General features: G+C 36.8%; 1 protein-coding gene across 1 annotated transcript; it reads right to left on the reverse strand.

The window, feature by feature from the left end:
* Positions 1-10,114: 10,114 nt before the first annotated feature.
* On the reverse strand, positions 10,115-30,842 carry LOC129249137 (hemicentin-1). Its single transcript, XM_054888790.1, has 6 exons — positions 30,655-30,842; positions 30,232-30,342; positions 29,890-30,027; positions 23,420-23,578; positions 10,930-11,427; positions 10,115-10,639 (listed from the first exon to the last, which is right to left on the reverse strand). The coding sequence occupies exons 1-6, from the start codon at positions 30,821-30,823 to the stop codon at positions 10,359-10,361; spliced, it is 1,356 nt and encodes a 451-aa protein (XP_054744765.1). The 5' UTR covers positions 30,824-30,842; the 3' UTR covers positions 10,115-10,358.
* Between the last annotated feature and the right edge of the window lie 41,247 nt (positions 30,843-72,089).

Consider the following 72,089-nt stretch of genomic DNA (forward strand, 5'->3'; position numbering starts at 1 on the left):
ATAACTTTTCGAGTTATATTCAAATATGGTAAATTCAGCGAACCCGTGAGAATACATACAATCCTCCAGCGAAGCGCGTATGGTGTCACGTAGATTTGCAAACTGGCCGAAGCGTTGCTAAGTAAATATAATAATTATGGTTTCGTTTCTTCACAACACTTTTGCTCTTCCACGCTGTACAAATGCTTGAATGTTGCACCCACCGCAATAAAAAGGTATGTTTTTTTTCCTGCCCAGAGAGGAGCAAAAACCACAGCGAATATGTAAGTTCTTTATCTGTTACACGCACTTTTTATTATTAACTTTTTAAGTAATAAGCTGATATTCAGAGCAAGCAACATCGAGCACATTCTCGCCGGATTACACTTCTTATTAAATAATAAGGCTGTAAGGCTTTTTGGCGGCTGCCGTAGCCGAATGGGTTGCGACCGTGACTACCATTTAGAATTCAGAGACATAATGGTAGGACTTGTTGCTGAAAAACAATGAAAATCTCTTCTATTCTGTACAAGAAAATTTAAGGGCACTCAACAGCCACCACGTAAGGACTACAGATAATTTTTGGAGCTCACAATGATATTTTTTGAAGAAATAAAATATCAAAGCTTTTATGCAATCTAAAGTTTTTTGCTGCACTCTGAAACTTCAATCAACCAAAGTCGGAAAAAATGGGATTCTACAGTTTTAAATTACATAAAACCATGTAGTTTTCTCTGCTATTTGCTATTTAATAGACGAAGTACGCTAGTCATCAAACAAGCAGTCGGCGCAGTTTTAATTTTAAAGTAGTAGGAGGCTTTTCTTCTACAGCAACCAGTATTAACACCTATAATAATGTTAGTCATGAAATCCAATGGAGCTGAAAACAAGTGCTAATTTGGACTAAGTTGGCAATTGAGTAGTAAAGTCCTCTCCCGACGCACAAAACTTATACTTTATCGGTTTCTCATAATACCCGTCCTATTGTACATGTAGCGTAAACTCTTGGCCGAAGATAATAACTGGTGATGAGGTCTTCGGAAAGTTTGAGTGAAGATTTTCGAGTATTTGCGCTTACGACTGAATAACGAGCTTTATGAGTTTAATGAGTTTTACGGCGACATGGACATAGTGCAGCGAATAAAGATCCAGCGGGTGCACTGGCTAGGCCATAAAATCCGAATGGATACAAACGCTCCAGCTCTTAGAGTATTCGATGCGGAAAAGATCAGTTGAAAAAATAATTGGCTTCACTTGGTGTGTTTAGCTGGCGCCATTAGCGCGAGAGAGCACCGACTGGCGCGCTTCGTTGAAGTCGACCAAACTCGCTTAAGCGGTTATCGCGCCAATCACGAAGAAGATTTAACAAATGAACCAGGCTCTTTTCTTCTTCTTAATTAGCGCGATAACCGCTTACGCGATTTTGAGGGAATTTAACAAAGCGCGCCAGTCGTTTCTTTCTCGCGCTAACCGGCGCCAATTGGACACACCAAGTGAAGCCAAGTCCTTCTCCACCTGATCTTTCCAACGCAGAAGAAGCCTTCCTCTTCCTCCACTACCACCAGCTGGTACCGCATCGAATACTTTCAAAGCCGGAGCGTTTGTATCCATTCGGACGACATGACCCAACCAACGTAGCCGCTGGATCTTTATTCGCTGCGCTATGTCTATGTCGTCGTAAAGCTCATAAAGCGATATTCGCCGTTGCCAACGTGCAAAGGTCCAAAAATCTTACGCAGAATCTTTCTCTCGAACACTCCAAGCGTCGCTTCATCGGATGTTGTCATCGTCCAAGCTTCTGCGACATACGTTAGGACGGGCATGATCAGAGTCTTGTAGAGTGTTAGTTTTGTTCGTCGAGAGAGGACTTTACTGCTCAGTTGCCTACTTAGTCCAAAGTAGCACTTGTTGGCAAGAGCGATTCTACGTTGGATTTCAAGGCTGACATTGTTATCGGTGTTAATGCTGGTTCCTAAATAAACGAAGCCTTTTACAACCTTGAAATTATAACTGCCAGCCTCTTTTACCAAGCTGTTTAATAGCTAAGAAATGTGTGAATTTTGTAAATTGTTTGATATGATTTAGTAGAGGTATTTAATTTTAGGAGAGTGATCTCTTTGAGTGGTCTCAGAATGATTTTTTCCAATGAAAATATATTTAAAATCGTGAATTAATCTAGTGAAGGATGCTGCAGTAAAGGGAATTAAATTAATGCAAAGATATAACGCAGCATTTACAATGTATGAAAATCTACTGCAATATGCATACTTGTGATTGATCTAACTAAATTTGAAATATTCTTCGTCAAGTTGATAAAAATTATAGAAAAAAATGTCCCCCATAAAAAAGAAAAGCCATGCATGTTACTGAGGAGAGCCCAAAAAGTTAAACATAGCAGTCGAATATGTAAAATTGTTTTTGTAATACCAGACGGGTTAAATTAAAAATTAGTTTTTTTTCTTATTTTAATTTTAGGCTAAAATATCAGGCCGTTGTTTTTTATATTTATATATCTATTAGGAGGATTTCTACATTCAAATTTTTGATTTAGAATTACAAGAACCAGCCTAATGTGTTTACATACATAAATTTCGGAACGATTTTCTAAATATATAGACGTATAAGTTGCCTTGTTTATATATTTATAATAGTTTCATATTTCGAGTGGGGCTATAATTTTGGCACATAACAACAATTGGAGACTATAGTAAGGCTTTACAATGGTAGCAGAGACAACATATTGTAATAAATATACATACTCGTATTTACGGTATTATCTAGAGGTGTTTATGCATACATATACGTGGTATGCGAATTTAAATGTAAGTGTCTCTAATAAAATGTTACATTATAAAATGTATTGAATCCTATTAAATCCTATACTATTTGTCTGCTTAAGCGTTTAGAGTGTAAATATTTTATTGTGGTTGGTGTTTTATTATTAATTAATTATGTTATCAACGAAATTCGCAATATATCGATACAAATTCTGGCTCATTGCAATTACATGCGTTCTTCAAATATAAGCTTACATAAATTGTAATTGCAATATATATTAGTTAGTAAATTTATTTGGCAATTAAAGTATCATTTCAACATGTTTGAATTTTTGGATTTTAACTCATTTCTTAATATACATACATTTTAATACGCTTTTTATTTGATTATTTTTTGGCGTTTCTTTTAAAAATTTGGCTAGTCAATTATATTACTTGGATAAGTAGAAATACGAATTCGTTTCTATATAATTTTTCTTTTTTCCCTCTTCATACAATTAGTGAACAACTGGCGTTCATATAAGCGAGTTTATTTATTGTGATTATACTAGTTTTGTGATTGTGTATTTATATTAGTTTTAGTTTTCTCATAAAATATCAAATATCTTTTTTTATTCTAAAAAACTAAAGCAAGCTAATAGTTTAGAGAATGCACCAACTTAACCAAGTGACGCGGAACGGTTGTGTGTATTAGCCGATTGGGGGTTTCAGGGCTTTCGGTGCTATGTAGCGTTTTCTGAGAGCACACAGTGCTTTACTAACGCAATGAATGTAACGCGGACTACAATTTGTACCATCTTTTAATCATAAGTGACTTGCTAGGTATGCAACCCTAAGAAATATAGTTCCAGCGGGTGGCAAAACACTACTCAATTCGAAGCTACCATAATCATAATAGACTGAGAGGATAGCGGAAAGCTTAAGATTTGTTTTTTATTTTTATTATTAGGGACCTTTCTAAAGTAACGTCTAGATGTCAGTTATGAAAAATTCCTAAGCATTTGCAAGTACAGGGTGAACGATATGAAGTGTTACCTATTCAGAACACCATAACTTTTTTGTGTGAAATTAGTTTTTATTGATTTCAAAGACAAAATTGTTCAAAAATGATTACAATTTTAACATATATTCACTTTAGCTCGACATGACCACCTTTTGCCTTGGCTATAGCCTTCAAACGGTCAAAAAATGAAATGCATGCTGCACGAATGTGATCTTGAGGTATTTTGGCCCATTCTCGCATAATCACTTTTTCAGCGCATCCATACTGGCATATTTTTTAGTACTCACTTTGTTCTCCAAAATGGACCAGATGGAATAGTCCATCGGATTTGCGTCTGGTGAATTCGAAAGCCATTGTGTGGACGAAATGAAGTGTGGAACATGATTTTTTAACCGTTCTTGGTTCACACGAGCTTTATGAGACGGTGCCGATCCCTGTTGGAACGTCCATGGTCTACATCTAAAGCAGCTTCTAAAACATTTTCCCGATAATAAGTCGCAATCAATTTGACACCAGGCTCGATAAAAACGATTGGAGAGCGTCCATCAGCGGTCACTGCGGCCCAAACCATTACTTGCGATGGGAAATTGCTTCGAGTGGCCATACGTAGGCTCAAATTCTCGTATGGGCGTTCGGTCAAGTAAACACGATCGTTTTGAGTGTGTATGAACTGCTCCTCAATGTTAGGAAATTCGCCACGTTCGTGCAAGCGCAACAACTCCTTTGCTCTTTCGCACCGAACTTTTTTTTGCTGGGGTGAAAGATCGTGTGCTTTTTGGAACTTGTAAGTCTTGACCTTGAGCTCATTTTTCAATATGCGTCGAATGCTGTGTTGCGATATTTTCAGTTCTTTCGCCATTTTTATTCCACTTCGACGTGGATTTCGTTCAAGTCGAGCCTTCACTTTCCGAACCATTTATGGCGTTGTTGCGGTTTTTTTTGGGTCCACCTCGATAGCGTTTTGCAATGCTACCAATGTCATTGTAACGTTTTATAGTGCGATACACAAACATTTTACTCACTTTGCGGTGACTGAGCTCACGAACAATGGCTGGTTGTGATTTTCCAGCCAAATATAACGCAATCACACTATTACGTAGAATTCTATCACAGAAAAAACAAATTCAACAAAACTGAGACGCAAATGCTTTTGATGGCTTATAAACAATATACTATATTGAACTGTCATTAGAACAATTTTGACGTTAATGTCATGAGCTGTTTTTTTTTATATCTGATAAATAGTGTGAAGTTGGTAACACTTCATATCGTTCACCCTGTACATAGATGTACAATTTTACACAAATTGATAAAATTATTGAAACTTATTATGAAAATGGTCGATCTTTATCGCAAAATGAGTGATTTTCTGTTGAGAATATTGCTGTAGGAGCGCGAAGTGTTGCTGAACAGCTTAAAGCCTTCAGCAGTCTATCTCGGCGTTCTCACTAGTTAGACATTAAAAGGAATCGACTATTTGGCAGATTTACCTGTAAATGTGCTCAGGGTGAACATTTAAATGATTAAATTTTTCTCATATAATTATTAAGAGCCATATTTTGAAAAAAAAACAGCGAAACCTGAAAGACTCTAAATTTTTACATCTTTTATTTGAAAACAACTTCTAGGCGTGTATTTTGAAATACCTTCTAAAATAAATAAATAAATATAAAGTTGAAATATGAAGAATTTGTCTTCGACGCTGATTCCGGTTTTTGATGGTCAATTTAAAGTTCGGAGCGCAAAGAAAACTATATTCGAAATAAAACAAAATAAATAAATTTTTTACACAATATAATGGTGTACAAATATTGTATACCATTTTTTTAATAATTTGAAATAAAATCAGTTTTTTTTTATTTTGAAAGTAAGAAAAGTCGCTGTTTTCTTTTAAAGAAAATGCAATAAATGCTAAACCGATCGACTTCAACATATGTACATGTTTTCGATATGCCAATTCAGTACAATATCAACTATGGATCGCTTTATACCGAAACGACCGAAATCGACGTTATAAAACCCGAAATGCTTGACTAGGTGATGACAAACGCTGAAAAAAAGATGAATTTGAATACAATAAAATAGTTTTAATAAATTTTAAATAACCAAATCAAAAAAAAAGAAAAAAATTCCTCACTTATACACAACTGATTTGTATTTATTCAAAGTTATTCAATGTTTTCATACCGACATAAAAGATGGCACACCCTGTAGTCAAATTGAACAAACTTTGCCGTATACTCTCTAGCGGAGGGTTTTAAGCAAATTAAAGATCAAAACTTTAATTATTGTGCCTGATAACTACGTACATATATTTTTTTCCAAAGAAATATAAATTGAAGATTAGTAACCAAAACTAGAAATGAAGAAACTTGAAATTCATTTTAAAGCTACGCTTCTATGTGCTCTGTTGCTCGGAATCGCCAATAAGGTACTTCAGTCGACGAAACGAGGTCGAAAAAAAGCTTTACCCACCCTAATTTACCCGCTGAAATATTACATAGGCCGACAGCATCTCAGACCCAGAAACCGGACTATATATTTCCGAAGGTTTATGATGCGCTGAATCCAAATCTGGCCTCAGAATTGCTCTATCAGCTCTGGTTTTCGAGATATCCTAACCTAAAAGTGCAAAAAAACACCGTGTTTGCCCATATTTGAGGTTGTGTAGCCTTGCAGATGTTTTCTTTCACCAAAATTAAAGGATGGCATCTTTAAATACAAGCCTTCTTTTTTCAAATGACGTTGAGTTTGCTCAGATATCATTTTTTCCGCTGAGATATCGCATTTTGAAAATTTCATGTTTCTAAATTTTCCTACACCTTAAAATCGTTAAGATAACATAGACATGATATGGTCGACTACTAATTTTCTTGAATTGAGTTTTATTTTTCTTTGTCTCACACCTTAAGTGTGCTAACTCACCACACCCCTACACTATCTAACCCACGGGTATCGAGGTACATAGCCCTAACCCCTAGAAACCACCCCTACCACACCGCAAGCAGGCTTGATGTCTCATAACACAAGTAGGCTTAACCACTTAACTCCTAATCCACCAACCCCCACGTATCTCCTAATCCCTAGAAACCATCCCTACCAAACCACAAACAATTTAAGCCACCTGACCCTAGGGAAAGCGAGTTAAGCCGCATATTTTTCTTGGAATGAGTGTTATTTTACCTGTAATCTCATACCAGAAGCGGTCGAACTTATTAAACTTCTAACTCACCGATCCCCACCTACCCTCTAAACTCCAAATACCACATCTACCAAACCTGACTTTGGAGGAAGCGAGTTTACTCATATATTTTTCTTGGAATGAGTCTTTATTGAAATTATGTCTCACACCTTATATGGGATAACTTACCGATCCCTTATACCACCTGACCCCGACCTATCTACCGTCGAACCTTTAGAAGCCATCCCTAACAAACTAAACTCGCTGTTCCCAAAACCAGAGCGGCAATTCTGAGGCCAGATTTGGATTCAGCGCGTCATAAACCTTCGGAAATTTATAGTCTGGTTTCTGGGTCTGAATGTTGGTCAAATTTTGTCGGCCTGTGTTATTGACTGCGTATGAATTTAAGTATTATATTTGGTTTAGTTACTAATGAAATAATTTTCCCTTTGAACAAAAAAGTATATTTAAGCCAATTTATTTGTTATTTGTCATACGGTAGAGAGCTTCTCAAACAATACTGATGAAATTTTTTTCATTAAGTTGTTGCAAAATAGTGAATATCTCAATTATAATAACGAAATCCGGAAAATTACTGGATCAGAAAAATCGAAAAAACTGGCATGCCTAGTTACGATGGTTGGTGTGCACGTAGAGTATGTACAATGGTAAACAACTGTGGGTCGCGCAAAAAAAGTGTAACAGCTTTCTTCAACCAGTACCTTCAATTAACCCAAATTCTTCCCCACTAATTTCGTAAAATTATAGAAATAAGAAAATCGTTATTTCTGAGTAAAACTTTTCCGCAAATTGCTTAAAACTATTTTATGGTCGATCTTTAGCTCCTGGGCAATACTAGGACTACTAACATCCCTGTCAACTTCGATTATTTCTGTGAGTTTATCGACAAGTTGTTTAAAATCAAAAATGCCTCAACGGAATCGACGAAACCAAAATTGCTCGTAATTAGTTGTTACGGTGTCGGCTTCATAAACACCATTCACGTTTTCAGCGGCTTAGCTTGTATTTTCGATTTTATTAAAGAACTGTAAAGTGTACCAAATTTTTTCTTTGTTGACTTCCATTGTTATCACCCTGTAACTCACAACTGAGTGCAACAAACAAAAAATAGCAAACGACTTTTTTTAGTCTGAAATGTCACCTTGACAGCGAGTATAAACTTTAAATTGTTTGATCGATACTTTACGAGGTAACGATCACTTCAGCTAAATACCAACAAAATAATGAATTTCTTTCTCCCCAAACTATTATTAACAAAACTAATATTAAATTTAAGCAAACAATATTCAAAATATTAAGAAAACTAATCTTTCAAGAACTAAAAATCATACCTGTAAATTCAAATTCAGTACGAAGTAAGCGAAAATACAGAGTGGGCCATATAGCGTTTGCTTTTTGAACCAGCTGTGATTTAAGCCCGTTGGACTATTTTTTGTGGGGAGCCGTTAAGAACAAATGCTATGCGAACCATCCAGAGGCGATTCATGCTTTAAAACACGAAATCGAAGTTGCCATTCATGAAATTGAATCCCAAACATTCGAAAATGTGCTTAAGAATTGGGTTGATCGAATGGCCTACTGTAAAGGGACTCGTGGCAGTCATTTGCATGATATTATTTTTCATTCATAAATGACAATGTTCAATCTTCAAAATAAAAAAAAAAATTTTTGAAAAAAAGCAAATTTTACATGGCCTACCCTATGGACATAACAAAATTCACAAACATCACTGGAATTTGTTTCAAGTGTTTTATCAACCAGATAATTTGACAAAAAAATGTTTTTAAAAATAAGGTTTTGCTAAGAAAAGCTAATCATCTTGACGTGAGGAACACGTTTAGGAAAAGTAACGATAATGTTGCTGGGCAGACCCTGCGTTGAAACCCCTTCCAGCAAGCTGACCGAGGAGAGGGTACGCAACGTACCACCTGGGACTTACAAAACTGTGCCCGTTGGAGAAGAGACGTAGTTGAAGCCCTATGCTCATATAAGAGTTAAAGGAAAAATAAATATATCTATTATAAGAACGCTTTTACTTAATAAATACAAACTAAAATATAAAACTTTAACAATTTTTCCTACACATGAAAGTTTTAAGATGGCTTCTTTTAACGGTAATTAATTCTGTTCTAATATTCTAAAACAAAATTGCAAGTATAACTGTTAGGAAAACCCGAAAATATATCTACCATAAGGATTTATTGATGATTTAAAAATTCAGGTTGAATTTTATTTTATATGTATAAAAATAATTTTGACTTCTTAGCGGTTTTCCCAATATTTAAAATCAAATCGGAAGACTTGACTTAAAAAAGCTAAAACTGAATTAAACTAAAAAATTAAGCTTTTTGGTGCATGAACTGTGTGCGATCGCTCTCTTATAATAATTTTTCCATTTCAAATTTTGAAACAGCAATTATTTTTGGCCCCTGCTTCAAACATTTATGCTGTTACCCAATGTTATACATATCATTACACGACCACCAGCATTTAATTAAATAATCTGATGTAAATATTACTGATGTATTGAGTGAGCAGCGAATATCAATTTTCTTCCCTACGTTGGAGTATTATAACTTTGTAAATGTATGTGTGTGTGTATTTAATCGCATCAATTCAGAATTTCTAATCAGATTACATTTCATATTCCACACAACGACACACGCATACACATGTGCATATGTATTTAATTAGCCACTTAAAAGAAGCCATGCGAATGGATTGTTAAATTTATTTGTAAAGCCATCAAGGATTTGTACTTACATATGTAAGCGCTTAAGCTTTGTGAAAGAAATAAACGAAAAAACAATTTAATTTGTAAGAAATCGTTTAAGTGACCCTACCTTTAAAGTCGACTAACACTACTGATTTCAGCGCATCCGAGTTAACTATAACCTAGAGATGCACTGGTTATTCAAAAAATTAATTATCATCAACGGTAGTGTGTATATATACTCGTATATGTAAATTTATAAGTATAGTAAGGCGAATTCAATTGGACTCAAAAGATCTTACGGTGGAAACGCAAAATTCAGAATTCAAGAGAAGCACCTTAAACTTCGCTCAAATGCTTAAAAAAATTAGTTATATGGAAATACAAGTATGTATAATAACTTTGAAAACTAGTTTTTTTATAAATTTTACAGCTTTGCATTATATAAATATGTATTTAAAAATTAACATTTTTCTACTTGATGTTGTTGTTATTTCGCTTAAATTAAATTAAACATCTCGAAGCCTTTAATCCTTAGTTCTAATTAATAATTGTTCACAATTCTTTATATTTTTTCCCTGCACATCATGAAACCCCTTCCTAGTCTACCTCACCTGCGCTTCGCTGTTAAACTATCAGTACCTACAAACTACTACTTGTAGAATCCACGAACGCGTTTTCACTTCACCAACGCACGGCTGCAGCACGACGTAATTTCGTTATACTGGCCACTGGTTGAAAGCCAAACGACAACTCCTTGGACAACAACAACGCCGCCAGCGATATGCACAACAACTGTGTGGCACTCAAGTGCTCTAGGTGCGTTGACGAGGATGGCGGCTCATTGGAGAGTGTACGGAATTTTGCTACTTTTGTCCAATCGCTGAGGCCAGCGAGATTTTTGCTGGCAGCGCGCATCAAATAGGTTGTATCAGCTTCCAGATAATTGATAAGGAAGGTTGCACCTGCAAATGAATAGATGGGAAAAGTACATTGTATGCAGTGGTGGAAGTGGTGAGAGTAACATGCACAGATTTGTAATCGCCTCGGTTAAAATAAGGTACATAGTGTAATTCAGCGATAATTTCCGTACTCACTTAGCACCTCATTTTTTAACCTCACACTTTTTTCCGCAGCCTTTCATCCACTTTTAGTTATCATAGGGTTGCATTTATGTTCATTTTTGGTTTTGCCTCTTCCCTCTCACCTCGCCTAGCATATTTCATGCCTTTCCATTATACTCGCATGCACTTACCGTCTTCGAATGGAAAATCCTTGCGTTTGGCATTCGTCCATTTGCCCGCATCCGATTTGAATTCATATTCCGTCATATACTCAATGCGAAAGCCTTTCACATCCATCAATTGACGCACCGGCGAGGTGCGCACCGAACCGACATCCACATCGAAGGTGTTCGAATTGAAGCCGCGTAACTGCAAAACGCTTGGTGGTGGTGGTTTTTCGCCCCGTTCCAGTATTGTGCTACGTTCAATAGTGCCTAGGTTGTTCTCCGCGAGGCAGCGATACGTGTCGAATACGTTATCGTCACGCGCTTGAATCGTCAAATTGGATGCATAGTAATCCGTCTCGAAGCTATAGTGTTTGTCGTTGCGCAGACGTTTCTTGCTACTATTCTTGTGCCAAGTAAAATTCGCTGGCGGCTCGGCGATTGCCTGGCACGGTATGGTCACGCTTCCGTTGACGTAGACGTACTGCGGTGAAATATGATGGCTGTGCATCCAGAATGGCTTATCTGCAACAATGCGAAAGAGACGTTGTTATTGTATAAACTCGTATACCACTATTGTACTACATACTACGTGCATATGTGTGTTTGTGAGTTTGTGTGTTGCTATAGTGTATAAGAGACTGTCGGCTTTTGGTTGTTGAAGCTGATGAAATTTTGATAGCATGGAAATGGAAATGCAAATGGAAATTGACGTCTAGCGATTGCGTAGGAAGTGGCCGCTTGAGTGTTGAAATATGACAGTGTATTGGTTGGTGAGGCTGTAGGCTGCTGCTGTGATTAACCGGCTAGTGACTATACACGTAAACCGCGTAGGAACACAATAAGAATGCTGTGCTACACAAACACGCTCTAAAACCACAGTTCAGCAGGTTTCAATAGAAGCGTGCCTTACAGAAATGTAACAGTGAGAATGCTTTGTTTCCAAGAAAATTAATTAAAATTAACTGCGTCGGCTCATGAAGAATAAGCAGTACCCACAGGAACAGTATCCTATTACCTTAAACCAGTGATGAGCAAAGCTGTATTTTGAAGGCACTCAGTACATAAGTACACCAGCATTTGGAAATTTGAAGTGAAAACTTCTTTAGAATCGTTGGGAGTGATTTGAGACTCGATGAAACGAAAAAGCGACACTACGAAGCGTTATATGTTGATATACGTATATGTGTGTGGCTGCGTACTGCTGAGCCACGCTAGTATAGTGAGTATTGTAGTATGTATACTACACTGCCTATTACTTGCTTTGGTGTTTAGTTCAAGCGTCATACGTATGTATGTTTGTATGTATGCTAGTACGTATGTGTGCGCGCCTGCGTATTACGGAGCCACGGTGAGCGAGAAGGCATTATGTATACCTATACTACACTACCTAATACTTGCTTAGACCAAGCGTCCTACGAATGTTTGTGTGTATGTTAGTACGTCTGTGTAATATACGCGTTACGACGCTCATAATAGCAACCGCGTGTGCTGTATTACGTCCGTATTTTTGTATTCGTAAATATTTTCATTTTTAAATATTTACCGCAATTACAGGCGGCGTTGCAATATACCACAATCAAAATGACGGTGCTCGTATTGTAACTCCACAGATAGATCTGAATGCACAGCAACTAGAATCACTGTCTGTTCAGCTCTCTAAAGTGGGAGAAATATGTGCATGCGGAACCAGATTGAGCAATGGGAAAACAGTTTTAATTGTGAGAATTTATATTTCACCGAATCAATCACGGAAATTTAATTTGCATTACCAGTAAACTTTTACTAATTTCTGAATTGCAGAAAAAATATTTTTTTACTGACTACTGGAAAAAAATTCCCAGTAAAAATACTGGTAATATAATTCGATTTGCATTTGAAACATGCATAAGTATTTTCTATTTCTTAATCACCATTCGCTTTTCTTAAATCAAGTATTTCGAAATTTGCATCGCTGAGTTTTTACCTGATGGACCGATTTACAATCCCAGCGAAGAGCCGTTCTATGGTGCAGATGACGGTAATGGGGTATTATATTTTAAGAAAGCGTTTTTAATAGCCTGATGTTTATTTATACAAGTTACTGTTTCATCTCGTTCGACCAAGTATAAAAATGTTTCCCGAAGATAATTTTCCTATTCAGTGGAACCACACTGTATGCTAATATCAATTTAAGAAATAAAGCATATAACAAACCTTTCATTGGAAATAAAGCGTACAAGTTTTACCATTAATTTCATCCACGAAACCAAAGAATGCTTTTTGAGATATTTGAGGCAGAACGAGAGTTGCGGCATCGGCTATCCTCCCAACACATAAGAGTTGAACATTTTCTTGACTTCATCTTCTGTTTGCGTTGTTACTGTTTCTAAGGGTCATGTGGTCCGAATGGATACAACCGCTCCGGTTCTGAAAGTATTCGATGCGGTACCAGCTGGTGGTAGCAGAGGAAGAGGAAGGTCTTCTCTGCGTTGGAAAGATCAGGTGGAGAAGGACTTGACTTCACTTGGTGTGTCCAATTGGCGCCGGTTAGCGCGAGAAAGAAACGACTGGCACGCTTTGTTAAACTCGGCCAAAATCGCGAAAGCGGTTATCGCGCCAATTAAGAAGAAGAAGAATTTTAGAATAGTGTGGATAAATGTCGCAGTTTCTTAACTTATTTTCCTAGCGTATTGCGTTGTACTGCTCTTTTGAAAAATCATTTTCAAGAAGCAGAAGCCTCATCTGCAGAAAGTTTAATTGGCGATTTGGTAGCTTGAATACACATCTTCCGCATTTTTAATGGCCTTGTTGGGCTTTCCGCACTTTCTTTGAGGATTGCATCCAAATCGGTATCTTCTTGCTTACGAGCCGATGTTGCTGCTGCACGAACAGGAGGATTAGTATCAGCTTTCTCAGTTGAAAGGTCTGCGGATTCTTTTCTTTTGCCAAATTCTAATTTTTCCCTGAATGGAACAGGCGCACGACCAACAATGCTATTATTTGGTTTCTTGGGAAGACTATTTACCACCAACTTAAACTCCGAATTTAGCCAGACATGATTTTAATTTCTAAAAACGATCATCTATCTGTGGCATTTTTTCCACTTTTGCGTTAATTTTATGGTAAAAAAATGTAGTTTTTGCATTAAATCCTTCTTTATTTCATCAGAAATATTAATGTCCTTAATTTTTCTAAGAACATGATTAAAAACGGCATCAAATTTACCTTTTTGTGAACGTTCTTTTCGCCATATTTGAAACATTTGGTTTTTTTTCTATACCTATAGGATGCCTTAAGAAAAGCACTGCTAAACTCACAAACAAATTTTTACGAAAAATTAAGTGAAAATAGAATCCACTCACCTTTGTTTAGAAGTATTTCTAATTACAAAGCAAACAACAACAGAAGTAAAACGGCACTTTCATTATTGCACAGCAAAACCGATCATTTGCGTTAACGTGCGTTGTAAGCAATTATTTTTATGATACTCGTAGTTTTATATTTATTAGGTAATTGGAGGAGCTGCCGCAGCCGAATGGGATGGAGCGTGACTGCAATTGGGGAGTGCATAAGTTCGTGCATGAACATCAAATAATAAAAATAGTTTTTCTAATAATGGTCCCCCTCGGTAGGCAATGGCAAACCTCCGACTATATTTCTACCATGAAAAAACTTCTCATAAAAACCATTTGCCGTTCGGAGTCGGCTTAAAACTGTGGAACAACATCAAGACGCACGCCACAAATAGAAGGAGGAGCTTGGCCAAATACCTAACAGAAGTGTACGCGCAAATTATTTATTTATTTGTTTAATTGGACGACCTTTAGCTCCACTTGTGTACGTTTTGTTGTTATCCTACACATTCGAGACATTTTTCGTCAACTCCGAATTGTACCTATAGATGCTTTTTATGAAAAGTTTTTTTATGGCCCAAGTATACCCGAAGAAGAAAATATGTTTTGTTCCTATAATTTCACGTGTTGTGTCCTCCACAATGAGCCTCGATTTTAGGCTAGTAGAATAGCTGCGATGCACAAATTCAATCGGCTAAGGTATCCGCCACTTATAGACCATTGTATATCTCGTGTTCAGTTAGTTTGATGTTCACGCTTGGTTATCGATAATTCACCAATTTTGAAACTGTGTTAACAATACCCTACATATCAGATAGCTGCTGCTATTTATTTTGTATTAGTAATATAAGTATTTTTAATTATATTTAAAGTAAATAAATAAATAGCTATATATGCAGGGCTTAAAACCGAGCGACTTTTACTTTTTCGATAAAATGCATGGGCTTAAGAAATCACAGAGCTCTCCGATGGCGGAAGGTCTGGAATACTCCCAAGTCGTGGGTGTAAGGAAACATTTTTGAATCAATATAAAAATCAATTTCAATTTAAAACTAGCAATATGAAATGTGTTTCACTGAAAACAAATTCTGATATGAGTGTTGATTAACTTCGACTTCATTTGCCTGTCAATAATTTAGTTTTTCCTAACATTTTACATAAATCAATTTCACAACTACCGAACATTTTGCAAGCTACTACAAATTTGTATATATACATTTTTTTTCATTAGGTAGTCGTCACTACTCCATACGTATGTAAGTACCACCAGAAGCATTCGAAAATCATTTGCGCATGAAATTGAAAATCGAAAAGTTCGTCGTTGAAGCCAAACACACAACATCAAGTCAGCTGCCTAACCATAGAATAAGGAGCGAAAAATAAAAGTGTAAACGTACTTTCCATAAATACACCTTCAACGTCAATTAAACTTAACAATATTCTCTGTACAAAGTTTTTGAAGTAGTGTGAAAATTGTGTACCACATAACAAAAACTAACGAAAGCAACAACAGAAAATATAGCCAATTTTGCCAGACGTAAGATGAGAAAATAATTTAATGGTTTGCGTTCACATTACAGTTACGAAAATCAAAGAAAATAGTTTGAATATTTATTCAAAATTCCCATTAGTGATAACGGTTGTTCTAAAAACTTCCGACGGTAAAAAATCATCGACCTTTATTTACGGAATTCGCGTTCTACTCTGTATCTTGTTCATTTTATGGTATAGATAATCATAAAACTCGTTAAAATCGATTGGCCTATATGCTCACAGATAAGTATTTACTTATAATAGGGTTCTATTTTTGTTGTGCGTCTTCATGTTTTTCTAAAAATGAAGGGACCTACATTACGCCACCTCCGAACGGCAGATGGGTTTTTATGAGGAGCTTTTTTATGTCAGAAATACACTTGCCTGCCGTGGGGCGACCGTTTTTAGAAAAAACTTTTATCTCTCATTTCGGTATTTCAATGACGCAGATTCGAACCAACCCGCTTGGCTACGACGGCCGCTACATGTGTCTTCATTACATACCACTTTTTTTGTGGTTTGTAAACTTGAAGAACCTTTGGTCAAACTTTCGTTAAGCCTGAAAATGGGACCAATGTTGCCATTAATACTGAGGACTACTCTTCAAAAATAGTCTAGGAATGTTGCAAAGTGGAATGAGCTCGACCTTTTTTGAATATCGGGACACTGTGTTGTTCAAGGCAACGAGTTGTCTGATAAATTAACGAACTGCGGGTTTTCGGAACGTCCAATTGGACGGGAACCAGCATTAAAGCAAAACATGGGGAGAACTGTTGCGTATATTCGAGTTTTTAATAATAAAACTCATAAGGATTGTCGGTGTAGTACTGTCATCTTCAAAGCAACCAAGTGTTTCCTGGAAAGGCCTCACTAGGTTGTAACGAAATTCTTTCTCAGTCATTGAAGTAGTGAGCTGATAGATCCCTCGTAGGACTAATTACAGGGCACAATCCGTGGGGACGACATATTGTCACCATAGACTTAATTGCAGATTCAATATGTAGCACATCTTATGCGTATGATGAGTAAATTACAGATAATTTTCTCTGTCGCTGTTCGACTTTCACTAGACTTAAATGGCAAATTTTTGATAATAGCCGAACAACACTTTCTTTCTTCGACAGACTGTTAAGATTCTAGGACTTAAGTACAATATTGCCTGAGTGCTGGCAAAGTTGCCGCCATACAAAATTCCAACACCGCGAACTAGAAAAAGGGACTCAAAATTTTGCTAACTCATTTCAACACCAATCGTTTGAGAAGTAAATGATTCTAAAAAATAGTACAATATGCTATACAGTGAGTGGAACCCCCACTTTATTAGGTTGGAGTTTGGTACTCAATTTATCTCAAACAAAAGTTTGATTGATTTATCAGCGGCCGCCGTAGCCGAATGGTTTGGTGTGTGATTACCATTCAGAGTACGTAGATTCGAACATTTTTTCTACAATAATAGCGGTCGCCGCTCGGCGGACAATGTCAAACCTCCGAGTATATTTCTGCTAGGCTAGGATAAGGCTGCTCATAAAAAATATATCCCTTTTTGGAGACGATTTAAAACTGTAGGTCCCTCCATTTGTGGAGCAACATTAAAAGGCACACCACAATTGGGAGGAGATTCTCGGTCAAACACCTAACAGAGGTGTGAGCGCCAATTATTTATTTATTTATTTAAAGTTGTCGTCTATGTGATTTGACTCATTTTAGAAGGAACACTTCAAGTTATGATTTTCGACTTGAAATACACCATTCGACGCATTCTTAGAGAGATAAGATCGATTATAGTGGAATGGGTGTTACGATGGGATTGGACCAAAGGATTAGTCTGGCGATGTAGCGCTTTGATCGATATTATTTATAAACCCTAAATGTCGTGTGATAAGTTAATAAAAACAAAATATTCACCCATTACAAGACAAAAACATTTTGCCTGCAGTACTTATAAACACAGGAAGTCAGGTAGGTTTTGTTTATTATTGAAGTAGCTTTCGACGAATCATGCACATCTGCACCTATTTATACACACATTCACATAATAACATGCCATCTTGCAAAACCAATACAAAGACAACACAATACCAATACCAATTTATTTCATTTACTTTCCCACAAATATTTAGAAGGCTGTAGAAGGCTTAGTAGAGACCCTTAATAATAAACGATCATTGCAGTAGCTTCATATAATTTACGTAAAAGTTTTGCTTTGTTGAAACTTTTGAGTTTTTATGCTTCAACAGATTTTATACTGCAGACACTCAATAGATTTTAATAATAGTGATAAACAAGTGGACATTTCGAAATTTGCTTCTGAAAGTCGGATTCAAAATACAAAGCCAAAAATTTCAAATAATGTGTGAATATAACAGAGATTTTCTAAAGGAAATTTAATTTAAAGTTACATTGATATATTGCACATATAAAATTAAACAATGCACAATGCAAAAGTTTCAAGTACGAATGCATAGAGTGAAAGAGTTTTAATTAAAATTCTCTAAAATAAATGGAAAGTGTTAAGTTTCTTAATGACATTTTGGGCTCTAATTGAAATATATTTGAAAAGTAACAGAATAGGAAATTCATAATAAATATTTGAGTATTGGCCACATAAAATTTCCAAATATCAAAATCTTTTGTTTTTAACGCAATTAAACCAAAGAACTCTTCATTCATAGGACAAAGCTATCAGATACCTAAACCATGAATTGAAGTAAGATCTGCGGCTAGCCAAGGATATCAGAAGCAAAAGCAATCAGACCTTTTGGAAGAGAACAAATTCTGGTGGCGTCATCATGTGTATGTGACATGCTGTGTTTGAAAGGTACTACTAGCCATTTTTTTTTATATTCTGCTAAACTCTTCGTATAAACGAATGTGAAGTTTCATTTCAATCTGTTAATTCATTCTTTGTTTGTAGGCCATTGAGTAATGGCAAAAACACCAGAAATCGTGGAAAAAATACAGGATATCGTATTGGAAAATCGACAAGTGACTGAAAGAGATTTAGGCATCTTATTGGGCAGTGTAAACAATATTTTGGCTGAAGTATTGGGTTTCACCAAGCTGTGTGCACAATGTGCCCCCATTCGCTATCAATGGAACAAAAACACATTCGAGTGCGACTTTCTCAGTAACATTTAGAGCGTTTTCGAAAGGACACAGTTGATTTCATGCATCGATTTATCACTATGGATGAGACTTGGCAGTATCACCATGATTCTAAATCAAAACAGCAGGCTAAACAGTGGTGTGAACCTGGTTCTTCGGCGCCGAGACGAGTTCGTGTCCAGAAATCTCTCAAGAAGGTGTGAGCATTATATATTTTGGGATGCGAAATGAATTTTATTTGTGGATTACTTGCAAACTGGTAAAACAATAAATTCTGAATATTGTTTTAACCTTTTAAGCAGCTGAAGGAAAAAATCCTGAAAAAAAGATCCAACCAGAGCATTCACCGTATTCTCCAGACCTATAAAAATTCATGCGTGGAAAGCGTTTTTAATCAAATTATGAGGTCATAATTGCTATGTAAGCGCATTTTGGGGCCTTTCCAGATTCTCACTTCAATGATGGAATTTATAAAGGAATTGCTGAGCATTTTCTATGGGACTGTCCTGCATTTGCTAGAGCAAGGCTACGAGTTTTGGGTTCGAAAATTCTCACAGGTCTAGCCATTTCTATGTCTCTATTCTATCCTATACCTTTCTTGTCATTACTTCTCTCCTTTCCTCCCTGACTACCCACCCATTTAGTTTCTAGAGCTTAAATATAGGGTTATTCAATAGGTGCGCTTCAAATTTTTTCCGATAGGGAGGGCGAACGACGCAATATTTTTTATTTTTCGCTTGTCATTTGTAAACTTCATTAGTATTCATCATGGAACGCTACACACTTGAGCAACGATTGCAAATCGTGCAAATTTTTTATGAAAATAATCGTTCTGTTGCCGCTACTTTAAGAGCATTACGGTCATTTTACGGTCCATTTAACAAGCCGTCCCGTTTTGGGGTTATGTGAAGTCATTGGTCTACAGTAACAAGCCGGCGACGATTTGTGAGCTCAGAGCCAATATTGAACGCGAAATTGCTGGAATTTCGGCCGATTTATGCAAAAGAGTGGTCGAAAATTGGGTTCAACGATTGGACTTCGTCAAACGTGCACGCGGTGGTCATGCAAAAGAAATCGAATTTCATACTTAAATGTATATGTTCAAACACGATAATAAAAAGAAAAATAGTTAAAAAAGTCAAACCGTTTGTTTTTTATTCAAAAAAGTTCAAAAGTTGAAGCGCTCAGGCTTTTTAGCCTGAGTGTCCTAGGAGTTACCAAATCTCTTGGCACTTCTTGGCTCCACTTTTTTCAAAATTCATTTTTCACTAACACAAAGCAACTGAGCTCACCAGTATCTATAAAACTAGACAACATCTCGAAGATGAAAATTATTCGTTATTATAGTAAATTATTCATAATCGCTATCTCTATACTCCTACAAAATTTCGTGATTCTTTGTTTGGTGTCATCAACATAGAGTCGTTGCATTTTTGGATACAATGGAAAAATTAAAAAAGCACGCTCTAAATGTAGGGGAATGGAGTGATTGCAAAGCATTGTAGAAGAAAATCCTTTGTTATGGCAGCTGTCGTAGCCGAATAGATTGGTGCGTGACTACCATTCGGAAGTGCACAGGTTTGAATCTCCGTGCACGAGACAACAAAATGATAGAAATCGATTTTTGTAATAGCGGTCGCCACTTGGCAGGCAATAACAAACCTCTGCGCGTATTTCTGCCGTCTAAAAGCTTCTTATAAAACTTTTCCCGTTCGGAGTCGGCTCATAACTTTAGGTCCCTCTATTTGTGGAGAAACATCAAGATGGATGCCACAAAGCTCTGGTAAACACCCCAAAGGGGGCAAAGAAAAATGGTCATGGTCAATTAGTTAACTGAACTATGCCCTTTCAGCCTAAATAGAAAGACTTCAAGATTGATTTGACTGAATTTAGTAAAAAAATTATTATGGATTAGAGAACCTATTGATATGAAAATGCAGACTAATTAATGGGCACAATCCAGCTGGCGTGGGGACGACATATGGTCAGCATATGTCTTATCGGGGATCCACTGTGTGCTTCTTGTTTAGCGGAAAAGGATAAGGAATGGGAAGTTCGCAGATGAGCAATGAATTTCCATTACACCTGTCTTTCTTCATCCTTTAACCTCTTCAGGGACGAATTTTATAAAGTGAAAAAACGTTAATTTTATTTTTCATTTTATTACGAGTTATTCAGCTTACATTTATAATAATTCAGTAAGATAAGTAATAAATAGAAAATAGTAATTTTTACAAAAAAAAAAAAAATATATGTCCACATATGTGGCCATTTAGCGTAGAGTTCATCTATGAATGGAAAGATTTCATGGACTCAGGGCATACGGATTCACTTTTCACATATACCTGTATAGCGAGTTCGTCTCGTACAATTTTTATCATGAAATCGCGGGGGGTTTTTATGCTCAACTTTTAAGGGAGAGTGTCCTATAGAATCTAGTCTAATAACTTTAATCCTACTTTTGGACTTTATAGAGGATTTAGGGATTGTACAGGGTCTACCTCGTTTTTTGTTACGTTCACCTATCTGTATTAGTGCGTTCGTCAGTGAGGCTTTGTATTCTAGAAGAGACATCCTTTTTTTTTTGTCATAGTTGAAAAGAATCCATGAATTAGTAATTGATATATTGAGAAATTGAAAGGCAATCCTGTGATCAAACTTTTTGTTTTTCAAAGAGTGGGGATAGTGTGCCACCATACGGTCAGACATATCAACACCAACCATGAACTTGTTATATTCGCTTACGGCAAAAGGCCTGGTTATTGTTATATATTCTTTAGTTTTACGATTCCACCTCTGAATATAATCTTGAGGTTCTGCACCAGCATATGTTGATATGGTGTGGATGACATTATTATCATTCCATCTTAGAATTGATATGTTATCCGATAACTATAGAAACCGAACCTCTTTTCATTTTTGTAGAATCTTTTCAGAAATGAGCTTTGTTGAAGCCTCACCAGGTACTCTGTTTTTTCTAATAGTTCCCACGACGTATATACCTCTTGTCAGCAGGTGTTTTATGATACGCATTGATGTAAAGAGGTTATCCATAAATAATTTATGATTTTTCATATCTAAACCAGCACTCAGTCTCAATACGCTGTCACTAATTGCACCAAATTCCGCACTTATATTTTTGGATTTCTGAAAAAGTAGTGAAATATGTAACATAAAAGAGCATTTATTTATATTGAGCGCATAGATTCGCTTCAGTAAGTACCTTTTCCATAATTTTGTGTACCTTAAAAAATAATTAATCATCATTCAATGATGTTGGAATGCCTTTCTGGATTCTGAGTACTATAAAAAATAATTTTTCTCGATTATACTCATTTAACTCCCTGAAATGAGCTTTCTTAGTATTAACCAATATTTAAAAAAAAATATTTGAACACCCACCTGCACACTAGTGCAGTGAACAGTCAGAAATTCTCGAAAACACGACCAATCAAATTCAACCTAAAAATAGAAAACGAATTCTAAATCGCTTAAGAAACACTAAAAACTCATTAAATGCAACGACCATTAAAGTTAGCTCTGTGGCCTGGAAAGATGGGAACAAAGCCAGAAAAATCTATTAAAAATACGTTTTCGATACTCGTCGTCACGTGACCTGAAGGTATTAGCAGGTTTTCGAGAACATTAAGCGAATTCAAACCTAAAGCCGTAAAAATATGCGTGACGAAATAGAAGCAGCGCGCATAAGTCAAAAATCTGATGCCCGATTTTTAGTCCAAAAGCCATAATGCCTTCACCTCAAAAAAAAAACCCCATCATAAATTGCAGCTGGTGTGGGAGTTTTTCTCAATTTAATCTCTTCGTCAGCAAACTACTCTAGGTAGAACTATGAATCTGCGTATGTGTGAGGGTTTATTTGTGTCCGGCACGAAAACACAATCAGGATACCTGAATGAATTGAATGGAAGGAATGCGCAAACACAGGCAAACAAAGCAAAAAAAAAACGTAAGCCAAGAGGTGGAAAAGCCGAAATTTGAACACTAAAAATACAAACACATATATGTACATACTTACGAATATATAAACAAAAGCCATGAAATATTTATTGAACAAAAATTCAATGCAATTTACAAAGTATATTTTTTTCAATAGCTTATTTGTTTCGCATTCCAAGGCAAATAAAAAGGCATAAAAAATAAGCCCACGAAAAAATAACAAATAAATACAATTTGAAATTTTTGGCCATTGGGCTTAGAAATGTGCATCCGTTGACGGAAATAGCCAAAAATTGCGCTCTGTAAGGAAACTATAGCAGATAGCAAAGTGAACACAAGCGACAGAGGAAGAGAAGAATGCGGTAGTGAGCTGTGATCAGTGAGTAGCACCAGCAGAGGAAGCAGCAGCTCACACTCACAATGCGGCACATGAGCTCAAATGAAAATTGCTTCCACTCCACTGTGGACGCTGGCAAAGGAAGGAAGTCAGTATGGCTTATGGCAGTATTCGTAGGTGTATGCTTGTGTGTGTATGTATGTATGTATGTGTATGTTCGTATTGCACAGGCAGTAAACATCCTACTCACGTTCGATTTTCATCAAAATGGTGCGCTCCTGCATGTCCGATGCGATGGTGTTCACTTGGTAGGCGCGGCACGTATATTCGCCGGTGTCGTTCTGAGTTACATTGCGAACCTGTAATCCGTCAGCCAGAATCTGGAATTTCGTTGAGTTGCCAGTAAATGCTGATAAAAGTAGAAAAAAAGAATACAATACAATTTGAGCTTTTTTCTTTTGTTTTTCTTTTCCATAGATTACGTGTATACTTAGGACATGTATTAGATGAAATGTTTTTGTGGGTTTTATCCATATAACATTTACCGTTATAATCAAAGAAAAAGTGCACACCGAAAATAAAATATAATTGAATTGTGGAGGAAGTGTGAAGTTCATTTGCTTTTTTGAACGATGCGCAAATTTTTTTGAGATCATTTTAGTTGTGTTAAGCAAAAATAGTTTTCTTCAAAAAGTTTAATTGATTTCGTGTTATTTTTGAAATTTTGTAGACCATATTTTCATAATTATTAATTAAGCGGCCCCATGTCAGTTTGAATGTGTGCTTGAGTATAATACGAAGTAAACTGAACAAATTAAAAAAAATATTAATTTTGAGATTTAGCTGTTGTTGAAAATTTTGGCATAGAGCTTTTTAAAGTGAGCTATTTTGGATTATTTTTTATAATTTTAATAAGTTATAATATTTTAAATTACTTATGATAAAATACACTTATTGAAAAAATCGTTGTTGGAAGTAATATTAATTTTGTGTTGAACATTTTTCGGAAATTTTTTTTTTTGCCATATTTGAAAAACACGCCTTAAAGTTTTACGAATTTTTGTCATTAAAAGCCAAAACATATGCTTAGTAATATCTCAAAGTTTCATGGTGGGACAATGCTGGGTTGGAAAATCAAATTTAGAAGATGGCGCAATAATTTTTATATCTTTACAAAATGTTTGATTTGCCGATGTAGCCATGTGAAAAAACCGATGATATTTCCGAAAAAGGTAAGAAATTAAAAAGCCTCAGCTATTTCCTCACAGAAATAGGTACAACTGTTTTTTTATAGGTTTGCAAAACTAACTAGATCTAATTTAGGTAACACGAAATGGCTTTAAGCCTCAGTCTTAGCCTTTTGATTATGTTTCTTGAATAACTCTAAGCTTTCGTGGAAGTATTGTTCACGTATCTTCTTTTTTTAAATTTTGGCAACATTTGGTTTCCATTACTAAAATATTTTGTGTATGCAAATCTCGCAGTTTTGGTCTTCAGTAGGTTATTATTGCACGAGTATTACTAAGCCCTCTCCAGATTTTAGTCCAGGTAACGTGCTTCTGAAGTGAGGTTAGACCAAACGATTAAGCTATAGATGCCATGGATAATTCGATGGTTTGCACATACGTGAGATATACTTTACGGGGTTCGCCCCTGCAATGGAGCATACTATATTTGGTCTGTACTCAAGACACAAAAATTTCCCCATAGAGGCTGGTTTGTTTTGTACCATACTTTACCATGCCATCGAGTATGCGTCTGAGAGACCCTCACTTCTAATAAGTTCCAACAAAATTTGCTTATAGAATATTATGGCTCATTATAGAATGGAACGGATATCTCACTTTGTAGTTAATGTTAGGGGGGGGAATCCAATTATGTTTCTAAGTGTTGAGAGTATTATAACAGAAATACAGCATCTTTTACTGCGTTCTATGTATTTTTTGTCGACAATACGTCATCATGTCGCAATTCGTAATACTCTTGAGTACAAGGAAGTCTCACAGAAACTCATCAACTGCGTAGAAGAACTGTATCCTAAATCAGGCTACCGGATAATGCATTAAGGACGCTTGGGTGACATTTTAAGGGTACTGACAGGCTTATGTCAGGGTTGTGTTTTCTCACCTCTATTATTTCGCCTCAAGACGTCATAATACCTATAAAAATACTACATCACCTGCAGTCTGCAGGGGCCAATTAATGGACCTTGACTTCGCGGACGATATCTGCCTGCTAAGCCAAACTTACTCGAATATGGCATCTAAACTGCAAGCAGTGGAAGAAGTAGCACCGAAAGCCGGCTTAAAGTTTAACATCCCAAAACAAAGGCTGTGCGCATTTATACGCGAAATTTGCCCAAATTTTTAATTGCTGGACACGAATTGGAAGATGTACAACTTTTTTGCTATCTGAACAGCATTACGTCGGCATCAGACGATTTAAGTACAGACGTAAAAAATCGCATAGAAAAAGCATCAGCTTCGCTTCAGCCAATTTGGAATTTTTCACATATTTCGAAAAACATGAAATTGAAAATCATCAATTAATATCTGAAATCTTGCCTGCTGTATAGTTGCGAAATTTGCAATAATGCACTGCAAGTCTTCATCAATTGTTGCTTGACGGGAATCTTGAAAATATATAACTTCATATCAAGCGCGAATTTAACAAGAATTGCCATGACTGGAACTCTTATGGTAGCCGTAGACGAGGAAGACTTGCAAATACCTGGAGACGACTTTTAGATCTGGAAATCTGCTCTGTAACTAGACCTGGAGCGAAATGAAAGCTTTGGCGTACAACCGATCATAATGGAGGAATCTCGTAGCCCTTTGTTCCAACTTGGAACCTTAGGATACATCTATGATACTATTTATATATAATATATATATAGTATGTATATATATGTTTTTTTATGTCGACACTAACTGTCGATTGGTTCTTGTTTGTTTTCCTCGCGGTGCCACAGAGCACTAAGGTATGGATCCGTACTCTGTCATGATCGCTATTGTAAGTGAGAAGCAGGAAAGAAATGGGTCGAAGATATTATGTAATAACATTACTACACTTGAACATGACTTAATTGATTACTGGCGCTTGTAAACAAAGTATCCGACGAAAGAAAGAGTATACACCTCATTCCAAACGCAATATATGATACTAATAATAGTTTGGTATATGTCGGTTATTTGATAACCTTTTAAGAATGGATTCTGAACCACTACCTACGGATCTGCCTATAATAAACGATGTATACTTCGGAAGAATTTGGGCCGGTCAGCAGGTGCTCAATCTACTACTTCTGTAGTAGATAAAATCTGTTGGTCATCATCATTGTTGGCTAGATAATCCTGGGCGGGTCAGCATATGTCAATAGCATAAGCAATTGTCTCGATTTCATGCCTGCATCCTCCATTAACGAGATCCGAAAAAATCTGCTTTTTCATCTATACCGTCATCTGAACGGCGGGTGGCCCGTGTTTTCTCTGTAGCACTTTAGAATATTTGTTGGGGTAGGCATTAAGTATTAGCCCGTAAGATGTGACCTACCCATCTCAGTCTGTTGTTCATTATTGTATCATACTTATTACTGTCGGGTGCGTGTATAGTTTTTCGAGTTCATGATTGTAGCGCTTCCGTTATTCGCCTTTACCGCAGAACTCTGCTCTCAAAGATCAGCAACTTCAGTTTATCGATATGCGTAGCAATTATGAGTCTGGATAGAAACTAATAGGAGATATTGGAAACACTATTCCAAGTCTTAATACGACTACGATTAAATTAAGCTTATTGTATGTGCTCTTTTTCCAAATTCATTCTAGCAATTCCAGTGGTAAAAAATTCCTATAATTTTTACAGCTACCAGAAGAATACCAATGAAACCTGAATTCTCACATATATACTTATAAATGACGTTAGCTTAAATATAAGAATTGTCGACAGCGTCAACTATTTGTTTTTACGATCTCGACCTCAAAAAATACCGTTCAATCATTAGCATTGAAAGTTCCTCATTTCTTAAGTCAAGTTTCGAGCCTTCAAACATTAATTTTTAAACATTTGAAATTTTGATAAGTCATCGCTATCGCCAATAGTTAATTGGATAAAACTACTTTTTATTAAAAACAGAGGCAACGTAAAGTATTTTCACAACCACATTGAGTAAGGTGGCGTAAGAAATGGTAACAACGCTCAATTGGGAAGCACTGATGTGTGCAAGTGATATCAGATGGATACTGACCTTTATTAAGATTTTAAGTAGACATCACGTAGGATATCAACGCTTTTAGCAAACCTAAGTAGCGCAGAAGGATCTATTTTTGAGATATCCATCAGACCTCCAAACTGTGGCTCCCCGGCATTTCGAGCGCGTTTTTGATAATGCCGAGAAAAAACACAGAAGATGCTCTACAGTTTCCTTTATATTCTCGCTGCACTTCCTGCATTTGTCGTTGCTAGCAATCCCTATCTTGTTACCAATAGACTGTGACCTATCAGCATACCTATGATAGTTCACCAGTCCGCGAGAGCGTACGTACGAACTGAGTCATTTTTTGTCATTAGTCCACCTAGCTTCCGCTTGCTTTTTAATCCAGTCGTCCACTTCGTTGTATATTATATTTAGCGGTTTTTGTGTATTGTTTTCTTATTCAAAACGTAGGTCAGCAGCACTTTTAGCTATCTCATCTACTATTTCGTTTCCTGCGATGCATTTGTGACCCGTTACCCATTAGATGTGCAGCCTTCTGTTTGCAGCTAGCCTTCCTATGGCCTCCCTATACCGTTGAACATTTTTGGACTTGATATAATATGACTTTATTGCTTTTATTGCCACTTGACTGTCCATGTAAATATTAATTATTGAGGAGTGGATTTTATTGCTTCTGTTATGCTCAGGGTAGCAAGTCGCTGAATGCTTTCCAATGGCATTAAATATGTCGATTTTCTTGTTGCAGTCCACCATACCAGGGCCCCACACAGCAATGTCGGTCTGACTATTGCCGCGTAGCACCAATGCAGCAATGAGAGAGATAGACCCCAAATAACGCCCAGCACTCTTTTGCAAGCGTGCAGCGCATTACTAGCCTTTTTCGCTCTTTCTTCAACATTGTGCTTCCACAGTCATTTATTGTTCAGTATTACCCCGAGGTACTTCGCATGATATTTGAGATGTAGTTTGTTGTTGCCTAGCTTCGGAAGGTTCTCCGCCAGGAGCTTATACTTCCTAGTAAAAAGTATCATGCCCGTCTTTCCCACGTTTGCCCATAGAATTCCGCAAAATGTCCATTGAATGTTGTTCATCCCGTTACTGATGATGCCAAAATATCATACTTTCCCGTAACTACTATAGCTATGTCGCTTGCATATGCCACTAGTTTTGGTGCGACTCCATTAAATTTCATAAGCATTTCATTTGCCACCCCTTGCGGAGTGCCTCTGCATGCATGTTTGGTAACACTTGTATAGTTCCATTCCGCAATTATCTTCCTGCAGGCTAGTAGCTGATTTATCCATAGATAAACCGCGGGTTGCACATTAAGTGACTCTATGCTATTTAATATAGCATCTTTCGTCACGTTGTTAAAGACCCCTGATATATTTAGAAATACTCCTAGAGCATACTCTTTATATTCTAACGCCTTTTCTATACACCTTTCGTAGGTGTATAACAGGTAATTAATTCATGCTTAAACCTGCGTGATTGTGATAAAATGCAATTAACGGTCTTTTTTTCCTGCTTTCAAACCCTCGAGTTTATTTCTGCATGATAAAAGGAGAAGAGAATTGCTCATGATTTCGAGTGGGATCTGTTATGGTTGAGGCAGTCAGTCATTAGTGCCAAAGGCAAAACGCCTATATGTTTCATATCCACAAAAATGAATAGTATAAATTATTTAGAATTTCTAGGCGAAGCACTTGTTATCTTTTTTGGTGATAATTTCGATGAGCAGTGGATTTCCCAATATGGGATTTCCCATTTTACCAAAGCAAGAAACAAGTTTTTGACAGCGAAAAAAATACCAATTTTAGAATGGCCTGCCTGCAGCCCTGATCTTAATCCAATCGAAAATGTTTGGGCAATACTTTCTCAATCGGGTTTCAAAAATGGAAGACAGTTTAATAGTTCTAAAGCCCTTAGAAGTGTGATTAATGTCGAATGGTCAAACATTTATCAAAATATTATAAAATACTTAATCAAATCGATACCTCGACGATTTTAACAAGTTATAATCAAATGAGGATCCAACACAAATTACTAAGCTCCAAATTATAAACTAACCCCAAGAATTCTATTTGTTTACTTCAGATATAATGACATTGGTCGTATCTTTGGTCGTTCTGTAGATTTTAGTTTTCTTAATAATTAATTTAAGTTGCGTGAAATGTGGGCTCATTTATGGATACTTTAAAAACATTTATCATTAAAAGTTTAAATATTAAAAACATAAATGTTGCTGAGCTGATAAATATGTAAAATATTAGAAATTTAGTCGATCTTATAATTTTTTCGTGTGGTGTTGTCTGTAAGAAACTTTAATTTTCTAGATTATAAATATTTTAAATAAATTAACACAACTTTAACGCATATTTCTCACTGTGCATTTTTCCATTTAAGGAAAACTTAACCAACCATATATCAAATAAAGCAAAATATTCACTCGTACTTAAGCATTCATACATTCAAACATATACAATCACATCACTAGTTTGACTTACTCTCAACACTAATTGGCTGTCCATTGTAATGCCAGGTGACATTTGGTTGCGGTTCTCCCTTCACTTCGCATCGTATGAACGCATCCTTGCCTTCCTTCCCCGTAAGCATAGTGAAATTCTCGGTAAAAGCAATTTTTTCTAAGTGAAGATAGAACAAAAGAAATAATATTGAAGAAACCCGTAACAAATAAATAGAACCAAAAAAAAAAAAACTAAAAACTTTAATGAGGCGCCTCATCAATGTTTTCCGCTTTAGATACCAAAATAAGTTCAGAATTTTTTTTTTATTTTTACGCTTTTCACTTTTCGTGATTTCCGTAAGGATTTAGTTTAGCTACTTACGATATACAATGAGCTCGAAAGACTTCTCCGCTCTGTCACCATAGGCATCCTCGCATGTCCACTTCCCCTTGTCGCCCAGCGAAATGTGTAGGAAAACAATTTTCAATTGTTCTGTGCCAAGTAGACTCGTAGACATCAAGTGAGCGCCGGTTAGCAAATATTTGTGAGTGTGCGTAAATTTGTTGGTTGGCCATCGATATAGGTGCAGCATCGGGTATGTATACGAAAGAAAATTAGCAATGATTTATGTAAACAACATCGTATAATGGGTGTACAAATGCGACACCACTTCATTTAAACTGCCACACACGTGCAAAGGTATGCAGCGCAATGCCCAATGTTGCTGACACCTGCGTAAGTGCAGAATGCCACATGCATGTGTGTGTGCGCTATTAAAGTATAATTGTTCACACTTCCCCTTACCTGGTGCACTTTGCTCGATGTGTATGCGTCCTTTGTGCTCCTTTACTATTTCACCTTTCGGCGACTTCCACACCAGCTGCGCCTCCGACGTTGAACTGCGGCATTGGACTATCAGCGAATCGTTGGTATATCGCACCAGAGAATGGTCGGAGGGACTAAGGGAAAGCATTTCATGGTGATTGGCCAGCACGGAACCTGCAACAGTGCGAAAAGAGGTGTGCATTAGTAAATTAGTAAATGCAATTTAAGACGATTTATAGTGGCAGTACATCGTAAGGTGAAAATTTATAGAGCGGCCAATAATTACAAAACTGACTGTTTGGATTTCGCTTGTTGAGCAAAGCCATAGAAGTTTTGAAGATTTATGAAGACCGCGGATTAGTTTTTCTGTGGGTAGTGGTCTATTACAATATTTTGTTTTCTTATACAGCTGTAACAGCCAGTAGTTTCAACGTTTAACTCTCTTAATATCAGAACCCTCATGAAGCTTGAGCTAACTTTCACCAAATTGGTTTGAAAAGAAGTTCAACGGTTAGGTAAGTTCCTAATGGGACTTACCATAGTTACTCACAGCGGTAAAAGTTTACTTTGTTCAGCTGTATGTCTGTGGCTACAAGCAATAACCACTTAAGTATGTAGATTTCGGTTATGGGTAGACAATTTGTTAATGAGTTGGAAGATTTCAGCACCGTGTAAACAGAAATCTTTTAAAAATTTGATAAGTGTTCACTGGTTTTAGGGAGATCAGGACAATTTCCCCATGCGGTATCACAATGGATTATGAGCTTGAGGGTGTCTCATAGCGGACACCCGCTAAAACTTAAATTAATCTAAGTCGAAAGAGCTAATATCTATTTGATGCCTTATTTTACGAACAAAAATGTATTCTGACATGAAATCTTTAGCTCCCAGACGATATTTTCCTAAAACTTATTGATACTTGTGAAAACAATCTGGTCTAACATATTAGCGCAATAAACACATAAGTGATTTTGCTCGAAATCATGATTTCTAACTAAGTAGATTATTGCTTGCAACCGCAGACATACAGTAAGTCAGAAAAGTTGTGACATTGTGAGATATTTTACAATATACGCAATATTTTTCACGGCAATACTTTTAATTTTGTTAGTTTTGTAATATATAAAAATATAGTTCATGCTTACACTAAAGCCACATATTTCAAATTTCTAAATTTTATATTATATAACATTAAAAAATACTTGAACTCTTGAGCGCTCGAAGGTAAACAGAGAAGACAGTGCAAAGATCGTCAACAGGATAATTATTAAAACTCAAAGTGAATTTTCAGAAACTTCATACACTCGAATTAAATGGGCTATAAATAAATACCAGAAAAAAATAAAAAATTCTTAATAAGATGTTGGATATTCTCACAATAATTTCATTATTTTGTTATTAATTTTGGAAAAAGTATAATATAACACATGGGTTGAAAAGTTCCGGGCCTAACTCTCTTTCTATTCCATTTATCTCTTTTCCAGTTAGTATTCACCTTAAAAAGACTGCTGTTGAAATTTCAAAATATTCTATTCATTAGTTCGTGAGTTATTGTGCTAAATGTGACGCTACTTTTGTTACTTTCAAAACGATGGATCAAAAGGAATTTCATGTTTTAATTTTACACTACTTCTTAATGGGAAATAATACCACTCAACCAAAGCAATGGCTTGAAAAGTGTTATTGAGAATCCGTTCCATCAGATACAACAATAAAACGATGGTTTGCTGACTTCAAACGTGGTGATATAGACACCGATGATGCACAACGCAGTGGACGTCCAAATGAGGAAAACACCAACAAAATCCACAATATCGTTTTGAGTAAAGCAAAATCTTCAAAAATTCTATGAATGCAACTTAGACGTACACATCCTGTTCGTCGATTTCAAACAAGTCTTTGATAGTATCCTCCGAGACAAAATCCCAGAAGCGCTCTTCAACTTGAGTATCAGCGACAAACTTATTCAGCTGGTCATGGCAACACTAACTAACGCCACTGAAAAAGTAGTTGTACAACAAGCAGTGTCAAAGCCCTTCGAAATCCCCTGTGGAGTAAAACCTTTGGAAACCTTTTTAGTCGCTCAGGAATAACAATCCCGTACGCGGATGATATCGCGATAGTGGCAAGGAACAAAAGATACCTCATTGAAACCTTTTGTAATATTGAATTTCGTGCAAAATCAGTAGGCCTTAGAATAAATAAAGGCAAAACTAAATATCTGAAGGTCTCCCGCAGCGAAGAAAGACGAAGTCCTGAAAACATCCCAATCGGGACATTAACCTTTGAAGGCGTTCAACACTTCAAATATTTGGGAGTGTTAATAAAAAATGACAACAGTAGTTACGACACAATACAAGACAGAATAATGGCAGCAAACAAAGCGTATTACGCCCACACAAAATTGCTGAAGTTCAAACTGCTCACACGTGAATGTAAACTCCGCCTCTACCAGTCAATAATACTACCGGTGCTGTCCTACGGCTGCGAGTGCTGGATATTGACAAGCAAAGACGAAAGTAGCTTAAGAGTTTTCAAACGAAAAGAACTCCGAAGGGTGTTTGGCCCCATACGCTGCAACAATGGAATGTACCGAATACGCTCCAACGATGAGTTGCTAAACTTATGCCAGGGAGAAGACGTCGTGAAATACATTATGTCCCAAAGGCTTCGATGGTTAGGGCACACTGTGCGCATGGAAGACAGCCTCCCCAAAAAATCTTTTTTATCAACGAATTGTCTAATGACCCGAGCCCGAGGACGTCCAAGGTTAACTTGGCTTGACCAAGCCATAACCGACCTGAAAAGGCTGCGAATTAGGAGATGGAGATCTGTTGCTATGAACCGCGCAGATTGGAAGAGGATTGTGGATGAAGCTAAAGCTCACCCTGAGCTGTAATCGCTACCTGATGATGACATGGCTTTATGTACTGAATCGCTTAACACTAAACCTGAGGCAAATAACAGGTTTGCGCTTAGCCCTTTATGTGATTCGTTTTTGTCCACGCTTTACCAACTAGCGCGGGACGATCTCTTCGTTGAAGACATGATACTCGAATACCGCGCACGCAGAGAACTGTAGAAAGAGAGAGAGCAAGGGGGTGCGTCATTTGACATATTTTCTCTGCTATTTTTAATTTCGTCATCTACCATCCGTATTTGAAGATCTCAACGATTGTTCGTGGTTTTAATGTACCATGACGTGGCTAGTATTTTCTCAGTACCTTGGATTGTACTCTTTTATTATATCAATGTTAACACTTGTAGAACAGATAGTGTCCCAAAGCTGTATACCTTACAAAGCTGTATCACCTTAATGGCAGGGTATAATAGCACCAGAGGGATTAAGTGACACGATCAACGCGAAATAAAATCGTTGCAATTTAAATTATTGAATAACAGTTTTTATCTTCGGCTTTTCGGTCACTTTCTTGAATAAATGTTACGGAACTGTAGTCTATAGTCTTTCATTTGGTGGACTTGCGCACAAAATAAGCTATTTAATTATCATAAAATTGTATTATAAGTCAAGTGTTGGGCAATATTTACTTTGCATAGATGTATTGAAAAACTCGTAACGATTCTTCAACGCATTAGACATGACGAATTTTCGACAGTTACCTTTGGAATAAGAAAATATTATTTCTTGTCATTTTTTTAAGAATAGAGCGGCGATGTGATAAATGTGGCTTGTATAACCAGTCATTGGCTATTTGTCAGGCATTCCTTGAGACTGGGAGTTCTCTCCCATGAATATTGTAGAAGTTGTAGAGATGAGGAATGGGAAGAAACAGATGAGCACTTCCTTTCCGATTGTCCAGCATTAGCTAAAATCAGAGCAGGTTTTCTAGGTAAATATTTTTTCAAGTCTCTTACGGAACTTTGTGTCATGAGGATTGTACCAATCCTGCGCTTCATAAGAGCCACAAAATGGTTTCACGAAGAAAAATAAATGAGATTCCCATGTCGTAAACAGAAATTCCGTAAATAATAATGTAGTTGAGTACCGAGGATGATTTTCTCGGGAACTCTGTATATTAACAAGCTACAACATTAAGAGGTAGAGAAAATCGACAAAAGACTTAGAAACCTATGAAAAAGTTCTCTACAAACTAACTTAAATACAACCGGATTATAGTTAGCTGAAAGCAAGTTTGACATACACGGCCACCGCTGGGCAGAAGTAATCTCTTAAAGACAAATATTGTTGTCAAAGCATCTGTGCAAGTAGTTGAGAAATAACTAGGGCAGGTAAAATGAGTTGAAGTCGTAGCAGGATCAAGCCACCTTTTGGAGCAAAATTTAACATTCGAAGAGTGTAACACATAAACTATGCATAAATCTTCCATCTATTACTTTTCGTGGGCTTACCGAAAGCACATTCTTTCAGACCGATGTTCCTTTAAGTACCTGGTGGCCTTTTCCATTGTTGCTGTTGCATCTGAAATGCCTTAGGAAAAGGTTTTTACTTTACTCATTCATTTCACTACTCTCAAGTTAGCTTGATTGTGCAAATATGTAATATGTGAAATTGCACTTAAATGCACACACGACGCTGCTACATAGGTGTGCATTCATATATGTCAGTGAATAAGAATTTATGAAGACAACTGTATGCTATGAAGTAGAAATTTGCGGAAAATCTGAAATTTGAATTTCCACTTTGAATGCACTGTTGCACGAACAAACGTGCCGCCAGCATAGCTAGCCGCATGCTTGTCTACCTGCAGCTGAGATTACCCACACACAAGTAAGCAGCATTAATACTTATAAGCTTACGTGCTTATGAGTATTTGGTTTAACTTTGTTTTTGTAATTTGCATTTCTGTTATATTTTCTGCTGCAGATATTTTGAGGCTTGCAACATGTCACTCATATTGTGACATACCTACTCAATTTTGCTTACTGAGAGTTACATAAACAGATTTATTGCAAATATAGCAAGAGTATTTTTTTCCGTTTTTGTTTGCTTTGCCAAACCAAAATGTTATCTGAAATTGTGTGCAGATGAGTGCATTATCGACAACTCTTTGCCACAACGGTGGTTTACAAATACGCAGAGTATGAATTGTACGGATTCTCGGTGAATTTTGCTCTTAGCCAAAACCAATAGTTCTAACACACACACATACAATTTTTTGAGTTTGCAACTGAAATATATAAAACAGAATACAATTGAATATTTTTAAATGAAATCAAAGCTTTGTGTAAGCGGGCCAATGCCAAAGGAAGCGCAATATAGCAGGAATATTTATATTTTTCATAGCTGGTAAAAGCGAAACAATAATTACCCAAGGATGAATTTCCTAGATTTTTTACGGGACTATCACATTTATGGCACAGTACCACCCTCAATTTCTTGGAGATTTTTCATTACCTGCCGAGGGGCGACTACTATTAGATAAACAATTTGTCTTTATTTTAGTGTTTCACGGAAATTCGAAATATAATAAAATTAATTAAGGAAAAAAATCAAATAAATTAAAATAAATTAGAATGAAATAAAATAAACTAAAACATTTAGTTGGAATAAAAAAAAAGAGGTTGTATGTAAAGTTGGTTTACTGACGATAGTTTAACGTGACAACGTCATAAGAAAATATTGATGTAATGGTTGTAATTTTCAAAAAAAAATTTAATTTTATTTGTTTAATAGATATTTTGTATGGATATAGAGGAAGAAGTGGAATTGCAATGGAATAGGTCAAGTTACATTTACACAAACGTGAAAAATTACGAAACATTTATCAAATTCATGAAAGATTTCTTCAATTTCGATTGTGCATCAGACGTTAATAAGTCAACAACACTAAGAGGCACCATCATCGATTTGCCTTTTTCAAGACACTTTACAATCGAAACACTCCCTTTCATTTCCTACTTTTTCTATCATCGTCCTATTCTCAACAGAGAAATGGTTCATTACCATGAACACAGGAAGAGGGCATATGCAAATACAAGTATGTGAATTTATATACAAATGCGCTTATACATTAGTATACAACATATCTTATAAGGTATATGGTAAATATTACCATACATTTTTTCCTTCATATATAATAAAAAAATTAATAATAATAACAATAAAACAACAGGTAAATATTATTAACAAACTTGGTTTTATTTTAAATTCTTCAAGTAAATCAAATTAATAATAATCAATAAGAAGACATATGCAAATACAAATACATGAATTTATATATGTACATATGCGCATATACATACATATATACGCTCACTTAAGTAGGAGAGAGCAAGATGTCGAACGTTGCCGTTCGTTTGCTTTGTTTGCTTTGTCGTTCGATCCGCGCTTTCGCTTGCAGTTCATTCAAGGTAACGGCAATGAGCAAGGTAACGACAAATGAGCTAGGTAACGACACATTTTTTCGTGCGTGCAGCCGGCTAAATCGAATTTTAAGACGTTATCACGTCAAAATACCAAAATTTATCTTTTGTATTGAAATAATTTTTCAAACGCAAAACACAATTGTGGTGGATAACAACATTCTGTGATAACTGTAAGTAAGTGAGATTATTGATGCTTCACAAATATTTTTCACAAATAAAAAAGATGTCATCGCTGAAGTAGTGAATGGTATAAAAAATATTAACGATAGAGATATTTAAATATACAGGGTGGCTAGTCCAACGCGTTGCCAAATGAAAGAGCAACAATTTTTCTTATCGTTAGTTATCAATTAATATAATATAATAAATAAATCATCAATATTTAAAAATTTTTAACCTATTTAGAAAAACTTCGTTAGCCAGAGTCATATAGCCCATAAGATTTTAGCATAATAAAGTGAAACTTTAAATTCGCTGAAAATTCGCGTTGATTTTTGACAATTTTTTTCGCGCAATGTTGAGAATATTTTTCCATGTTTTTATGTAAGAAAATGCTCAAAACTAGAAAAAAATCAATTTGCAAATGAAATAAATTAACATTTATCTTGTGATTCTTGAAACAAAAACGGGGTATCAAAAATAAATTATTCGTAAAAAGAAATTCTTTATTATAAGTTTGTAGTAAAAAAATAGCGTTCATATAAGTAATACTTATTGAAAATTGACCTCGATATAACTTCGAGTTAATTAAAGGAAGTTCATTTTAAGGTGGCTCGGAATTGACTTTGAAGCCTTGCTCTGGTAGACTTTTCTTCGTTTAGTTTTATGCCCGAATATGCTAGGAAAAATTTCGTGCATCAGCATTTTGATCAACTTTGACATTTTTAACAATTCGTATAAAAGCACAAATACCATACAAGTCCAATTTTAAAATTTCAGATAAAATGGGAAAAGCTCCACAAATTTATCATTATAATTTTACTGTGTGTTAATTGAAATAATATGTACATATTTAGACAAACTTTTGATATTTTGTCAGGTATTCGTTAGCTTGTATGAAAGAACCATTTTATCATTGAAAGAAAAAATAACAGTAACCATTTAATTTTACTATCACTTTGAATCAATTTGAAGCCGTATATAATTTTCCACCATCATATGGGCGATACTCAAATAGACTCTTATCATGTGAAGCATGAAAAAAAATAAATTAAACTGAATGTGTGTAGTTATCTGAGTCCATGGCTACTTGATTGCATTTAGGAGCACACCACTTTCCGACGTAACCGAAAAATGAACACTCTAAAATTTAAATGTTCTACAGATAGCCAAATACTGCCTTTGCTATTCACCTTTCTGCGCTGTTTAATGGAACAAAACAAAGCAAGCAATACTTCCGGTTACAATAAAAACAACCATCTGCAAAAACTAACAAAAAATTATAAAAAATACATCAACAACAATACCACATGCAATGAAAACAAGTGGTGGTGGTGGTGGTGGTGACGGTGGCGGTCCTGTTGTGCGTTGAAGCATGGTGTTGGTATAGAACAAGCCAACAACAAACCTCACATCGACACATTTCCGGTAACGCGACAATGCTTCCTACGCTACAATCTTTCCTGCAGCACCCTGTTCGGGTCTACTACTTTGTATTTGTTAGTGGGCGTGATATTGCAATATTTACCTGGGCAATAAAATTTTATGTAACAACCATGACCGCAACATGTGCAGTTAATGACCGAAAAACGAAAACCGCAGAGTGGCGACGCGCAACGCGCCAAACGCATCAAATGACCGGGTGGTGGTAACGAGTGAGTCCTAGTATGTGGCAACGGTGCCGATCACAGCCGTTCATAAACTCCAGCTGGCCCACACGCACACAAAAACACTCACCAGCGAGGCGATACGTGAAAGCTCTTAAAATAAACGCACATTTAAAAGAGCTTCACTCACATAAACACACACGCACACTCATATGCATATCAACGTATGCACTTATTTAACACACTCAACATAGTGGGAATACAGTGCGTATACGTAACCATTAAGTGGTGAGGCCCAGCGCACTACGACCGCTATAAACGCAATAATTTAACTGACTATGAAAATAGTAAAAACGAGTAAAGGCACAAAAAAGGAAAATTAAAACCCACTGTAAACGCAAACCTTCACTGTTTCACTGTAAAAATATTTAAAGTGCGCTGTGGTATGCAGTGGGGCGTAAAGCCATAAATGCACGCGAATTTATATGCGCATTTTAAATGTAGTAAGGCCAGCAACGCCAAACTGCGGCCGACGCGGAAGCACAATGAACTGGCGATTGTGCTTATAATGACGCACATACACACGCGCATGTATAATTTCACACAGTGTTGTTTTTTGATTTTGCTCTCATGTAAAACCTTTATGTGGCTTTGCTACGCATACATATGTATATACTACTCACACATATACATGCACACATACATACATACATACTCATTGTTTTATATCATAGCTGTAATTAATTGCACAAAATCGCGTCAAATGAATTTTTTGACTTTATTCGCGCGCTTGATTTTTCTTTTCCATTTTAATTAGCATTAAGAAGCGAAATATTAAATAAGTATTAAATAAACCCACGTAAGGGGCTGTGATTGTTGAATAAAGGGAAATACGCGTGTTGAATTGGCACGCGTGGCATTGCGCCAGCACTGTGTAATATTAATAATAAAATAGTAACAGTGCACAAATTTATTGAAATCAGCTAAATTTTAGTAGGCGATTAGGAATTTTCTTATGATTGACTCTTTCCAAGGTATAAGGTGCAACAGTAAAAGGTGAAACTATAGCCGCCCGCAACTTTATCATATTCTCATCAATTTAATTTTTTAAAGGGCTTTACAGGGTAACCCTATTTAATCCATTACAGATGCACAATTCTTCAAAAACTCCCGAAAACACTCTGTATTCGTGTTCAGCGCGGGAATTCCCGAAATTCCGACGGTTCCCATGGTAGAAGACCTCTAATTTCTGAATAAAAGATAAGTAAACTTCGCTTGAAATCCACCAAAGGACAAAAAGGAAAGGAAATTAATTTGTGGCAAACAGTGTTGTTTACACATGAGAGAAAGTTTAATATACCTAGTATGTAGTGATGAAAGAGCAAAAGTTTGAAGGCAAAAAAATACTGAATTTAATCCGAAAAGTTTAGTATCAACTTTCAACATAGTGGCGTCAACGTAATGATTTGGGAGTTGTTGCGGTAAAAACATGGATCGTTATGAATACAAATCTATACTGCCACATAAGAACTTGAAATCTTCATTGGATTTGCTCTGTATGGCAATTGACGAATTTGATTCTTTGTCCAAGTGGACCCTCGTTTGGGCCGCCATTTATCTTAACCTGCAGGTGCAGGTTGTATCTTTTAACAAGATAACGATCCAATATACACGGCACACTTTGTTGTGGATTTGTTGCTTTACTATGCACTAAGGCAATAAAACTCATAAAGCCCAGATTTAAATATTATTGAACATTCGTAGGAGCACTTTAGATCGTAATATTAAAAAAAAATCGGGTTTCTGGCGCTGCTATACTTACGACAAAAACATGGTCGTTTGAAAAGTACGTGCAAAAATTAGAACCACTTAATTGTTTGGCGGAGACCTTTTTTATTTTTCGACATGGTCCATTTTTGCCTTATACGCTTCAACCAACGCTGATCTAGTTTGTTCATATAATACATTCCGAATAATTTGTGCAAGTCTGAAAAAATAGCCATTCGTTTCTGTCCAATCTATTCAATTCGTCGATCCGACTCCAGTATGTTCCAAGCTAGTGGAAAGTTGCAGAGATGATTATGATTGCCAAACCAGGAAAGGATCCACATATTGTTTCTTCATACCACCCAATCTCCTTGTTGCCAAAAATTTCAAAACTACTAGAAAAGCTCATTCTCAATCGCTTAAAACCAATAATTGAAATTCGCAATCTGATACCTTCACACCAGTTTGGATTCCGCTGTAAACACTCCACCATAGATCAGGTGCACAGAACTACAGCTGAAATAGAAAAATCGTTCGAAGAGAAAAACATATGCTCAGCAGTCTTCCTGGACGTCGCGCAAGCATTTGACAAGGTTTGGCATGAAGGCCTTATCAACAAATTGAACTCATGCCTGCCACTTCAATACAGTTCATTTATGAAATCGTATATAACTGAACGGTATTTTCGCGCAAAACAAGGGAATGAGTATTCCAAATTGCAGAAAATAAACGCTGGCGTGCCGCAAGGAAGTATCCTTGGACCCCTTCTTTACCTTATATATACGAAAGATATACGAATACCTCCAAGCACTATGATCGCCACCTTTGCTGATGACACAGCAATCCTCGCAACAGGAAAAACCGCCGAAGTAGCTGCAACTAAACTTCAAATCGCTATAGACGCAGTAGAAAAATGGACGAAAATTTGGCGAATAAATTTAAATAGTAACAAATCAATTCATGTGACCTTTACCAATAAAAAAGTAAACCATCACCCAATAATGCTACTAGGCGCTCCAATTCCATACGCAAATACTGCCAAATATCTTGGTATAACCCTCGATGCTAAGCTACGTTGGAAGGAGCATATAAATATAAAACGAAGCGAACTTAATTTGAAAATATTAAAAATGAACTGGCTCATTGGACGGAATTTAAAACTCTCCATATATAACAAAATAATGATATACAATCAAATTATCAAACCCGTGTGGTCTTATGGCGCTCAAATTTGGGGTTGTGCCAGTCAAAATAATATTAACATAATTCAACGATTTCAAAATAAAATTATCAAAAATATTGTCAACGCACCTTGGTACGTTCGCAATGCAGATGTTCATCGTGACCTGTGCATTCCTACGGTCGCTGAAGTTATTAAAATACAAGCAGAAGCCCACTCTATGAGACTCCAGAGGCACATTAACGAGGAAGCCAGCAAACTTCTCAACACCGCAGGCCTAACCCGACGACTCCAGCGAAAAAAACCATATGATCTTATCGGTAGTTAATGTAAAGAATAGCTTTTATAATTCTCTTCATAAAAACCCCACAAAATTGTTAAAATCATACCGCTTGTTAGTTTCCCTTAAACTAGTTGTAGTGTCAACAAACATTGTATACCTATATATAGTTAAATGTTTGTAATAAAAATAAAAAAAATCGTTTCTGCAATCACTTTCTCCTTTGAATAAAATCTTTTTCACTCTAGCTATTCTTCAAATTGGGGAACAAATAGTAGTCCAAGGGATCAAAGGGAGCCAAGTTTGAAGAACAGGAGGATGTGCAACGAGTTGAAACCCTATTTCCATTAATTTTGCGGCCACAACTGCTGAGGCGTCAGCTGGTGCCTTGCCGTCACTGAAAAGGAAAATCACTCGATTTTCTTTATTCAAGCGAACGCAAACACAGAGAAATATACCGATCTAGCTGAAACTTGGTGTGTGTTCTTCCAAGATATGCCACTAACTAAACACAGCCTCGATGCGCACCAGTAGTACCATCTCTCTGACTTTGCCCGTACTTTTCAAACGGCATTCGTAAAAGGCTACAATATCTAGGATTAAGGAGTGCTTTCATATTGAGCTAAGTTTTTTTTTGTACTGTATGTAAATATTTCTCATCGCTATTTTTGCGTAAAAAAAGAATATTTATAGTACAGGTATATTGTGTTTATAATAAGGTTTGAAATAAAACTGTAGTAATACATTTTTCGGCAAACTGTTTGAATTTTCAAAACAACGGTAATATGGGGAGTATTTAGACCTGTAGCCATCACTGTATATGGCAGATTGACCCATTAAGGTCAATATTAATGCCGAGGCATTCAATACCTTCAATATCTCCTAGCAACGCCCGCTCAGATGTAACACGTTTTATCGACACATCCCTTCTTTGTAGCTACTTGTAGTTGTGTGCGTGCATTTATTACTCCTTGTACATGTTTATGTATGAAAAATGGTAATCACATCACTTTTAATTAAATGTAGTCAGCGGCAGAGCAAAAATGTAATACTGGAGGAAGTAAAAGTTGACAGCATATGCCTGCAAGACCTTCAATGCTGGCTCATGAATTTATACATATGTATGTATGGATGTACCCACCTGCTTCTGAACTAATATTTATGTAAGCGCTTGTACGCGTTAAGAGGAAACTACATTTGCTTCGTTAGATAACAAGATTGTGAAAGTGCCCGAGTGAGTGAGTCCACATTACGCATATGAAAGTGTACTTGTGTATGCGCACATTTAATTGTTTAAGGTGGGGAGTGCATTGGCAGATAAACCTGTCGGTATGTGGGAATGTTTATGAACTTGGCTACACCTACATAATAACAAAACAGATTGTATGTGTGTAGCAGCGATAACTTTTTTTAGGTCGTTAAAAAGCAAGCACACACTTGCAACATGCAACATTTAACGCGGCGCAGTGTGAGTTGTTATTGTTGCGGCTATAATGTGCAATGACTCCCACTCACACGTAGTACTATAATGCAATGTGATAATTTCCGGAGCAGTTTCCAAGTTCTCTGAGTACAAAAAAGAACAAGCCAGAAAACACATACACGCACAAAGTAAACACATACAAGCATATGATATTTTCCATTTCGCACCTTAAAAGGCATTTTAATAATTTTAGACATTTGCGGAATGTGAAGCAGCAACAATAAGGAAAATATTTATGTGTACACCCATACACATAGCCACATTCTCTGACAAACTCATACATATACCGCTACATGAATTTGTAATTATGTTGACTGGCTTGTCAGGTGCCTGACAGCAAACGAAGTACGGCAGAGCACTTGGGAGCATACCACACACGCGAAGTAGTTATGAGCCACATTTGGAGTAGTAAAAGAAGTAGTGAGGGTAATAACAACACCATCAGCGATAACAACGGCACTGACAATAACATTTTCTATAATGCGTTTGAAGAAGAAAGTTACGGCAATAACAACAACAATGCCAAAGGACACAGTAGTTGTAGCTGCTCCTGCAAGTGCAACTCTCATACGCAGCCTGTGCTGTGCAATGATAACACACACACATTGTGTTGTAGGTGTGTACACTATGACCTCCTGTTGGCTTTTGTTGCATTTAACTAGAGTATTTTGTGTATATGTACGCAACTACGCACGTCTTTACACCGCTCCCCCTCTGTGCTGTCATGTACAACATGTGTTAGTGTAAAGGAGGTGAGTGTGTGTGAACCTCCATGAAGCAAATTGTTTATGCGGTTCGTAAATGTTATTAAAAAACTTACCTTAACGACACGTTATGAGCGGTCTTAGAGGGTAAATACTTGTGCGCAAAGTTATGCACCAGTGATTGTCTTTTAGCAAAGAAATTTATTGAACTTTATACAGGGTAGGCCATTTAAAGCGGGCCCATCTGGCAACCCTATAACTTTTGACAGGAACGTCAGATCGACTAATGACATAGCGCGTTGGAAGCGTCAGTCCAAGACAATTTTTACCATGGAGCAGTACACTCCAAAAGAACGCGCTGAAATAATTCAGCTTTACATCCAAAATAACTTCTCAATTGTGAAAACTCAACGTGCGTTTAAAAAAAAAATAAAGTTAAAAGTGCGCCATCCAAAAGCACTTTACAGCGTTTATACGCAAAATTTATTAACCACGGTAGTCTCAGCAATACCAGCCACGCATCCAGACAACGTACACGACGTTCTGCTGAAAATATCGAGGCTGTACGAGCCAGTGTTGAGGAGGCTCCGCGAACATCGAGTTATCGTCGTTCTCAGGAATTAGGCATCGCCAGGACAACACTCAGGCGCATAATTCGCATCGATTTGAAAATGTTTCCGTACAAAATTCAAATGGCACAAAAATTAAACCCGGCTGATTACCCGAAACGGCTTCAAGGTTGATTTCGAAAAATGGTGATTTTCCGTGGCCACCGAGATCACCAGATTTGACGCCACCGGACTTTTATTTGTGGGGTTATCTGAAATCCAAGGTATACATCAACAAGCCAAGGACTCTAACTCAACTTAAAAACAATATCCGACGCGAAATCGCCGCCATACCGGCCGAAATATTGGCCAAAACGATGGAAAACGCCGAAAAAAGGACACATTTGGCCATCAAGGCCAGAGGCAAACATTTGAAGGATATCATTTTCAAAAACTAGCTGGAACAAATCTCCTTGAATCAAAATAAATGATTTTTCATATCAACACAAAAAAAAATGTTTTTTTCAATGTTTTTTTTTCAGAAACAAATGGGCCCGCTTTAAATGGCCTACCCTGTAGGTTTTCATTTCCAATAGCTAAGGCGATTACTAAGTAATTGAAAAGCTGAACCTCAGAAAAAAACGAGCTGTAGACTATAGGTTGGGTTGGGTGGCATTCGTTTGTTCATTTGGTAAATCTCGAAATACGAGGTTTCTTACAGACTACATAAAACTAACAGTATTTCTAAGAATTATGTACATGTACATATATCGCAACTATTTAAACAATTCATTGAGTGATAATTTTAATTTATATTTAAATAGCAATAAATGAAAATTCAAGATTCTGGGTAAACTCATTCAATGCTCTAACTATGGGTGTTTAATAACGCGCAACTTGCATTAAACAAAAAAAGATATTTTTTTTGCGTTCAAGTCTACTGATGTGACACTGATGATATGGCCTCCAAATAAAGACAACATACTCAAGCTTAGAGCTTATGATCGAAGTAAATAGTGGCTTCAAAGTGCATGAATCCGTAAAATCAGAAACAAAACGCCGAATGAAGGTAAGTGTAGAATACGATTTGGCGATAACAAAATTCAAATGAATAAGCAAATGAAAAGGTGATTGTAAGATTATTTTCAAGTTAAGTGTTTTTCAATTGCCGCCCTGTGGCAGCCATTTTGTTTTGGTGACATCTGTCAAATCTTTTGTTTATTATTCAGTTATTTATGCCAAATCATCATGGCAAGTTACACGATTGAAAAACACGTTCAAATGATAAAACTTTATTATCAAAATGAGTGTTCATTAACGCAAACGTTGCGCGCATTGCGTCCATTTTTCGGTAGACGTGATGGCCCTTCAAAGTCGACTCTTCAACGTTTGGTGGCGAAATTTGAGACGACCGGGTCAGTAAACACTCAGCCAACACCCGTACGTTCAAGGAACGCAAGATCAGCCGAGAACATTGCCGCTGTCCGTGAAAGTGTACAGCAGAACCCGAGGCAGTCTATTCCTCGCCGTACACAAGAACTTGGCCATTCGCTGACTTCAACTTGGCGAATTTTGCGTCGGGACTTGCGCCTACACCCGTACAAGATCCAAGTGACTCAAGAGCTCAAAAATGATGACCATAGACCGTTTGGAAGAGAACCCCAGTTTTGGACGAAAAATCATCTTTAGTGACGAGGCGCATTTTTGGATGAATGGCTGTGTTAACAAACAAAATTGCAGCATATGGGATGACACCAATCCACACGAGGTTGACCAGGTGATAATGCATCCTCCGTTTGGTGTGGATTTTGGGCCGGCGGCGTCATTGGTCCGTACTTTTTTGAAAACGACGTTGGTGAGGCGGTCACCGTCAACAGCGAGCGCTACACAACGATGATAACCAACTTCTTATGGCCCATATTGAACCGTATGGACCTAGACGACGGCGCTACGTGCCACAAAGCAAACGCCACGAATGACATTCTGCATGAACGATTTGAGAGTAAGGTTATCTCTCGCAGGGGTGATGTGAATTGGCCACCAAGGTCATGCGATTTGACCCCGCTAGACTTTTCCCTGTGGGCTTTCTTGAAGTCTCAGGTCTATGCAAATAAACCACAATCAACCTATGCTCTAAAGGTGAACAAAACACAGGCCATCGCTCAAATTCCGCCGGTTCTATGAGGCAGAGTTATTGAAAATTGGACCACTCGGATCCGTTCCACCATAAGAAGCCGAGGCAGGCATTTGAATGATGTCATATTCCACACTCAATGGCATATATGCGCCTTTCAAATAAAAAAATAATTTTGTCAATAACTCACACACAGCTTGTTTTATTCCATTTCAACATCTACCCGCCCTTATTGAAAAACCCTTTATTACTTCACCCGAGTTCTTTATAAAATATGAGGCCGACTTTAAACGCTTTGACTTAGAAAATGACATATGAGAGCATTTCTTAATATTTAGTTGAAGTAGATTCCTATCGTACCATGTCCCAACGTTGTTGAGGTCGGATTGAAGATTGTTTGAACCAGACAGGCTTAGTACAGTTTTAAAAATGTTTATGTCGTTTGTATACAAAAGAAGTTCAAAGAAATGGCACATTCAGATATGTTATTAATAAAAATTACAGAGAACCAAAGGCCCGAAGTGCTGCCCTGAAAGACACCATAGATAGATAGATATATTATCGTCAATGACTAAACATTCACGATTGAAAAGGTGCGTCTTCATCCATTTAGGTAAAATAGAGAGAAACCCAACACGTATCCGTTTTAAGATTAAGCTTGAGTGGCAGACTTCATTGAAAGTCTTGGAAAAATCCGTATAAGTAGCATCAATTTGAAGGATATTATTGGGAGTTGAAAAAACAGCAAAAATGGGTTTTGACCTACCAGCCATAAAACCATGCTGACTAATTGATATTGATCGACACGCAATGGCAAACCTTCGAGTGTATTTCTGCCATAAAAAAGCTCCTCATAAAAATATCTGCCGTTCGGAGTCGGCTTGAAACTGTAGGTCCCTCCATTTGTGGAACAACACCAAGACGCACACCACAAATAGGAGGAGGAGCCCGGCTAAACACCCAAATATATAATTCTTCTTGGAAACTTCATCAAGAAAGTGTAAGACCCCGTAGTAAAATCAACTTCGCTTACTGTGATGTTTCAATTAATTCTGCTTACATCCCCCGTAAACTCTTCTTTTACTATAATTCCTGTTGCGTTCCTAGCTAGAATAAACGAGGCAGCTTCTCGCTGCGGAATACAAATCGATTCGCCTTATTGCTCCTAAGCGTAAGTGTTCACGAGGTATCTATGTCAAATGTGAAAATATTATTAAAGCTAAATTCATTTCAAATCGTTTTACACAAAAAATTTTCGAAAAATTAATTAATTAATTAATCGGGCACGAAAAAAGATACCCTACTATACGTATAGTCTAGGAGATATTATCTTCCAAAGGCAAAGGTTATCTTGAAGTTATCCTCGTTCATAAATATTAGCGTTTCTTTGTGAGGTGTAATAAATGTTGGATGGTATAACGAGAAGATAAATACGTTGTTGATTCAGTTCCCGAGAAGTTGGTGTCACGTGAGCCGTGGGACATCTATCGAATTTTACTCATATTAATTACTTATTTAACGTTCATAGCAAAAAGATTCTTTACTTTAATTACAATTAAAAGCTGATGAGATTACTAAGCATCCATGCAGTAGTCAAACACCAAGAGAACTTATCTCCATCTCAACAAAATTTTTTTTCTTCAGTGGATTAAATTTGAAACACTCTTGCCTAATATGCCTTTAGCTTATTTATAAATCGAGTTCAAATGACATTACTGTCTATAGATACCTATAACAAAATTTAGCGGAAAAATTTTCACGGAATATTTTAAGCCTTTAACTTCTACCTGGTTGGCCTTATTGACTCTAAAATAGCTCTATAGAGTGGTCATGTTTTTGGTCTTGGTCCGTTCATATTCTTAACATGCAGGCATGTCATATGCACATATTTGGCTACGTAAAAATAAAAGTGTTTTAAAAATGGGCTGAGGCTTCATAACTATTTTGTCTAAGCTATTCTTATCATTTCACTGTACTAAATGTATGAATTAAATTTGTCATGGTCAGTTGTATATGGAAAATCGCTTGATTTATTTCTGTAGTCATCAGATTGCAAAACAAACAATTTTGTCTATCGTAAGTTCCGCAAAATGAGCTCTAAATAATGCCTTTAGCTCTGTTTTGAAAGGAAGTTCAACTCAACCCAAATATTAGCTATTCTTAGTTGTAGATGGGGAAACAAGAAAGCAAGAAAAAGACAAAATATTTAGTAATAAAGAAATATTTGAAAACTTTATACTTACAATTTTTTAATGTAACAAAGATGTTAATATTAATTCAACTAATATAAATAATTCAAACCAGTCTATTTGCAAGACTTGTTATTGACAATATAACATTAATTTATTTATCCTCTAGAATATTTATCGCTTTTCCTACAGGGTACTCACAGAGGTATACTCACTCCTACAGACAGGCAGCCGGCAGCTGTATCAGTCGGGCGATGACAACTGCCATCCGCTGCAAATGCATTTTTAATTACTAAACAAACCCTCGTGGAAGTACGAGTATTGTTGAAATAACTAAAAAGAACAAAAAATAAATTCACCCGAGCGAAGAGCTTCATATCCGCCTGCTCTGAAACTATGCAAAAGTACAACTTTAAACTTCTTTGTGCGTTTTGAAAAGTTGAAAATGTGCGAGAAAAATAAAAGAGGGAAGCAAATATATTTACATACATGCCTACAGAATAATTTCGTACAGGGTATTTGAAGTTGAAGTTTATTTTTTTTAATTCTAATTCAACAAATATTTGGCATGGGAGGGAACTCATTATCGTCTGCTTATGGTCATATGTAGTACACGGAATAAAATTTATGAATAATAAATGGCATTTTACAAATATCCCCGCGTTCGCCTTTACAGATGTTCATTATTTTGCTGAAATTTCGAATATTATAGCTACTGGGTCTCCAACCCGGCAATTTTGTACCGAATGTTATCATTTGAAGCTTTGGAATATTGCTGACAAGTGTGAATTTAATTACACTTTCCAACATCGAGTGACGTACAAACGCTAATATTTATGAAAGATATTTTGATATCACTGCCAAGGTAAGTAAAGGAGTTTTCTTCCTCGATCGAAGTTCATTTTATGGCTAAGTTTACAGTGTTATGCACCATAATTTTCAAAGCCTAGGTGTTGTGAGGTTTATTTTCAAACCCTCTTTTCTCGCTTTCAACCTCGCTTGTATATCAATATGTTAAAACTAAATTTTGTAGTTTGAGTTTATCCGATTGGAAAAATTAACAGTCAGCCCTAATAAAATTTTACTAAAATGCGAACGGGTATATAAAGTTCGATCCGGAACGCACTTAGCTCTTTATTTGCCTTTATGCAGTTTTCGTTACTACAGGTATCCTAGTTTTATTAATTTACAGGTATCTTTATTACTATCTAGCAAAAGTGATGCCATTGAACTTTAACAGGCGTCAAAAGCTAATGATAAAAAATAGACTTAAGCTTGAAAGACCCTGTATATAGATATATAATAACAGATATATTTTACGTTTCTTCGATAAACTATATTTTTCCGCTTCGTTCAGTTGCTGGTACGTTCCTTCTAATTAATGTCAAAAAATATACGCTCCTTAACGTATATAAATATTATATAACTGCGAGAAGTATGCAACTTGTTCTTGCAATTTTTTGCATGAAAAGTGTGTGCAGCAACAATGAGAATGGATGAAGAATGCGAGTAGAAAGTAAAAAAGAAATAAAAAGGATATATTCCAGGGAAGAGGACGCTATAGCGTTAGGCTGCCAAGTAGTTGTCACTCAAACTGTCACATCTGACCTGACGGACTTGCCAGAAGGGTTTGGTTGTTGTTTACTTCCACACCCGTACAAACAGGCATCCCTCCCAAATGAATAGCTATCATTATTTATGCATATAACTTAGTTAGCCTAGAAAAGTTTGCAAAAAGCGAGGAAATAGTGAGGTGAAAGCATTAAAAACCGAAAGCTAGGTGAAATAGATATAGCAAAAAATATAAAAGGATTAAATTCAAGCGAAATAAATTGCGGACGACGTGAAAAAACATGAGCTAACTGAGAATATTAAATCATCAGGGTTATAGTATAGTTTAGTTATAGTTGGCGTAATATTTCATGTGAGTCCTAAAGTTAAGACTAAACTCAGTGAGGTGGAAAATTAAGCTGAAAGTTATTTTAGCATTCCCAAAGCCAGTTCACTTTATTTTAAAATGTTGGATTTTTTGCGCTAGTTGAAGTAGTAATCACTCATCACATAAAACCAAGCTCGTTCTCAAGTTAGCCCTTTTTTCATTACTTATTTTTTTGCTGAAGTTATTAAAAATATAATCAAATACGAGCTATGTTCAAAAAAGGCAAATTTTTACATTTCTCGAAATGTAATTGTTTGTACCTACATACATGCCAACAAAAACAAATGAGCTTCAGTTCTTACTGCCACGCTCGAAATCAAGTATTTGATAGGATTTTAGCCTCGTTCTCACTTGGAGTAACTACTAATTCTTTTTCTACTGCTGCAGTAACGCCTGGTTGTGAGCACTGAACAAAGCGAAACACTTTGATTTTTACTTTAGGAACATCTGTGAAATAGCGTTAGGAGTATGCCTACCTGCGAAAAGGAACCAAACAAACCAGCCTAGGTAAAAGTAGGTGCCCACGTGATCCAAGAAACATAATTTTGCGTTTTTTTTCTTTCTTTCGAAAGAAGTTAAATTCAAAATTTAAAAATTTATTTATTTATGAATTCTTTCATCAACTAAAGTACAACTCAAGAGATTACTAGTTCTTAAGCCTAAATATTATATTATATATGATAAACATTACGGTGGGATAAATTATTCACAATTCAAAAAGTATGTACATACATAGTTAGAGAGTATATTTAAATTTGTACAAAATTGGTTAGGCAGCCTTACAAAACATGTAAGCAGTTCATTACGATTAAAATTGGTCTTTTAATTCGGTAAATCGAGCACATTGCTGAGTCTAAAGTTACGAGTAGAACAATAAGTTCTATGAAGTAAGAAGTGGCATTTGATATGATTCGTGGCTATGTCCCTTATAACATTACCGATGGAATTCTTTTTCGCATTTCTAATGTTGGCAATGCTAACAAAAGGCATCTAATTTTGTTTGTATGCAGTCAAAGTACGAGCGCAACGAAGGAAATGAATGGAAAATTTAGTGACTCGTATTGAATGGATCTGAGATAATGCTGCAATATTCGAGGTTTGATCTAACAAGAGAAAAATACTAATTCTTCAGCGTAGAAAGATCCTAGAACTCCTTTGAATCCCCTATTGCAAAGGCAAGCATAGATCAAGACTTGGCAACCATTATATCTTAAATATTAATTGTGGCCCAGTATGAACACTTTGGTATGACTGCTTTTTCCTCAACTTTAACCTATTTAAAAACATATGTAGAACATTATTATTCTGGAGTTATGCAACTATACTGTTCAGAAAAGGCTACTCAACACTTGCAAACGCTGATAATTGTGAAAGAAGATATCCCTCAGATCAACTTTGCAGAAGACAATACTGATCCAAAGAATCGGATTTTTTCACGGGGATTAAAATTTTATTATAATATATTGGTGAAAGTGTAATTAATTTTTTTTTAAATATTCGCTACTATTTAAAATAATCATAGATTGATAATTTGAATTTATATTTATAAAGTGATAAATCAAAAACCAAAGAGCTTGAAATATGGTTAAACTTATTCAATGTTTTAATCGAAGATGTTCTCGAAGCATAAACAGTTGTAACCCGCTGTAGGAAGAATATAAGTAAATCATTACTTCGAAGATTTTTTTGAGGCATATGAAATGAATGCGCTCTAAGAAAAAAGGCGCAACTGTTCCATTTGTAGTATCGAAAACAAAGCGGAGTGAAAGTATACTTATTCTACTTTCTAACGATTTGAAATTTAGTAACGTGCACCTTCCATTGCATGAAGAAATCGGATCAAAGCAGTTTAAAGATCTAAATGCAAAACGAAGCAAGTTTTTTTCGAATACGTTCAAGTCTGCTCCAGCTTAGACCTTACGAGCAAAGGAAATAGTGGCTTCAAAGTGTGCGAATCCGTCAAATCAGAAGCAAAACGCCGAATGAAGGCAAGTGTAGAATACGACTCGGTGATGACAAAACTCAAATAAATAAGCAAATGAAAACGTGACTCTAAGATTATTCCTAAATAAGTAATGCCATTAAGAGTATTTAGACGCGAGTTCTTTAAATGCTTTGACTTTGAGAAAATGACCGCTTTGGCATTTCATCAGAGTGGCGTTCCATCTATGTGCCTGCGTCCAGGTCCCATTTTTTTATGCAGAAAATTCTTTCCGCGAAGCCACTGATGATTTCCCACGTTTCCTCGCTACTTGGCATCTTGTCGATTACATTTTCAGTGGGCATGTGACCGTCTTCCCTGATAGTATAGTGGTCGGTATCCCCATCTGTCACTATTGAAAAGGGTGGACTTTATCCATTTAAGGAAAATATAGTGAAACCCAAAACTTAGTCGTTGTGAAATTAAGGTTGAGTGGCAGACTTTATCCTATGCCTTGGAAAAATCCATATTTGATGAATAACTTATTTATTTTGCAAAATTCTGCAATAGAATTTAACGGAGAATTTTTTGGTGATGGATTTTAACCCTAAATGGGAATGTTCATCCTTTCTCAAAACAGTCATAAGTACGGGTCGCAAAAAAGGCAAGTAGAGCAGAAAATGCAGAAGATAAAAATGAAGATAAAAAATTAGCAGGTATTTAGTAAAGCTGATAATTTCGAAAAGGCTTACTGATTTGCATAGAACGCAATATGTAGACCTTCTCTAATACATAAAATGAATTAAAAATGAGTTCTAGTACCTTTGGTCTACTCCTGGAAAGATGGCCCTCGTGTCTATTTAGCGCGGTCTGGGCTGGTGCGCAAGGTGCAAAGTCGCGAACCCCTTTTGGTCTCGGGTAGATTTGGGCCGCTTGAGGAAACTTCTAAGGCTAACAAAGGCGTAGCTATCGAATTTGGTGGGTGTCTGTTAGATAAGCATGCAGTCAGGTTTGGGATTTCTTCAATTTTTTTCTACAGAAACTGTCTAGGGGATGAGGTGGAATCTTCTTAGTACTTTCTTCTCAACTGATCTGTTCTCTTCGGGCTGAAATTCAGGCTGAGGTTTTATCGCGCGCCTCTTCCATTTTATGGTGAGTTTAATCGACCCACTGAAGCGGCTATCGAGCTATTGTGACTAAATTTAGAACAAAATTTACATTATTGGACATCAAACCACCAACACGCTTACGTAGAGAGCGAACTGAAGAAAATATCGCAGTTGTATCGGTCAGTGTTAATGATGACCATGAATTATCGATTCGCCGCCGTTCGCAGCAATTGGGCCTCTGTTACTCAACAACGTGGAAAATTTGCGAAAGGATTTAGGTGTGAAGCCTTTCAAAATACAGCTGGTACGGACGACCTACCACAACGCAGAGTTTTTGGTGAATGGGCTCTTAGAAAGTTGGCTGAAGATCCACATTTTTATCGAAAAATTGTGTTCAGCGACGAGGCTCATTTTTGGATCAATGGGTACGTAAATAAGCGAAATTGTCGATTTTGGAGTGAAGATCAGCCAGAAGAATTGCAAGAGCTGCCAATGTATCCAGAAAAGGTCACAGTTTGGTGCGGTTTATGGACTGGAGATATCATTGGGCCGTACTTCTTCAAAGATGCTGCGAATCGTAACGTAACTGTGAATGGTGAGCGCTACCGTGAAATGATATCCAACTTTTTTTTGCCCAAAATGCAAGAGCTTGACTCGCGTGATATGTGGTTTCAGCAAGACGGTGCCACATGCCATACAGCACGCGTAACAATGGACTTGTTGAGAGGCGAGTTCGGTGAATATTTTATTTCACATTCGGGACCTGTCAATTGGCCACCCAGATCGTGCGATATAACGCCTTTAGATTATTTTTTGTGGGGCTATGTTAAAGCTCATGTCTTTTCAGACAAGCCTGCTTCAATTTACGCATTGGAAGACAACATTAAAGCATTTATATGTGAGATACCTGCCGAAACATTGGAAAGAGTATACCAGACTTCGACTAAGTGGATGGACCATTTGAAGCGCAGTCGCGGTCTACACTTGCATGAAATAATCTTCAAACATTAAATTATATGGACTGTACTATCGATTTAAATACAAATTTCATGCATTTTTCTGAATTTTACGTGTGTTGTTTTGATAAACTTTCCTATAGCTCTTAGAAAATCACCCTTTATATTTTAAATGCAAATTTATTTTGCTGAAACTAAAATAATACTAAAGTTCAAAGGAGTGAATCTAAAATTCATGTAAAACTATGTTTTTTTATTTTATAGATATTAAAAGTATGGTACTTTGGAATTTGCAAAATAATCTGATTTTAGTAAAGCTGCACAAAACTTTATACCCTTAAACATAGCACTTTTTTAAGTTACTACAATACAACAATATTTACCGTAACTAAAAATATTTACCGTAACAAACGCTGATAATTATAAGTACGGGTATGCTTGTCTACATTGCACCCATAGATTTGACGCTTTTAGTGCTTACTTCATTGCCCGCTGGGAATAATAGCAACACTCTTTAGTTAACTGTGTTTTATTTAAACTGTGTTTTCGATGTAACAAATCTGGAAATCTTGCGTCATCATGCGAAGAATGAATGTCTTGAGATCAGTTAAGTGATGCCGAAGAAAGGTGGGTGCGAAAATAAAATGAATAGTTGTACAGGATATTTGGTGTGTCAGATTTAAATTTTTTATGCGCGCGGTTTTTTTATAAACTCCTGATTAGCAGAACATTGAATTGAAGAACGAAAACAACCTCTTGCAAAGGGTAATGCAGTGAGTGCGCTGCTATCGCGTTAAATCAATGGAGGTTTCTGTGTTCCACCAAAAAGAAAGAGGCATTTTTATAAAACGAAACAGGAATTCAACGTGAACAACGCACACAAAATTTGATTCATGGACGCGAATTGAAAGAGTTTTTCGATTTAATAGTTTGTAAGAAGCCATGTTGTCGTTATTTTACATTTTAATTTTATAAAAATTCATTACCGCAGGCCATTTTTCAGGGGATGTTCTGGAGGCTACTCACAAGCAGATGAAAAGAGTCCCCGGAAATATTCTAACAAATATTTAATATTATGTTTAATAGCATCATCAGGTGCGTAGGAAGTTTGCATCAGACGCATAACTTGAAATCAAAATTCATTTTATAACGGACAGGAACTAAGGAAGTATTACGAGATTTTCCAAAACTACAACTGAATGCGTCGACGGTTCAATAAAATTGATTGCTATCATTATATGGGTGTACAATACGTTCATTAAACCCATTTTGACTTATGGAGCTTTCGTGTGGTGGGAGGTGATGCAGACACAGTCCTACCTAAAAAATCTCATAAAAGTCCAACTAATTCATTAGCTTGTGTACACAACACCACACTTTTTTGGGTTCCCGGCCACTCTGGGTTGGAGGGAAATGAAAGAGTGGATGAGTGTGTAAGGAACGGCTCTGAGCTTGACCTTCAGCGAGTGGTAGAGGACATATACATCCCTCTAAACAAACTGTACACTGCAATTGATTGTAATTGCGGAAACCAATAGAAGGTGATCTCTGACTACTAACTGCAGGGTCACCAAAACGTTCTAGCCAAAGCTGAATCTTAAAAGAACAAAACGTGTGCTTGGATTATACAGATAAACTACCATCGTCCCCACAGTGTTCTTATAATGGCTCACTGCACTATTGACACTCTAACCAGTAGAATAGGTGTACCAGTAGAATAGGTGTCGGTACAACACCTCCTCTGTGAATGCACCTCCTGCACTTCAGCGAAGCCGTGGCAATTATCTTCGCGATTATTTGTTTGAAGACCTGAAGAAGTTTCTTAATGTCATACTGGAAAGACTAATTACCTTTTTAAAAAGATCTAAGTGGTTCAAGCAAATTTGTTAGGCGATGTAAATGAAATGAAGGTATCACAATAGGCCTTAGGGTCACGGAGTGTCTTGTCTTAGACAAGCAGCCTGGCTAGTCTAACTTAACCTATACCATTATATTAACTACATATGTCTATCAATATTTTTTTTATTTAAAGAAACATGGTGAGGACTTGCACTAGAATGTTTAGGAAGAAATATTTTTAATCTTCCTCTTAGTTTTAATTTCATCGATTATATAGGGTTTCCGACTACCTCAGGCCCGGCATTGGATGCTCTGGTTAGTCTACCACCACTTGATGCTTTCATCCAAGGCGAGGACTTAAAGCCCATCTGCAGGCTAAAACACAACGGCCCTTGCCCAGCATTGGACAACAGAGTAGGCACGGACTTCAATCCAACGATCCTCGAAATGCCCCTTGACTCCATGCCATCCAGAGTTGTACTTGACAAGAAATACAGTGTGGTGCTACCAGAGGATCCACTGTGAATGCACGCATCTGTTTTTCAAGAGGAGGTGTATGCTGTTCAAGAAGCGATGAACTTTGTTGTGGAAAACAGATTGAGAAGCAGATCTGTATGTGTCTGCAGCGACAGCAAAGCTGCGCTCATGACCCCCAACAGCCCTTCAACCACTTCAAGAGTAGTTGAGTACTGTAAATCCAGGTTAAACTATGACGGCAGACATAATATCCTGATGCTAACATGGGTCCCGAGACAGGACTCTTTAGCTAGGAATGGCTCTGTGGCCAATTTCTTTGGCCCACCACAAAAATCACAATTGATGGAGAATTTCTTAAAGATAGACCATTTTCATAATAAGTCTAATTGATCAATGTAAAAGTTACCGTCTAGGAATTATTTACTACTCACATCAAGACGTCACTTTTGAGTATCCTTTTGCTAAAGCTATGAAAAAACAAATTTGATTCGTGAGTTCAGCGTTCCACTACACAACAAATTTCAGCATACTTCCTCCATTGTCCTATTTTTCCAACTTTTCGCATGGAGCCACAGCACAACGTATCGGCTCTGTTCTGTCGCATACTCTCAAAGTAGTAACCAACGCATTCTGCAAAGTGTGCACGGCAGTTTGCTTTTACCGGGTATTGCATTTCACTGCGTACTGGCATGTTTTCTAATTCGCTTTAGTTATAATTTTTACTACTTGTTATACACTGGAACTTATCCTTTCCTTAGAATCCTGAAACAAGTACCTTTTCAAATTTTTCATTTGTTGGTACTTAAAAAATGTAATTTTTTTGATATCTCATAAAAGTATTACGCATGATAAAAGTTTAAAGAAAAAATTAGGTCAAATAAGAAACACCCTAATATTTATGTGCAAGCACTCCTTGTCACACTGAGACCTCCATATGTTTACTTTTTAATGTAATTGAGTGCTTCTTTATGTGTGAGTACTTTTACAGCCCCAACAGTGGAATTTATTGTTGTCATAATATGTTATATGTAACACACATAAGTTGTATGTACATATACATACATACATATTTATAACAAGTTAATGCGGAAGTGCTAAGCAAATAAATGAAGAAATATTGAGTTAACAGGCGACATTTGGTAAGCACATAATCAATCTTCTGCAACGACAGATACGAAAATAACAGAAATGGAATAAAGGATGAAATTTATGGACAAGTAAATTAAAAGAGCATAAATATATCTCTTAATTTTTTAATGCCATAATCGGCATTTGGGTAGTAAAGAAAAGTGTGCAAATTTTGCATTTCGCGCTTGAAAAAAGAAATAAATGTATTTCTTTTAAGAAAATATTTTATTGCTTTAATGATCAGAATTACGACCCTGTTCAATGCCGAATCGAAGGTATTTGTACAAGACAGAATATCTGGAATTTGACGGGGCGACACGCGTACGTGGATGGTATGGCGATAACGTGAGTGCACTATCAACTACTTTTTGTGATATAGAAAGACAACTGGTAAAATTGGATTGAGTATTAATGATAGGGGCATAAGAAAAGTCAAGGTAAGCAACTAGAAAGAATCGAGTAGGGAGCGGGTCAAATGAGTATATTTTGTGCAGCAGATCAAAACCCTCACAGAGCTGTAGTGTCACATGATGTTGATGATGAATTCTCAAAATGTGTCCCATTATTCTAGATTGTGCAGAAAAAATTAAAAGGAAGGAATATCTGCTGTCTCTGAAATCTTTGCAATCTTGTTCACAATACTTGCAGCAGATTTAGCTGATTAAGAATATAATGACTGTGTTCTGGCTAATAGCATCTCCTATGATAGTCCAAATTTTTTTTTTTTGTAATTCTACCCATTACTTATTCTATAGCCAAAAAATTAGGAAGTTATTTCAAATGTTTTTTAATTTAATATTTAGAAGTGCTACCAGCCAAAATTTCCATTGAGTTTACACTTTTCCCTAAATTTAGTGTAAAATTTTACAGATTGATATTTTTTAATATTCTCTTTTAAATTCTCTTTACAGAAGTCAAGAAAATAATACCAAAAAAACAACTCGTTTCTAAATTTCATGTAGCCACATAGTCTTTTTTTAATCAGAAAAATTTTTGTTGTTGACTATCCCAGTACTTAGACCTAATGCTGTAAGTAGCAAGCAATTCTTAGATGTTTATGCGTCTATGCGGTTTTTGCTAGCTATGTTACTCCCTTAATATTGCACGCAAAAGCTACATTGACTCAAATGAACGAAGCTTTCGAAATTATAAAAAAGCGATTCTTTAACCGAGTTCACTTGCATAGTTTTTATTAGTTGTAGCCAAATGAAATATAAATTATAAGTTACTCTGAAGTTAAAAAAAAATTTGGTGGATGAGAGGTTTTTTTATCTTATCGTGATTCGTACACGCCTAAATTCCCGTAAGCAACTGACATTTCCAAGGCACGCTTCGGCTAATTCAAATGCGTCTACATTTTAGGCACGGTTTTTGGTAGAAATACAATGCAACGATTTTTATCGTAAATAGATAATTCTAGTTTAGTACATAAGTAGTTAAATACAACTTTCATTCGATTAAGGTAATTATGGCAATAATAACTTTAATGCTGAAGTTTAAAATTTAATGTCTTAATCAGTAACAATTACACAGATTACTAAAGTTTTTCTGAAACTCTCTCTACTCGGGACCGTATGCAAAATTTTCTTCTGCATGTGCTTATATTTATTTATCTACTCTTAGTAAGTCTACAAATACGTGATTTTTTACAGATTCCACAAAGATACTTAAAGAAATAAATAATTGGCACGTACAATTCTGTCAGGTGGTTGGCCGAGATCCTCCTCCTATTTGTAGCGCGCGTCTTATTGTTGTTCCACAAATGGATGGACGTACAGTTTTAAGCCGATTCCGGCAATTGCTTTTTTATGACGAGCTTTTTCATGCTGGTACTGTATTTTGCTAAGCCTGCTCTAGACACTTCATCCACTCAGGGAAAGGTGGGCTCATTGGAAACAAGTTCCGTCAATCCGAACTTTTTATAATAAAGTATGCAATGTTACCGATCGTGTCGGGACTATCCAATTATTCTCCCTGTTGTAACTCTTTGGGAAATGCTAGCTCTTTGCAAATTATGAGTTCCGTCTAAATCACCACATCATAAAAAATAAAGCTTTGTAAATTCTCCACTCATCGATCTCGGATTGCGACAATTATTATTATTATTATTTTGTACCGTCTTTAACGATATGTATTTCATGTCATACTACCATAGTCCTGAACATACCGATGAAAACTCTTTAGCAAGTTGTTTCTCGTAAGCAGACCATTTTGGAAATGAAATGATTTTTCTACAAATTTTACTTTTCCTCCACCCTTACTCAAAACTTCTAGAGCTAGCAACCCACTGCCTTGCTAAGGGAGCCGATTTTTCAAGAGAGAACAAGAAAGCTGCTTACTGAGCAAACCTTTTCTCATTGAATCATGTATAAAGAGGAACATTTTTGAAAATAGATGAAAAACATAATTTGAAGTGCTATAAAATCAACTATTATTTTTGTTGCCGTTTCGTCTCAAGCAACAGGATTTTGGTTTCCTTCCTGATCAACAGCAGGATTGTGTATATCTAAGTTTTCTGCTGCCTTGGAAAATAATCTTTGGTTCAACAATAATAACTCATATTTATCTATATAAGCCAAAGAATTACATAAACATGAAAATAAATTTTATTAAATTCTTTCAATATTCTATATAACGGAGCATAAACCGTTCTCACTCGCTCCAGAAAGAATAAATTATTGCTCCGCAGGTTTTTTTGTGGAATATAAAAATAAATAGGATTTCTGTTTTGAAAGTCTGTTGCTAAGAATTGGAGTCTGCGAATTTGGAGAAACTCTCAATAATTACGGTTTTTCATCGTTTTGTTGGTCTGATATTTGTATCATCTGAACTATGTTTTGAAAAACTATCACTTTCTTAATCACTAACACAGATGTCGCTTGGACAGTCAGACAAATTATCTTCAAAAAGTTCGCGATGGGCCATTTCCAAAAAAATTAAGAATAACGACTCATACGTCGGGTCCTAACTGAAAAAATGCCAAAAGAAAGTGCGTGTAGCGTGGTACACATAGCAGCAGTGAGACTTTCAAGGCAGACAAAGAAAGAGGGAGAGACCAGAGAGAGAATGAGAGAGAGAGAGAGAGAGAGAGAGAGAAAGAATATATATCTAAATACATTCACAACATTTGCAGAGAATACAAATAGACAAAAATTACAAAAATATTTTTAGATCAGAATTCATAGAGCATACAAGTATATTAAGTGTTGCTCAATATATACATACATACATTTAGCCGCACACACAGGGCACTGACTTTATTCCTCTAAATACGTATGTCGTCCAAAGCTAAAATTCTATGCCTAGCGACTACAAGAACAAAATGCATTAAAGGCGCAGCCGTAGTGGCCATCATTCTAGTTGCCATAATGCTGAACAGTCTGAAATAGTCGCGGCGGCGCCGAATAGTTTCAACTATTGTGCTGTACAACAAAAGCTCATCATAAAATATATATAAGTTATATCTTTTTTCTCTCTCGCGGAACGAAAGTGCCCAAAACGTTGCATGGCCTTGAAATTTTACTCTCCATTCTCGCTCGTCCATCGACGCCTAAGAGGTTTCACTTCAAAAACTTACAACATTTACTAATACTCTGAGTGCTTCTAAATAATATATTTACAGTTCGAATTGAAAATGTAACGAATGTATAATTCATCAATCACATTAGCTTATCGAAATACGTCATATCACGTTCGTTGCCAACAGTGTGTTAGGCAATAGCTATGGGAGAGGGAGTACTTTCTTAAATAGTTTCAACATTAAGCCAAGCCATGCTACACGATTCCGCAATGGGTTGCAATTGTTAAAAATTGTTTATCTAAATTAGCTCTTCCGTGCGCTGGGTCCAAACCATAATATTTTTGGTTATTTGAGGCTCACTTCTGCGTAAATAAGCAAAATTGCCGAAATCGAAGCGACGGTAAATCCATCAGGTACACCTACACCCTAAAGAGTTGTTATTTGATGTGGATTTGGGTTCGGTGGTATCATAAGCCCTTATTTTTTTTCGAAGATGTGCAATAACTTGTGCTCACTGTCAGTGGCGAACCATATTATAAGTATATAATAATAAACTTTTTGTAGCCGCGTTTCCACTTACCATACAAAATGCCATGGAAAATGCCATATGAAATTCACAAAAAAAAAAAAAAAAAAAAAAAAAAAAAAAAAAAAAAAAAAAAAAAAAAAAACTCGTTTGTTGCAACGTCTCTTAAACTATTTGCTTTATTTAATATCGAAGTTCGAGCAAGAAATTGCTAAGTACTTCTTACAGGTATAAATCTATCACTGAGAAAGCTTAACAGAAATTTATAGCTGTGTAAAAAAATCATCACGAGGCTCCTTTTCTAAAATATTACCTTTTTTATTATTTAACCTGCATAGATTTAAAGTACTTACAAACACATACGCATATAAGCACTAATAAAGTTGCTTTCAACAACATCGCCTCTAGCCTTAATTTGCTTCATTTGCATGCACTACGTATTTGGCATTTCCATTAAAAGCACATCGACACAAGAAGATGCTGAATGAAGTTTTCCATATTTAAGCACAAATCCCTAGGGATATACGCTACCGTTTACAAATATATGAAAATGTGTCAAGCCAAAGATATTTTCATATAACGACATATGTATGAGTAAATACATGCACACACTCACGTGATGAAAATAAATATCTAACGGCAAAATGTGGGTACTCCTCTAGTACTTCAGGGCGCTCCGAGCTGCGGAAAATACCCTAAAAACCTCAATTTAAATACCCAAAGGACGCATAATTCATCAAGAGCTTGCGTACATATCTACCTGCACACATGCATTCATACATACATAGATACAAGCATACATGCATAGTACTTATAAGCTGAAGACGTTCAGCAAAACGTAAAGCTAATAAAACGAGCAGAGTACGAGCATAAAGGCGGTGTAGTTGAGAGGCGCTAAGAGTGCACTGTAGTCTTGGTCTATTTCCCGGAAGAGCACAGGTTACATTAGATGCATGTAAATCCCTATCAGCTATAAAAGTATGAGGCAAGTACCTTCAACAACAAGAATATGCAGCGTCAAGTGAGGTAAATCATGAAGAATGCATTAAGATGGGGAGGGTCAGGCGGATGATGGCATTGGCAACACATTTAATGTGTGTGGAAAATAAAACTCTTTAGCAACTATTACAGTTAGCATAACTAAAGTGATAGAGGCCGCAGGTTTGAGTGCAGCTGTGGCGGCGCAACAGGCGATGCTGTGGTGAGACTTCGGTTATAAATGCGGTAACTGTAACCATTTCTCTCAAGCGGTACAGTGTTATGTTAAGAGATATTTTGTTATAACATAAGATATCCGGGTATCACAGAAATGGAAGGACGGCGCCATATGGCTAACCTCCCAATGCCTGAGCAGAGTCTCTAACGAAGGCAAAAGGTTATTAGGAGCCGCTTTTAATAAATATACATTTTGGTTTAGCTTAAAATGTTCATTCATCTTAATTGTATGGAAACTACGGATGCAAATATTTGCGGGAATTTTTCCTCTCGTAATTTGGGATATTTAAAAACATTTTTAATATGATTAAAAATTCAATAACTAAAAGCATTTGAGCATACCATGAGAAAAATCCTTGTAAAATATCAGGCGGATAGCCTTTGCTGCTACATAGTTTCATTAATTGTGTAATAAAATAATTACAATTACTTTTTATATAAAAAAAAAAAAAAAAATTTTTCGGGATTCCGGAATTAGCTGATATTAATCACGGGATCTCGAAAAATTTACGGGACCAAGGTAGGTCTGTTCTTATTCCGTATAACTGCCAGAGTAACCCAGGATCTCAGGATTGGCACCCCTAGTAATTTCAATTGGAGCCAAATAAGAATATTAACAAAATTGAAAATAATTCATAAATAAAATTTTAAAATCTAATGACCTCATCTACTTACCCGTCTGCCTTATGAGTAAGGAACTTGAACATTTAAATTGAAGCCATATAAAAATTTTAACAATATTGAAAATAATTCATAAATAAAATTTTAAAAACTAATGACGTGACTGCAGCTGTTTTTATGATAGATGTCGAAGTAAATTGTCAGCTTGTCGTCTTGAGGTTAGTGATATAGATGAGATAGAGACTTATGATTTTGGTTTAATACAACATAAAAAGGGACTAAGTAGTCCCTAAAAAGGAATCCCTGCTTATTTCATCGATGGCAGATAGTGGGGCAGGGATAAATAATAAGTGGGTATCAATTGACCATTTGTGGAAGAACATCAAGACGAAAACCACAAATAGCACGAGGAGCTCAGCCAAACAGCTAAAAAAGTGTACGCGCCAATTATTTATTTCTTTGTTATCGATCGTGGGTCGATATAAAATATATAATTCACACCTCAGCTAAATAGTGATATCTCTACTGTGAAATAGGAGAAGTCAGTAAGCGCGGAGCAATAATGCGGAATAAGAAGAGGGTGTAAAGGCAATGCAGGCAAGATTTATCGTAAAGGTATATAGAGGTAATATTATTTGATATGAAGCTAACCCCAGACCTGCATCGTTCAGAAAGACTCTCATGCTTTATTAAAAAAAAAGGCAGCGTGAAAGATATTAAATCTGTTGTCAAAACTAAGCAGAAATGGTTTGGCCGGTCAAGGGACCAGGTGTCGTCACAACATAACCTTACTGAAGGTCCAGTGAATCATACCAACAGTATTAGATCAGATGGTTTAAGTGAGAATGCGTAGAGTTGGTTAGCTTCGTTCGGGGTATCTTAGCATGCCGAGCATTTTTTGTGGTTTATTCTGAATATATAGAAGCTTCGTTTGCTACAATATTCAAAACTTTATTACATTTATCGAACTCGGATAAACGGATTTAGGTGTCAAAAGTTTGTTGCTTAATGACTGTTCATATACCATCGCCTCCAGTTGTTTTGAGTATAAGTCTGGGTCTTGTTACTGAGTTCAGAATGATGACTTCCGACGGTCCAAGAATGTGGAAGCAGCAGAGGGCCAGTGGTGTTGTTCCTACGAGAGCATCCCAGCAAAAGATACTTTCTGAGCATTGTGGTGTACAGAAGCATATGTACATAGCTCACTATAAAGATGGTATAAAGGCGATTTCAAAAGGTATCCCTCCGCTGCCCTGAATGCGGTGTATTGATGTTATCATATTTAGTTAGTGATTATGGTAGCTGACCATGATATAAGGTCGCAGCCATATATCAAATATCTGTGAGTACTCATTGACTCGAAAATGACCTTTAAGCATCATTTACCGTCAGTCAGTTAAAAAGACGTAAGAATAAATAACGCGTTGACTAGACTAACGCGTAATATTGGCAGCCCACGCGCAAGTATACGGATACTCCTGTTAACAGTCACAAGCTCAGTGTTTCTGTACGCAGCACCAATCCGGGCAAACACATATGAGCCACATACAGACTTGGCGCCTTGTGAGTAGCCAGTGCCTATCGCACTGTCTCAGATGACGCAATCCATTTGATAACGGCAATGGTGCCTATCGACCTTCTCGCGGTTGCGATGTATAGGTTACATAATACCACAGTGGGAGCAATCCGAGAAAGGTAGGTGGACCTTTGAACTGATAACGAACATTGCGAGGTGGATTGTTCGGGGAACCCCCTTCCTTGATACTGCATAATAGATATTCTAGCCCGGTGGTTATATATTTTTACACAAAGAAATACTGCGTTTATTTTTATTTTTTAAAGTGATTACTTTTATTTCAATATTCCAATACACGAAACAGCCGAAACTATATTGAAATCTCAGCTGATCAAAAAAGTACGGCGGCCGCCAGTGCCATTAGTAACTAGAGTTAAAATCCGGTTGTTGTTGTTCTAGCAGCATAAACATATTATATATACATACTTATGTATGTGGAATGCTGCTAAAGTGACAGTCCTTGGCCAAATATAAATCCGGGACGTTCCGGTTACGAAGACCCGACTGTGGTGGGAACGTCGTCCAGTTAGCTTCACTGCCTAATTAACTCTTACGCGTACTCTGTCGAAGGACAAAGTTCTACATTACCTGGATATACGAGTACATATATGTATATCTTCATATAAAAAAAATGTGAGAAAGTTCACTGACAAATAAATTGGTTTACTTGGTTGGGCTTAGTAACTCGGCCCTTTATTAAAATATAATAAGACAAATTGTGAAAAATACCAGTGAAAAACTAATCAACTCAAAATTTTGCTAAGGAATTGAGTAGAGCAAAGACGATGCCACGATAATATTTAAGAGTTCGATGTGGATCAGTTTAAGACTTAGTATCTTGTATGGCTAAGTCATGTCGACTGAACTCCAGTACTGATGCATTTGACACCGTTACCATTTATCAAATGGAAATTTTCTTTATATTTTATTTTTAAGTCAATAAGAAAGTAAATGACCTCATTGTCGCAAAATTGTGCTCAAGTACTAATAAACAGGTGCGCCATAGGTCTAAGAAGAGGGACGCAGGAAACATAAATCTTGAAGTCAACTCATGAAAAGCAAAAATAAAAGGCTTTATATGGACGTTCGACGTAAATGACTCTGTGGCCAAATAATGGGTGGCTCAACACTTTTGCATGCCACATGAATGCATGGAAATATTTGGAGCGTAAACAAGCATGCATGTGTGTGTATGTGCATTAGTGTCGATAGTACGCACAAGGTGACGCAAATGCTTCATCCGATTTTCTTTTGATTTAATTTAAAAAATTATATTCAATTTTGCAAAGATCAAATCGTACACAAATCTATTGAACAGTTTAAAATCTATTAATATAAATTACACGAAAGGGTCTTCAAATAAACACCGCAAATTCCACTCCTCACCGAACATAAGATGTGTACAAAAGTTTGAAAGTAAAGTATCGGAAAAAGAAAAATAATTACGAAGGCGAAAATAATAAGTGATTTAGAAATAATAAAGTTTATGTGTGTAGATAAGCTAGGCTTGGTATCAGGATGAGCATCCAAGTGTTTAATTTCACTACACGACTTTGGTGGAACATTGGATATACACTAAACCATAGGAATAAGTTTCATCAAATTAACATTTACTACCATAGCCGAATAGGTTGGGGCGTGACTTCATGAAACAGCATAATAAAGAAAAAGTTGTTTCGAATAGCGGTCGCCCCTTGACAGACAATGACAAACCTTCGAGTGTATTTCTGCCATGAAAAAACGCTCCTCATAAAAGTCGGAGTCAGTTTAAACCGTGGGTCCCTTCATTTATGCAACAACATCAAGGCGCACGACACAAATAGGAAGAGAAGATCGGACGAACACCTAGCAGAAGTATACGCCTCAATTATTTATTTTTATCGTTAAGAAATAAGCGTTGAAGGTGTATACTAATTATATTGCGTTAAATAGCTGTAGCGCTAGGACAACTATTGACAGAGAAGGATGGTAAAAATTATAAAATGCAAGGATGATCCTACGCTCACATGGTTAAAGGAAGCAGTAAACCCGCTTCAAAATCTGTGAGAGGGGGCATCAGTTGAAATTGTTGACCGTAGCTGCATCCTCTCAATACCGAAGGCAAAGGTTTACATTCCGCGAGTGGTAAAATCGGAAAATGCACTGCGTCTATTACAAAGACAAAACACGGACGTCGGCACGACTGGAAAGTGTTGAACGTGGCAAAACCAGGAGCTGCTGATGGAGGCCAGGACCACATAATCCAGATCAACAAGTCGGCAGACGACCTGCTTTATGCACGATTCGGTGGGATGGCATGGGGAATTGGTAGCGTGCACCTTCGCCTCAAAAAACGCAACTCGACAGATGGCAACCACAACACGTTCGCTGCGGGGGAGGTGGAAAAGGATCTCCTGAAGCCAGATGCTGAAGGTTCTTCAGATAAATCTCCACAAGAGTAAGAACGCCTCATCCGAGCTCCTACTCAACATAAAGGGAGTCGGCTACGATGTGGCTCTAGTCCAGGAACTTTGGATAGCATCAGGCAACATATCTCCGGTCTAAGGTCACATAACTACAACACCTATATCCCGATTGCAAAGATTAAAGTGAGAACAGCGATAATGGTTAAAAAATATATGTATTCTTATATTGATCATAATCTCTCTTCAGACAATCTGACAGTGGTGGCGCTGAAGGGCTGCAAAGATGAGACGTAACTCTTTGGATCTTACTATATGCCACATGAGGAAGTGTGGTGCTTCTTCGGAAGCTGATAGATACAGCTACTAGAAAGAAGCATGCTCTGGTGGTAGGAACTGACGTAAACGCACATCACACGGTCTGAGGTGAGTCACTATTTAACTAATATATTCTTCAGAGTAGCCTAGAAATAACTATTAGAGGCGAAGAACCAACATATGTTGGACCAACCACGAAGAATGTACTTCATTTAACACTCTACAAAAGCAAGCATGTTATAGTGCAAGAATAGGAAGTGTTGAGTAAATATTTAAGATTTCAGGTTATATTCCGTTCAAAGAACAAAAATATATCCTTTAGAAACCTTAAGAATACGGCCTGGGACCTATATAGGGAAATACTATCAAAAACACTAATGAAACCAATGAACTTGAGAAAGGGGTTAAATTGTTTGCAACTACCCTCTTTAAAGCGTATAAATGATCCTGCCCCTCAACACTTAATAGACGCAGGGTGAAGCCTCCTTGGTGGACCAAGGAATTAGGAGCACAAAGGCCTAGAGTACATGAATTTTATAGGTTAGCCAAAGTTGCTGACAATGAGTTCTGTTGGAAGGAGTGTAAGGATCTACTAAAAGTATAAAAGAAAGAAATACGTAGAGCCAAGAGAGAATCTTGGACAGATTTCTGTAATAATATGGAGGACACTAGTGAAGTGGTTAGACTTAGGAAACTACTATCCAAGAATCCATCTATGCCAAGAACATACGAAAAATTAACTAGGTCTCTCGTAGACCTAGTCAGCACATATTTTCCAGGGGGTGCGCGGGCACTATAGATCTCGAACCTAATTACGACTAACAAGGTAGAATGTTTCAACCCATTTGAATCTCCAGGTTTGGATGGAATCTTTCCAGCCATGCTCTAAAAGGTAAGCCATCCTGTCGTACCATAGTTAAGAACGATATTCATGGGGTGATTGAGGTTCAGCTTTGTTCTTGTATTGTGGAGGGAAGCGAGGGTTGTGTTTGTTCCAAAAGCAGGAAAAAGCAATCCTCTTTACTCTAAGGAATACAGGCCTATTAGTCTGACTTCATTTCTCCTGAAAACATTAGAGAAGATTCTAGACACAAACATTATTTACACAATTGCGCCGGACGAATTATGCAAGGCTCAGCACGCTTACACCAAAGACACTAAACATAGAGCAGGCGTTATAATAAAAGGAGTTTGCTCTAGGAGTATTTCTTGATATATCAGTGGCCTTTAATAGAAAGATCCTTTTTAAAATAGTATAGAGACACTTAACGTGCAACTCGCGGTTTATCTATGGATAAATCAGCTACTAGCCTGCAGGAAGATAATTGCGGAATGGAACGATGCGAGCGTCACCAAATATGCATGCAGAGGTACTCCGCAAGGTGAGGTACTATCGCCGCTATTATGGTTACTTGTAGCAAATGAACTGCTCAAGAAATTTAACGGACGGGTACCAAAACTAATGGCGTATGCAGATGAAAAAGCTGTAGTAGTTACGGGAAAGTACCTGAACATCATCAGTAATGTGATAAGCAACACACTTAAAACTGTACACCAATGGACATCTCGTGCAGGGATAGGGATAAACGCGGAAAAAACGGGCATTATACTTTTTACCAGAAAGTACAAGGTACCGGTGTGGAGCCTCCCGAAGCGAGTCAACAACGAACTACTTCTCAAAGATCGTGCAAGGTACTGCGGAGTAATCCTGGCCTGTAAATTGCTGTGGAAGCACAATGTTGAGAAAAGGATGAAAAAGACCCGTAATGCACTGTACGCATGTAAAAGAAAGCTGGGCGTTACTTGGGGTCTCTCACCCTCTCTGATGCATTGGTGCTACACGGCAGTAGTTAGACCGATATTGCTGTATGGGGCCTTGGTATGGTGGACTGCGACAAGAAAACTGACATACTTATTGCCATTGGAAAGGATTCAGCAACTCGCTGTTCTGTGCATAACAGGAGCGATTAAAACCACTCCAACGGCGGCGCTGGAACAGATACTCAGCATGCCATCTATTGAGCTTATGGCGGAAAATCTTGCTGCGAAATCCGCGGCCAGGTTAGTGGCTACTGGAGTATGGGAAACGAAATAGTAGATGAGATAGCAAAAAGTACTGTAAGACTACCATTTGAACTAGAGAACGACATACTTAAACCGCTAAATACAGTATGCAACAAAATGGACGACGACATGAGAAAGCAAGTGGAAGCTAGGTGGACTAATCTGACCACATGTAAAACAGCAAAAGTTATGGGTAGAACTAACGACAAAAAACTGACTCAATGCGGACTTACGCTCTCACGAAAAGACTGCAGAACTATCATAGGCATGCTGACAGGTTATAATCTATTGGCTGCACATGCGTACAAGAGAAGTATTGCTAACACGGACAAATGCAGGAAATGCAGAGTGGATGTTGAGGAAACTCCAGAGTACCTTCTGTGCTGCGTTATTAAAAACGCGTTTAAAATGCCTGGGAGGACGCCCCAAAAGCGGATCTCTCAGCTCTGCTTAGATTCGCCAAAAACGTTGACATCCTCCATGATGTCTACTTTCAGTATTTCTAGAGGTCGGTCTCCATCTGGTATCGCTAGGCGTGGCTTAATGCCAACCAGGCTAACCTAACCTAACCTAATTAAGAAATAAATAAATGATCCAAGCCTGTCAATGAACCACGGTACGATAGATAGTCGGAAGAACAAATAAATCTTCCAGATATTAAATTTCATAATAAATCTTTAGATCATTCGCACATATGTACATAGAAGAAAATTGTATTTAGAAAAAATTCATTTGAAGCATTGAATTTATTTGTTTAATTTAAAAATAATATCTGATGGGCAGTCACCACATGTAATTAAAAATTCGGTATTTTGTATAACATTTTGGATCACCGGCGTGAAGTTCTCGATTGCTTTGCTAATGTTGTCAAGCGTCATGGTGCCGCACGTGTGGACGGTGGCATGGTCTTACTGCAAGCACATATTTTTCAAATGCAACTTGGTTGTGTATTTCGGTATTAAGATATTTTCAACATTACCCGAGGCCGTCGCCAGTGACGGTTGCCGCGTTTCCATTGTCATCTAAGAGATGTACGGCCTCATGATCTGAGTAAAGAGCGCACAATGCAGCCGCTTTTGGTACATGGATTGGTGCCTCATGGAGAACACGAGGAATGGCGGTTACCCAACGAAGCTGCCTTTTGTAGTTTACAATTTCAGTGTGGTTGAAGTGTATCCCGTTCTGAAACTCAGGCTGAATTAAAGCCGTTGACGCATGTTTATATATCAAAAAATCGTTTTTCGTTCTAGTTGCATGTACCTCTCCTAAATTCAATAGATTTCCTGCCACTTTTTCAAATAAGAAATAAGGAGATACTTTTGCGGCACCTTGTTTGCGGTTTCCAAGATCACTACTCGTCTCAACTGGAGCCATAAAAAAGCATCTCCTTTACAACTGCATGCA

This window comes from Anastrepha obliqua, chromosome 5 (assembly GCF_027943255.1).
Source record: "Anastrepha obliqua isolate idAnaObli1 chromosome 5, idAnaObli1_1.0, whole genome shotgun sequence".
Classification (NCBI taxonomy): Eukaryota; Metazoa; Arthropoda; class Insecta; order Diptera; family Tephritidae; genus Anastrepha; species Anastrepha obliqua.

Bases quoted from the DNA above. Each gene is read 5' to 3' on its own strand.
- LOC129249137 (XM_054888790.1), bottom strand. From the start codon at position 30,823: ATGCTTTCCCTTAGTCCCTCCGACCATTCTCTGGTGCGATATACCAAC. The intron at 30,343-30,654 runs GTAAGGGGAAGT...TACTTGGCACAG, and splicing joins CATCGAGCAAAGTGCACCAG to AACAATTGAAAATTGTTTTC. The intron at 11,428-23,419 runs GTGAGTAGGATG...GCATTGTTGCAG, and splicing joins CATTTTGATGAAAATCGAAC to ATAAGCCATTCTGGATGCAC.